A 72,089-nucleotide genomic window follows, 5' to 3' on the forward strand; every position below is an offset into this window, starting at 1 on the left:
TGAGTCTATATCTTCAGGATCAACAAGAGGTTGAGCAGCAGCCGGTAGAGGATAGTTCCCCTTTTTGATGACTCTCCACTCTTTAATATCATACGCCTTTGCATATATTTGCTTACGTACTTTCCAGTGGGACAAATGTTGTCTATTAAGTATGGTGGCCTTACTTAGGAAGTACCTTCTTGGAAGAGTGCTCCTATGATAACTTGGTTTGCCATGATCTTTTCTCACAAGCTGTTAAGCAAAACGAAAAGTTTGAGCCTTGCTCTAATACCAATTGAAAGTACAAGGAGGTACAAGAGGGGGGGGGGGGTGAATTGTTTATTTTTAAACTTAATAGCTATCAGTTGACTAGGTTTACGATTAGTCGACTAGATATAAGAACTTGATACTGGTAAAGATAGAATTTAAGATGCAGAAATTAAATGCAGGAATTAAAGACACTAGAGTTTTTATACTGGTTCGGATTCAATGTAAATCCTAGTCCAGTCCCCTTGGGTTGCAAGAAAGTTATTTTTCAGTGAATGAGTTTCTTCGAGAGTACAGAGAATGGTGTGATCTATACCGGTCGCTTAGTCCTATTTCACTTGTTTCTTTTGATACAATGCCGCACCAGTGTTGTTCTCTCTTTCTTCTCTAACTTGTTAAACAACAGATCTAGTAGAGCTACAATGTTTGTTTGTAGTAGAATAAAGAGAGGATGTTTGGTTCGATCAAAGTATATGGCTCTAGGGTACACATACAAGTTTAAATACTTTTGAGAGAGGCTTGGTTTCCGGAGAGATTTGCTAACTCAAGAGAGTTGATCCTTGGAGAGAAATTGATTCTTTCTAAGAATAAGGTCATACAGCAACGACTATGTTTACGAGAGACTTGAATGATTTTCCATATATGCTTCCCAAGATCTTGCACCTTCCAGATTTTGATACGCTCGATTTATTTGATTCCTTAAATCTAGGCTTGATTGATTGTGTCTTGGCTTTGATTGATTTCTCTAATCCCAGATTGCTTTCCTTGATTCCTTCCATCTCATAGCTATCCATTGATTTCTTGATCTTTGCTAATCCCGGATTGCTTTCATTAATTATCCTGATTGATTGCTTCCATCTCGTAGCTAACCATAGATTCCTTGATCTTCTCTGATTGATTCCTTCAATCTTTGAATGCTGTACATGAGTTCCTGCACATAAAATAGATATATTATTTGCATCATTAAAATCAGATCTAGTTTCCTTTCTGCAAATTGTTAGGCTTACCTAGTCATAGATACTAGGTGTCACGACAGTTCACGGAGGGAGAACTTGGGTCGTGACAAAATAAAAGTACTAACTTTCATAAATACGTTGAGTGACCGTCTGAGTAAGTTTTGACGGTCTTATTGATACTTCATGTTGGATGTGATTTTCTTAAAATTCCTGTAAGATATGACTTCTTATAGGTATACTAGGAAGAGCACAATCACCTTCGTGTTTGAAATTTTGCAATATTATCCGAAATGTACTCTTAGTTAAGAGGAAAAAATAAGAGACGCATGTGTCATTCTGAAGAATATGGACAAATTAAATTTATTAAAGGTACCACAAAAATCTACAAAAGGAATTAAAATGTACAACCTTAAGCAAGCAAACTATATTGAAAATTTTCAAATTTGTCTGTTCGTTCTTCTAAATTCATGCTTATATCGAAATTAAAATTATGACTTGATACTTGCTAAACATAAAAAAGAATAATATTTTTTTTTCTTAGTGAATGTTTCTATAATATTTTTTTGTCACTTTTACTTCTTAATATAACCTAGAAATATAAGTTCTTAATGTGTTCTTCAATATTATGCTTGTAAATAGCAATCAATAGAGTTTTAATAACAACGATTTATACAACTAAAGACCGTTTTAAAATAAAAACTACTCTATTTTTAACGAAAAAGGGTGTGGCAAATAAGATGGAACCAAGAAGTGAAATGTCACATTTCTTGTTGCTCATAACTTAAACAAAAGGCAGTAATGGTGACGATTTAGAATCCAATTTACTAGCATTAATTTTCAACAAAAAAAATGTTGACTTATATATGTCTATTACCCAACCATCAGTATTTCTCTAACACGGCCTTTTGCATCAGGGCAAAGCGACACTCGATTGCAACATGTGTTCCAGATATGAAGACAATGATAATCTAGCGGGACGACAGTAACATTAGGATTGGTGCTTTCTATTTTGGCCTTAGCTTTCATAATCTCAACTCCTAGTAAATCCAGCCACTCATATGGAATGGTTTCTCCCGATATTTTGCATCTATAGCCAGTACAGTCGCAATAGAAGCAAGGAGAATATTTGTAACGACCCGGGCGGTCGTTTCACGAGTTACCGCTCTATTTCCCCCATTTCTGCTTTTATTATTTTGTTCAGCTGTATTATATGTTATCGGGTTGATTGGTTTGGGTTCGGAGAGGTTTTGGTAATGTTTGAGACACTTAGTCTCTTTTGAGTAAGCTTAAGTTGGAAAAGTCAACCGGATATTGACTTATGTGAATAAGGGCTCGGATGTGAATTCCGATGGTTCGGATAGCTTCGGGAGATGCTTTGGGACTTAGGAGCATGATCATAATGGGATTTGGAGGTCTGGAGTAGATTTAGGCTTGAATTGGCGAACATGAAATTGTGGCGTTTTCCGGTTGATAGGTGATATAGGGGTCGGAATGGAATTCCGGGAGTTGCAGTAGGTCCGTTGTGTCATTTGGGATGTGTGTGCAAATATTTCATTTCATTCGGACTCAGTTTGATAGACTTTTTGATCAAAATCGGAATTTGGAAGATTTTGAAACCTTAGACTTGAATTCGATGTCATTTGGTTGATTCGATGTTGTTTGAGGTATTTTGAAGATTTGTATAAGTTTGGATATTGGTATATGACAAGTTCGTGCTTTTGGTCAAGGTCACGGGGGCCTCGGGGTGATTTCGGATGGTTGACGGGAGATTTTGGAGTTGAGTTTGGCAGCTGAAGTCTTATGGTTGCTGTAATAACCACATCTGCGGTTGGGAGGCCGTAGGTGCGACCACCGTAGATGCGCAAGTAAGCCGCAGAAGCGGCCAAGATGTGATCCAGGCGGAGCCACAGAAGCGGGCATCTGGGTGCATCTGCGTGACCGCAAATGCGGAAGAAAGGACGCTGGTGTGGTTCTAGGGATTTAAGTGAAAACCGCAAAAGTGGTAGATTGACCACAAAAGCGGTAGTGCAGAAGCGGAAAAAGGGACAGCAGGTGCGAAATCCTTGGGTCAGAAGGTATATAAGGTTTCCTTCGCGAATTTTTGTTAAGTTTTCTATTTTTGAAGACGGGAAGTGAGCTAGGGCAGTGAATTTCAAGGGGAAATCGAAGATTATCAGTTGGGTAAGCTACCTAAGCTTCATTACTTGTGTTTATGACCATTTTTCCATTGTTTAATCATGGTATTAGTGGAAATTAAGGAAGAAAATTGAGGGATTAGGGCTTGATATTGAACAGCTTTGAGTGAGGATTTGAGGAGCCATTTGAGGTCCGATTTCGATGCTTTTGGTATGAATAGACTCGTGGGCGGATAAGGATTCTATTGATGTAATTTTTATTTCAAGATGTGGGCCCGGGGGTCGGGTTTGGCCAATTTCGGGATTTTTGGTATAATTTAATTATTTTTGCATGGGCTTCGTTCCCTACCATATTCTAATGTTATGATTCTGATTTTGGGTAGATTCTGCGCGAGTTGAGGCCGAGGCATGAGGCAAAGGCGTCATGGAGTAGTAATTCATCCAGTTTGAGGTAAGTAACCATTGTAAATTTGGAATTGAGGGTATAAATCCCGACATTTCGTATTGTTTTAATAAATGAGGTGACACACATGCTAGGTGACGAGCGTGTGGGCGTGCACTGGTAGGGATTGTGACTTGGTCCATCCCGTAGCGACTATTAAGCCGCGTATTTGATTTGAAATCTTATGATAATACGTATTTTAGAGATTAATACTATATTATGGGTTGTATGCCATGTTTGGGGCCTTGTGTCGACCTGTTGAGACCCTTAGAATCAATTTTTACTATTTTCCTCACTCTATTTGTTTAAAAGCATATCCTCAGTCATGTTTTACCTGTTTATTGTTTAAACTTGGTTTTTATCACTCTACTTCTTAAAATGTGAAAATTGTTTGGGCTGAGATCCCTGATTTTCACTGTTATGCCCGAGTGGCTATGAGGTTAATGACTGAGAGAGGTTGAGGACCTAATAGTGAGGATTATATATATCTGCTCACTTTATCTTTGCACAAAAACTCTTCGTGTTTCCGAACAAAGAGGGGCAGCTGTGAGCACGTGATTTTTGTTTTACGCGACAATCGCTCCAAAAGAATTAAAAATAATAACAAATGGTCCTGCTGTACAAATTTTGGATTTTACATGGCACTTTGTTAATTATTTATGATTTTTTGCCCATTTTTATTAAAACAAAATACAAAAAATGTATGTGTCATGCGTAATGTGAACCGTAATCCGATTGTTAAATGGAAAATCACAAAATACGCATTTTTTGTCCTGATTTGTTGCCTTGTTTAATTTTACCTACTTTTAACATTTTATATGCGTGAAATAAATATGTTAAGTGTTAATTAATGGTGTTTGGTTTTATTTAATTAGGTTGTGTATTTAGGAAATTAGAAATAAAGAAAAAGAGGGTAAAAATTTGTTTTAAATGAATTTGGGCCGTTCCCATTTCAAAACCTGAAGCCCAAATGAACGGCCCAAGCCACCAGTCCGAACAGCCCACCCCCAGGCCACAAAACGACGTAGTGTAACACCAAAACTACGTCGTTTCAATGCCAATCCATCATGACCGTTCAAACTAAGCTGATCCAACGGTCCGGATCTCTCACCCATAACCCCCGTTACCCGACCCGTTACCTGAACCAATTCTGACCCCTACTAAGCCAAACGACGACGTTTCTTTTAAGCCTGCAGATCCAAGCCGTCCATCTCGCCTCATCCAACGGTTGAAATCAATCCACCCATCCCATATATAAGGTCCCTATCATACCCTGCCCCCCTATCCAAGACCCCAGCCTTCGTCCTCATCCCCTTCCCCTCCAAACCCTAGCCGCCCCTGTATTCTTCACCATGAAAGCCGGCGGGATGAACGCCGGTGGCCTTCACCTTAACACCATAGGACCATCTCACCCCCCTGAACATGGATCTGTGGACCGTTTAGTTTGAATCATCCTCTAGGTCCTCGAATCTTCATTTGAAGATTCGAGCAAAACTCGATCTACACCGATCTGCCTTAGATTCATACCAGACAATCCCTGGACCCCCCTCGTGACCAAACCATGATTGGTTTGGTCCGAATCTAACCAAGAAAGCCCAAGTCCCAAATCTACCATCCACGAACCCTAGAAACCCCAAGCCTGGTCCGTGTCTGTTCAAGCCAAGAGATTAGGGTTTCATGAACCTTAATCGAAGTGTTTCTCATTTGAGAAGCACTTCGATTAAAGTCCGTTCAACCTTGAGGAGGATCTGTTCAAAACACAAGTGGATTTTTTCTGATTTTTTCTTTCAAAGCTTTAAGGTGAGTTAATTTTCTTTTCTTTATTTCAGTTCGTGTGTTTGTGTGTTATTAAAGGTCCGTCCGTATGGCCAAACGTTTTGTTTTAGTTTGTGTTTTTGAACTGCTATTTTCCACCTTGACCGGACCTCTGTATTCGGTCAAGTCTTTCTTCGTAATGTATGTGTGTAAACTGTATGTTCAATTGAATTCATAATTGGTCATTCAATTAGCTCCCGAGGTCATTTCTGTGTTAACATTGCAATCTGAACCCCTTGTGTGATACTCTTAGATTTCTGATTTTTGGCTACGATTGTACGTGTTATGATTAGTATAGTCGAGTCGACATATGTCGTCAATTAGTTTCAGTTGTCTGAACAATAACCAATTGACCTGCTTCTGTTAAACATTGCCTGAATCAATTAGGGACTGGGTTTAGTAACTTATAGTTGTTAATTTGATTTCAGAAATCTAAGGTTTGGTCTGTTAGTTACAGCCTGAATTGGAGGGCATGTGCATTAGTGCACAACATGTGCATAAAAGACATTCTGATTAAAATAATTTGACAGCATGTTTGTCAGATTATATTCTTGCTGCCCTGTCTGCCTTTCAGTTTAAATATTAGAGGGTACTGTCAGGAATATCATGGGGGAGGTTTATACTTAATTAGCTAAATGGAAACTGAAAAGGGACAGCACATGGGAGGGGACCTGATTGATTAACAGGCTGTTCAAATAGCCTGATTTGAAGCTATAAAAGGGGAGGATAGAGAACACAGAGGATAGATAAAAACAAGAGAGGGGGAGCTGAAGATATACACATATAGACATAGATACACACACACAGATAAAGAAAAAGAGAATACACACAGAAAACTTAGTTTGAAGATTGAGAGTTGAAGTTCTGAAAAGCAGAAAAACTGGAAAAAAACTCTGTTTGATAACACAGACAGACAAAACTAGAAATTGCATTCTTCTTGATGTCTTGATTTCACTGGTCTCGACCTGTTTGTCCAATACTGATTTCTTCTAAATCCAACTGAGTCTACTGGTTGTTTGTTGGTCTACTCTGGGACTTGGTCTAGCTGAGATCTTGATTCTATTCCAATTGTTTTGCTTGTTGCTGCTGCTGCTATTCTGTTTCTTGCTGCTGCTGATTTCCCTATCTTCTTCCTCTTGTCCTTTGCATTTTCACTATTTCCAGGTACACATCTCGAGTCTCACATTGGTGTAGCTGATTGTAACTTTGAAAAGCATGAATCGAAAGATCTGAAGATTTTTTTTATCATCTGTTTCCTTACTTATAGCTTTGCGAATATTGTTAAAGTTGTATAAATCCTTTAACTTGTAGCCTAATAGAGAATACATTAGTAAGTTTGTACTTAATTAATGTTTATTTGAAACTGTGGTGTTTGATTCGTTTAGTAGCATACAGGATGTAAATATAACTCATGGAATGTGAAACTATTTAGTGCGATTGTTAAAATTAAATTCACTCTTTCAGCATGCTTTGAATAAGTAGAGGCAAATGGCTGTTAAATCTAGCCAAATATAATACAGTTTTGAATCACCCAATTTCGATTTCTTTAGGCAGTTTATAGGACTAGTTTTGAATATCATCGGTAGTATTCTTTAATAAGGAATTCTATTAACCCTGTTTAAGCAAGTTAATCTAAATTCGACTTAAAGATGTTTATTCGGATTAAGTGTTGTATTTCGTTAGAATAAACGGATTTCTTTGTCAAATTAAAGCATTTTTCCATTGAAGTACAATGTTTTCTCAACTTTGTAAATAATTAACCATAAGAATCCGGATTAGGCCAAAGCATATAATTAAATTAGCATGTACCTTTTTTCTTCTAGTTTTAGAGACAAACGCATTAGAAATGTAGCCACTTTAGGATATCCTTTCTAAAATAGAGACGAGCCTCGCCAAATAAAACGCAAAATTGCGGGGCCCTCAATAAATAACATAATAAATTTTTAGAATTCGGGATAGGCCGTTTAGTGAATTTCATGGCCTTCTACAAAAATAATAACGCGCTAGACTCTTTAGGCGCGGCTTAATAATTTAACCTTCTTAAACACGGGTGCACATTGATGTGACCCAAATCTCAATCTCAACGGAGTCAAAATGTGTCGACGATCACGGGTGCATTGATTGTGACGTGGTTCGAGATGCATTTTCGCGACGTTGGAATTCTATAAAACTAAATGATAATAATAAAAGCGGTTTAAACTTAATAAAGCACATAAGTCACAACATGTATTTAAATCAGATATTTAGCAATTATAACAATTTAAGCGACCGTGCTAGAACCACGGGATTCGAGGGTGCCTAACACCTTCCCTCGGGTCAACAGAATTCCTTACTTAGAATTTCTGGTTCGCAGACTTCATTTGGAAAAGTCAAAAATTTCCTCGATTTGGGATTCAAGATAAACCGGTGACTTGGGACACCAAAAGCCAAACCTTTCCCAAGTGGCGACTCTGAATTAAATAAATAATCCCATTTCGAATATTGTTACTTAAATTGGAAAAACTCCCTCGCGCATCTAACCCTTCGGGGCGGGCGCGCAAAAAGGAGGTGTGACAGCTCTGGCGACTCTGCTGGGGATGTGACCCAGAACCATTAGTTCAGGGTTCAAGAATTCGAGCTTAGAATAATTGTTATATTTGGCTTTATTATCTGATCTTTATTACATGTTTTGCATAACGTGCTAAATGTTGTCTTTTACCGCTTTGATATTATCTGAACTGTATATAAACTGTGCCGAAACCCTTCTCTTCTTACCTCCGGGGAGAAGCTCGCTGGTCGAGACTCCCTATTCTGTTAGTGTCAATACCTGAAATAAGAAAGAGGTCGGACAAGTTACAAAGCCGGACGATCTCGCGGGTCCCCGGTACGTAGCCCCCTCCTCGACTCGAGTTGTCCGCTCGGGTAAACAGTCTAGAACAAATACCTAGGGTATAAACCTAGTATAATGAAACTTCATGCCGGATCCCTAGTAGGAACGTTTATTTGCATCATGTTGCATTTGACTTAGGGGGCTCAACACAGGGGTTTGGTCCGTCTAGGACAGGCAACCTGAAGTGAAAAGACCACCCTGCTGCATCCTATTTGTTTTGCGCATTTATTTGCTTCGGTTCCGCATGCTGACCGGTTTCTAAAAAAAGAAGAAAAATAGCAACATAGGGAGATAATTACTTATTTTGGAAAAATAAAACCAATGTCCAAGTAGTGTCGAAACCTCGCCGGAATTTTTCTAAAAAAAAAAACAGAATAAAACCAAAAGTTGTCTTTTAGTTTGATTTATTAAAATAAAAAAACATATAAAAATTTTTCTTTTCTTTTTTTAAAAAAAGGGTATTTATTTAAAAGTAAAAATTTTTTTTTTTTGGAAATTCATCATTCAAAAAATATGTTGTTTCTCTCGTAGTATCTCTTTTATAAATTCAGACTAATAATCTAAATACTTCCTAAAAAAAAAAATTTTTTTTAGTCTTTATCTCTTTTCGAAAGAAAATAATAAAAAAAATATTCTTGCTTTCTGGGTTTAATTGATTTTCTCTATTCATGATGGGCCGAACTACGCCGGTTTGATTCTCACCGGATGTGAGATACGTAGGCAACCCTCGTCGGGTTCAACCCCATTTTTGCTAAAACAGCCAAAATCAATAAATAAATAAAAAAGAAGAAGAAAAAGACGTGTCAAATGTTAAAAGAGTCATAAATAAGTCAGGTGATGCTGTTTTGTCATAAATAGCCGAATGTTCCCGAAAGGGACGCCGGAAGGCTGACTTTGCATAAACGGCCACCTTTGAGTCATTTTTCAAGGTTTGATCCAGTTGACCCACACAGCCTTAAAATCTTCGTCACCGAGGCGTTGAAAGGCCGTGTTGGCAATATTTGAGTTTTCTAATTTGAAAAACTATAAAAAAGTCATAAATAAGTCAGGTGATGCGGTTTGTCATAAATAGCCGAATGTTTCCGAAAGGGACGCCGGAAGGCTGACTTTGCATAAACAGCCACCTTTGGGTCTTATTTAGTATTTTTTTCCAGTTGACCCACACAGCCTTAAAATCTTCGTCCCCAAAGTGCTTAAAGGTCGTGCTCAAAACTTGATCCCCTTTGTAAAATATTTTTGAGTCAAGTCATTTTGTTAAAATCACCTTAATAAATGTGCAGGATGAGCACGATGCAAAATGAACATTTTTCAATAATGACCAAAATCCCTGTCAAGTTACGGCTATAGTGGAATGATCTAGGTGTTGAAGGACAAAATGAGGTTAAGAAATATCTGAAAGGTCTCGTGGGTTTGTTGGAAATCCAGCCTCGGGGAGATATCATAAGAGCTTTGGTCACCTACTGGGACCCGGCGCACAATGTTTTCCATTTCTCTGATTTTGAACTCACCCCGACTTTGGAAGAAATGGCTCGGTACATCGGAAATGCTGAACTTCCGTTGAGGCAAAAATACTTGGTCGCCCCAAGAGCTGTCACGGTACATCGGTTCCTAGATTCACTGAAGATATCCAGAACGGTCCACAACCCGGATTTGGCTGCCGGTTTTTGCACTCCATGCTTCATATATGATAGGTACGGTCATGAAGAAGGATTCAATAATCCAATCAACAAACTGTGCAACAAAGGTATTCGTCAGAAGTGGGACAAACACAGACGGGTAGCCTTCATGATGATGTTCCTGGGCCTTCTGGTATTTCCAAGGAAAGACGGAAACATTGATTTAAAGATATCCGGGGTCGTCAGCACCTTACTCACGCAAAGTGACAGTACTCTCGCGCCTATGGTGGTATCTGACATTTTTCGAGCTCTCACAGCTTGTAAAGCTGGGGGAAATTTCTTCGAAGGTTGTAACTTGCTCCTACAAATGTGGATTATCGAGTACCTCTGCCATCGTTCCGAGATTTTGAGGCATGGTTCCCCGGAAAAGACTTGCATAGAAAAATTTTGCACGAGAACCAAAGAGATCAGTTTGCCCAAAGGAGTCCTGGCATGGACCTCGTTCTTTCAAGCTCTTACTGCCAGCCAAATACAATGGACGCTGGGATGGTTGCCTGTTGAGGAGATCATATATATGCCGGCAGCTAAAACTCATTTCTTACTGATGGGACTTAAGAGCATTCAACCTTACGCACCCTGCCGAGTTTTGAGACAGCTCGAAAGATGCCAGATAGTACCTCATGAGGAAGATCTTAGCACTCAAGCAGTTGAGATAAGTCCTAACGGACAATTTCCAGAAGCGAAAATTCGCCAAATCTGGAGTGAGTGTCAATATTTGAAATCAGATACTTGCGTGCGGGATCAAGCCAAAGGAGAGACGGCGCCAGGTTACTTTGCATGGTATAGAAGGGAACTTGAGCATGAAAGACCGGCTAAAAGACCCCACATCCTGAATTTCGCCGATTCATCGCGAAAACAGTGGGATTGGTTAGCGAAAGAAAGAGGCTATTGCGCCGAAATCAGCAGGTTGAAGCAACAAGTGGAAAGCTTGAAATATGAGCACTATGTGCAAGTTGCTACCAATCTAGGAGAACGAAACAGGTTGATTCAGGAAAACGAAATGCTCAAAGCCCAGATCAAACAGATAAGGATGGATGCGGATAAGCAGCCAAGGCGTCGATCAGATGAGCAGTTGATAAAAAGGCTAAAAGGCAAAGTCAGGGAATGGCAAGAGGATTTAGAGAAATCTAAAAACATCATAGCAGAGCTCAGGGCACAATGAGATACAAGAGCAGATAAGCATCGCCGACACTTGAATCAATTGGAAGGCGATCACGAGAAAACTGTTGCTAAAATAAAGAGAGAGATGGCTACACTTGAGATCAAAGCAGCTAATCAGGCCCAGGATTTCCAAATTGAGAGCAGATACTGGTACGATTCGTTGGCCCAGATGAAGTTAGAAGTACGGCAACTAAAGCATCAGCATATACAGGATGCTCAGGTGTTCAAGATATGTAGCGATCAGATAAAACGCCTACTCATAGAGAAGAAGCAAACCAGAGATAGGATCAAGGCCATTGCCCATGCCATCACCAGACGATGTCTACGATGTGAGAACATGACCAGCGTTACCGTCCTCTCGGCAGTGATGAGTTATGTCAAGCAGACCATGCATGAGTTGGAACAACTTGAGAGGGATCACACACCTAGGACCGCGGCGAGGCCGAACGATGCCCCGCGGACACAAATTGTCAAAACCATAATGTACTCATAAGTCGAGTCTGTATCTTAGCATTTGTTGCTTGTTTTTCCCATCAGTTTGTTTAGTCTAGGATGAGTCTAGGTTTATTTTTAATGTTTGCTCTTTCTTTTGCAAAATGTAGTTTTGTAATAGACTGTTTCGACAATAAAAGGTGTGTTTCTTTCATTTGTGTTTCGAACTATGTAATGATCTGATTCACGTAGGCATCGTGATACGTAGGCAATCCTCATCGGATCCGGTCGCATTTTTACCGTAAAAATAAAAAAATATATAAAAGAAAAACAAAAGAAAAAAAAATGATAAGAAAAGGGAAGCCTAAAAAAGGAACGCCGGAACGACGCATGCTTTCGTCGCAAACATGTAGAATTCACTTAACTGTATAGGTGCATCATGCTCAACGTGAGGTTGCCTATCTGTTATTTTGTTTCAAATTAACCATGCGTTTGTCGTTCAGTACATTCAGGTTTTTGGGAAAGACGGTTGGTTTGGTGAAAGTCTGGCCTCGCACTCATACTTCACGAGGTCAAGGAGAAGTGTTCAACTACCTGTTGTTAGAACCAGAAGCAGCACTCACACTTACTTCACCAGGTCAAAAGGAAGTGTGGAAATGTCTTCAGAGGTTCCGATGTCAACAACCCCTGTTTCCGAGGAAAGTTCTATCTCAGCCGTCCTCACACCGGAATCCGCAACTGCGGAGGAAAATAGAATCCTACGGCTCCGCATGTTGGAAATGCCGGACGACTGGAATAATGGGAAAGAGCCACCAAGTGTCGTCCCCGGATTCCCTGAGTTATTCTCCAGATCAAGCGGGACTTCTAATGTCCCCATAAATTATCCTGCTACTCCATTGGGGTACCCAGCCACCTCAGCCTTCTCTGCTGGATCGCCTTCTGAGCCTCATCCCCGAATGTCAGCCACCGATGCAAGCATGAACATCTTTACTGCACTGCCCTGTCCGATTACGGCACAACCTGCTACGTACAAGCCAAGCTTTGACTCATCTTCTTTTACATTCCAAGCACCCTCATTCTCAATGGAACCAACTAGGTTCGCTACCAGCACTAATCCTCCACCGCCTCAGTGCGAGCTTGCACCCGGGCAGGATCAGAACCCCAGAATTGCAGAACAAAATGAGATTGCCAAAAGAATGAGAAGCCTTCAACAAAGCTTGAAGAATATGCAAGGATTGAGCGAACAGAAGAGCGTCTCTTATGCCGACCTATGCATCTTCCCTCACTTGCACCTGCCAGTAGGTTTCAAGACCCCAAAGTTTGAGAAATACGATGGGCACGGTGACCCCATTGCACATCTTAAGAAATATTGCAACCAATTGCGGGGAGCCGGCGGAAAAGAAGAATTGCTAATGGCATATTTTGGGGAAAGTCTAGTAGGGATAGCTTCGGAATGGTATATGGACCAGAAAATGTCCCGATGGCATATATGGGATGATCTCGCCAGAGATTTTGTGAAACAATTCCAGTATAACATCGACATTGCACCAGACCGAAATTCTCTGTCAAATTTAAAGAAGAAACCTTCAGAAAGCTTCAGAGAATAAGCTATTAAGTGGCGTGAGCAGGCGTCAAGGGTGAAGCCTCCCATGGATGAAGTGGAAATGGTCACTACCTTTCTCCAGGCTCAAGAGTTTGACTATTTCCAAAACATGATGTCAGCCATGGGAAAGCCATTCGCGGAAGCGATTAAGATTGGAGAGATGGTGGAAAATGGTCTGAAAACAGGTAGGATTCTGAGTCAAGCTGCCATAAGGGCGACCTCCCAAGCCGTCCAAAGCGGGTTCGGAGGAATGACAAGAGGGAAGAAGAAGGAAGAAACGACCATGGCAGCCTCAGAAGCAAGGGAGTATCGTCATCCCAGGTCCCGTTTTCAGGAAAGAACCCCACAACACTACTACCCCCACTCAAATCTGGCATATGCTCATCAACCCTATATGGTCATGAATGACCAGCCTTATGCCCATCCGCCGCAACAAGCCAACCAAGGCCCAGCTCCACCTCCCAGAAATCAGCCTCCTTACCGCAACCACTATAACCCGCAACCCCCGCAGAATAACTTCCGCCCTCAGGAGCCACCTCGAAGGCGGACTTTCACGCCCATCGGTGAACCATACTCTACTTTGTTCCCGAAGCTAGTCCAGTTGGGTTTCTTGCAACCAATCCCTCAAACAAGGCAAAACCCGACGTCACCTTCTTACAAAGCTGGAGTCTGATGCGCCTATCATTCAGGGGCCGAGGGACATGATACAAATGACTGCTGGTCGTTGAAAAGAGTGGTCGAGAATTTGATAGAGCAAGGGAAAATAGTGCTAAGGGACGAGGAGATCCCAAATGTGACTAACAATCCATTGCCTGCTCACAATATTGGGCCGCTGATCGGAATGATTTGCGAAGACAAAGAATTCGACCCTGCTTTGAAAGCTATAATTGCCATTGTCGACACGGAGAAAAGGCCTGAAACAGACCAGAAACCAGAAAAGGGGGAGGAGTCCAAGGCTATAAAGAGCGAGCCTGAAAATAAGGTGGAGAAGAAAGTGGTACCGGTAAAGGATGGAGTTCTTTACATACCACGAGGTCGAGCTGAGAAGACGCAAAACTTCGGGATCAAAAAGACAAAACCTATGTACGTGCCAAAAGGGGCCTATGTGGTCCGGGGGACGATTCAACCACCTCGGCTGAATGAGCCAGTGGTTATCGGACGCGTGCCACAAAAGCCAATGACCAACCCGTCCACAGTGCCGTGGAATTATCAAAAGACTTTGGTAATGTACAAAGGTAAAGAGGTCATGGGAGAACTTCCAGAAAACACTTTCATTGGAAGGTATTAAAATACCCAAGAGCTGAACAACGCCACACAAAGGCGCTTCCCGCCAAAGAAGCTCGTAAGTGTTGAAGAAGCGGAATTGTTCTTCCAACAAATGAAAATGCCGGATTACGAAGTGATAGATCAACTGCGCAAGTACCCCGAGCAAGTGTCCATGCTGTCATTGTTGATGAGGTCGACCGAGCATCAAAAGATCTTACTGAAGACCCTGAATGAAGCATATGTGCCAGTTGAAACCTCGGTAGAACAACTAGAGCGGATGACAGAAAGATTCTTCGACGTCAACCAAATCTCTTTCAGCAAAAATGATTTACCCCCGGAAGGAGCGGCACACAACAAGGCCTTGCATCTAACAGTTAAATGCGAGGACTACTATGTCAAGCGGGTAATGTTGGATGGGGGATCAGGTGTTGACATTTGCCCGCTCTCCACGCTACAAAGAATGGAAATTGGGACCGGAAGAATCCGACCCAACAATGTCTGCGTAAGGGCTTTCGACGACATCAAGAGAGATACCATGGGGGAAATAGACCTGTTGTTGGTCATAGGGCCAGTCGAATTCGAAGTAACCTTCCAGGTGCTCGACATGGATACATCCTACAATTTCCTCCTCGGTAGACCTTGGATCCATGCGGCAGGAGCTGTGCCTTCCACTCTTCACCAGATGGTGAAGTTCGAGTACGAAGACCGAGAGATCGTGGTCCATGGGGAAGATGAGCATGATATTTATCGGGACCCATCTATCCCATACCTTGAACCAAGAGAAGGGAGCGAACATACGGTCTATCAAGCTTTCGAGATTGTACTGGCAGAGCAGCACGAAGAGGGAATACCCTGCCCCAGCCTTTCTTGTCTAACGCCTCGGTTATGGTGGCCAAAGAGATGATCCGACACGGATTTAGGCCAGGAAAAGGGCTTGGACGAACCCTTCAGGGAATAACAGAACCCATTTCCTTGCCAGTCACCAAGAAACCTTTTGGACTAGGTTTCAAACCTACTCCGGCAGACGAAGAGTGGGCAAAGAAAAGGAAAAATTAGGGTTGGAAGTTACCTCGACCATTGCCGGATTTATATGCAACTTTCATCAGGCCAGGGTACGCTGAAGAAGAAGATGATGAGGTTTTCACAGCTGAGGAAATCGAGGAGATATGTGGGGCGATGAGAGAGATGCTCTACGAGGTCCACATGGTTCAACCAGGTGAAGGCACAAGCACTGCTGAGATGATGTACATGGGGCCCAACGCCAAACTTCAAAACTGGGAGGCCACGCCATTCCCGACTAGACGGAAGTCCAGGTAGACCTGTCCTGCCACCTTTCCTGTGTCACAAGTTGTCTCCAGGACATAACTTGAACATTTTCTTCCTTTCAATTGTTGTTTTGAATTCCTGAGTTGTAAACATTGTTGTCTTCCAACTTTCCAAAGAAAATGAAAAAAAATCATCATTGCTTTCCCATTCTTTCTTTTGTTCTGATTTGTGTTATTTTTCCTTTTATCTTTCCTTTCAGTTATAATAATGCGGCTTTAAATATGACATGCTTGCGGACTTTACGCCCAGATCACAACGAGCTATTTAACTGTGAATTAATGAACTCAGAACCAGAATATGACGAAGAAAAGGCTTTTAGGGAAATAAACCGAGATTTGGAACATTTCGAGAATAAACCTAAGCCAAATCTGAATGACACTGAACCGGTAAATTTAGGAACCCCGGAGAAAATCTGGGAGACCAAGATAAGCATTCACACGGACAAGAAAACGCGAGATGCGATAATTCAACTTCTTTTTGAATTTAAAGACGTGTTTGCTTGGTCATATGATGACATGCCGGGACTAGGTATTGATCTAGTGGTTCATAAATTGCCGATTCATCCTGATTGTCCTCCAGTTCAACAAAAGCAACGAAAGTTCAAAACTGAGGTCAGCGACAAGATTAAAGAGGAGATCACTAAACAACTGAAAACGGGAGTGATTCGGGTAGTCCAATATACAACATGGTTGGCGAATGTGGTTCCAGTACCGAAAAAGGACGGGAAGACTCGGGTATGTGTAGATTACCGAGATTTGAAAAGAGCAAGTCCCAAAGATAATTTCCCACTGCCCAACATCCACATCCTTGTTGATAATTGCGCCAAACATGAAATATAGTCTTTCGTAGATTGTTACGCTGGGTATCATCAGGTATTGATGGATGAAGAGGACGCCGAGAAAACTGCCTTCACCACACCTTGGGGCACCTACTATTATCGGGTCATGCCATTTGGTTTAAGAATGCTGGGGCTACTTACATGAGGGCCATGACTGCCATTTTTCATGACATGATACATCAGGAAATAGAGGTATACGTGGATGACATGATAGTCAAGTCCAGGACGCAGGATAATCACATCCAAGACTTGAGGAAGTTCTTCGAGAGATTAAGGAAGTACGACTTGAAGTTGAACCCAGCAAAATGTGCTTTCGGAGTTCCGTCAGGCAAACTTTTGGGCTTCATCGTAAGCAGGAGAGGTATCGAACTAGATCCAACTAAGATAAAATCTATCAGAGATCTACCTCCCCCGAGAACGAAGAAAGACGTGATGAGTTTGTTGGGCAGGTTGAACTACATCAGTCGATTTATTGCCCAGCTGACAAGCACGTGTGAGCCCATATTCAAGCTGTTAAGGAAAGATGCGGCGATTAAATGGACAGCTGAGTGTCAAGAAGCCTTTGATAAAGTCAAAGAATACCTTTCGAATCCCCCAGTCTTGGTCCCTCCAGAACCAGGGAGGCCACTTTTCTTGTATCTAACAGTCTTGGAGAACTCTTTCGGTTGCGTCCTCGGGCAACACGACATAACCGGAAAGAAGGAGCAAGCAATCTACTACTTGAGCAAGAAATTCACCGGCTACGAGGCCAAATACACTCTGCTGGAAAGACATGTTGCGCTCTGACGTGGGTTGCTCAAAAGCTGAGACATTATCTCCAAGCCCACACTACTTTCCTCATAAGCAGGTTGGATCCTTTGAAGTATATATTTCAGAAACCGATGCCTACTGGGAGACTGGCCAAGTGGCAAATCCTGCTTACTGAATTCGACATAGTCTATGTCACTCGCACGGCAATGAAAGCCCAGGCGCTAGCAGATCATTTGGCCGAAAATCCGGTCGATGAGGAATACCAGCCATTGAGTACCTACTTTCCAGATGAAGAAGTAAACGCCGTAGAGGTGGTCTCGGAGGACGCTCATGTTTGGAAGATGTTCTTTGATGGAGCCGTGAATGCCAAAGGTGTAGGGATTGGGGCAATTTTGATCTCGCCTTCCGGTCAGCATTATCCCGCCACAGCTAGACTGCGTTTCTTTTGCACAAATAATACAGCTGAGTATGAAGCCTGCATCATGGGCATGCATATGGCAATCGATCAGGATGTCGAAGACTTCCTGATTATGGGAGATTCTGACCTGATTATCCGACAAGTCCAAGGTGAATGGGAAACTCGGGATGTCAAACTTATCCCATACCGACAGCATGTGGAGGACCTCAGCAAGCGCTTTACATCAATAGAGTTTAGGTATATCCCGAGGTGTCACAATGAACTGGCAGATGCACTTGCTACTTTGGCTTCAATGCTACCCTACCCGGGCAACGCCCACGTCGATCTTTTGGAAATCCAAATCAAGGAAAGACGTGGTTACTGCAATGTAATCGAGGCGGGATCAAATACGCAGCCTTGGTACCATGACATCAAGAGGTTCCTGAAGACACAAGAATACCCCGAGCACGCTACTGGAGATCAAAAGAGGACCATTAGGCGACATGCAAGTGGTTTCTTTCTGAGCGGTGAATTGTTATATAAGAGGACCCCGGACCTCAATCTCCTAAGATGTGTCGATATCGAGGAAACGAGAAAGATCATGCACGAAGTACACGTAGGTGTGTGCGGACCTCACATGAACGGGTATGTCTTAGCGAAGAAAATCCTTCGAGCAGGTTATTACTGGATGACCATGGAAAAGGATTGCTTTAGCTTCGTTCGGAAGTGACATCAATGTCAGGTGCACGGTGATTTGATTCATGCACCTCCCACGGAACTGCATCCCATGTCTGCACCTTGGCCATTTGTCGCCTGGGGCATGGAAGTTATTGGACCAATCGAACCAAAGGCTTCGAATGGACACAGATTCATACTGGTTGCCATCGATTACTTCACAAAATGGGTAGAGGCTGTCACCCTCAAGTCGGTCACTAAAAAAGCTGTAGTGGATTTCGTACACTCAAATCTTATCTGTCGTTTCGGCATTCCTGCGACTATCATTACAGATAACGCAGCAAACTTGAACAGTCACTTAATGGGAGATGTATGCGAGCAATTCAAGATAACGCATAGAAATTCTACTCCTTATCGGCCAAAGGCCAATGGTGCTGTGGAAGCGGCAAATAAAAACATCAAGAAGATTTTGAGGAAAACCATCCAAAGTTCCCGACAGTGGCATGAGTAGTTACCATTTACATTGTTGGGGTATCGCACTACGGTACGCACCTCAGTAGGAGCGATTCCTTATCTTCTGGTTTATAGGACCGAGGCTGTAATACCGACAGAGGTAGAAATTCCTTCGCTTCAAACCATTGTCGAAGCAAAAATCGAAGACAGCGAGTGGGTCAAGACTCGGTTAGAGCAATTGACTTTGATTGATGAAAAGCGAATGGCCGCGGTTTGTCACGGACAGTTGTACCAACGAAGAATGGCCCGTGCTTACAACAAGAAAGTCCGACCCAGGAATTTCGAAGTAGGTCAGCTGGTACTGAGGCGTATTCTGCCGCATCATGAGGAAGCAAAAGGGAAGTTTGCTCCAAATTGGAAAGGCCCATACATCATAAGGAAGATATTGCCGAGAGGAGCATTGTATTTAGGTGGTATCGAAGGAAATGACCCCGACACAGCAGTAAATGCGGATGCAGTCAAGAGATACTACGTCTGAATTATACTCCAGTAGTCTTGACACATTTGAAATAATGAAGGTCTTATTCCCCACTACTCCCAAACACTACCCAATTCTCTCTACAAACCTTTGAGCCGCTTACAAAAAAAAACATTGATTGAGGCCTGAACTACGTTTGACTTGATTCCGAAAGGATACGTAGGCAGCCTCTCCCTGAGGTTCAGTCACACCAACAATAAAATCCCATTCACCCTGAAATTGAAACCGGGGCACGTCGAGCAGTTTAGAAGTTAGTATCATCTACCTCTCTTTACCAAGCACAAGCCTTCAGATCAATTACCAAAGATAGTGGGAAACCAATAAGCGTCAAAAATGGAGACCGGCACACTCTGAATTGAGAAAGATAAAATGAGAAAGTCTCGTCGGTGAAAACCTTCGGGCACCACGAGGCGACGGGAGTAGAGAAACCAAAATGAGAGAGAGCTTGTTTAGTAAAAACTCACCAAAGAGTGCTATCAAGCGATGACAGGAAGAGAAATGAGAGAGGTCAGCCAGCGAAAACCCGCAAAGGGCGCTGTTGGCCGAAAAGAATGACTCCACCCCAAAGAGGTCTCGGCAAAGTTCCACCGGTTTGGAATCACAGATCCGTTCTGGTTCAGGGAAACGCAAGTTCATGGAAGGTCAGGCGTTCAGTCCAAAGAGCATGTCATGTCATTTAAAGCCAGCATTATCTTCCTCAGATAAGTCTTTCTCGTCCCAAAAGGGACACTCCCTTCTTGAAATTTGTTTTCTCCTTTCTTTGTTTCTCTTCGAATCCCTTTTATGTTTTAACCCCAAGTTCAGGATACACCGGAAAGGGCAGGTGGCAGGTTTGTTTTCACGGAATTCCGTTTCATGAAGGAAAACACCCCGTTTCGTTGGTACGTCTGTCCAAACTTGATGAATCACGACGTTTGATGGCGTTTGAAGTAAAGAGGAAAAAGAGAAATTTCCCCCAGCAAGTCCGCCTTCGGACGAATCCCCACAGAGTCTCCCTTTGTACAATCCCCCACAGAGTCTCCCCGATATATATATAAAAAAAAAATCCCCGTTGGAATTTCCCCAGCACATCCCCAGCGAGTCCCTTTGTAAAAATTCCCCAACAAGCTTACCCCAACAAATCCTAGAAAGCCCGCTTCGAAACAAATCCCCAGCATGCCCCATTGTACAAAAATCCACACAAAGAATCCACTTTGTAAATATTCCCCCACAGAGCTTCCTTTTGTAAAAATCCCCGCAGAATACCTCCAATAAAATCCCCGTTGAGAACCTCCAAGCAAAACGGGACAAAAAAGAGAGAAAAGAAAAAAAGAGCCTTACGAGGCAAATCATCACAGAATCTGGAAATACAAGCCTGAGCAGTCTAAAGGGATTCGACATATGAATCAAATCAATGGCGGGACTTTGCAACAGAAATGAAGACGCAACAAAGCAACTGGGAACGATCAAGGTCACCAAACCGACCGTCATCTCCGAACTAACAATTGTTCTTTGTCTGAAAAGTTGAAACAGGTTTAATCCAAGACAACCGTGCAAGAAGCAGGTGTCGCCCAAAGAAGAAGGTACATGGGTACAAGAAATATTTTGGCAATAAGGAATTCACTCGAAAGGTAAGATTCCACGAAACTCCCTTTTATCTTCTACTAAAACAAGAAAATTCAAAAAAAGAGGTCAGTTGTTGTTCTCGAATTCTGTCCCCAGCCAGTCAGCATTAAGGTCTTAAACCCTAAACTGTATTTTTCCTTTCAGTCAGCATTAGAGTTTTAAACCGTAAACTGAATTTTTTCCATTCAGCCAGCATTAGGGTTTTAAACCCTAAACTGAATTTTCCCTTTAGTCAGCATTAGGGTTTTAAACCCTAAACTGAATTTTTCCATTCAGCCAGCATTAGGGTTTTAAACCCTAAACTGAATTTTCCCTTTAGTTAGCATTAGGGTTTTAAAACCCTAAACTGAATTTTTCCATTCAGCCAGCATTAGAATTTTAAATCCTAAACTGAGCTTTCCCAGGTAGTCAGCATTAGGGTTTTAAACCCTAAACTGAATTTTTCCTTTAGTCAGCATTAAGGTTTTAAACCCTAAACTGAATTTTTCCTTTAGTCAGCATTAGGGTTTTAAACCCTAAACTGAATTTTTCCATTCAGCCAGCATTAGGGTTTTAAACCCTAAACTGAGCTTTTCTAGGTAGTCAGCATTAGGGTTTTAAACCATAAACTGAATTTTTCCTTTAGTCAGCATTAGGGTTTTAAACCCTAAACTGAACTTTTTTCCATTCAGCCAGCATTAGGGTTTTAAACCATAAACTGAGCTTTTCCATGCAATCAGCATTAGGGTTTTAAACCCTAAACTGAATTTTCCTTTAGTCAGCATTAGGGTTTCAAAACCCTAAACTGAACTTTTTTCCATTCAGCCAGCATTAGGGTTTTAAACTCTAAACTGAGCTTTTCCATGCAATCAACATTAGGGTTTTATACCCTAAACTGAATTTTTACTTTAGTCAGCATTAGGGTTTTAAACCCTAAACTGAACTTTTTCCATTTAGCCAGCATTAGGGTTTTAAACCCTAAACTGAGTTTTTCCATGCAATCAGCATTAAGGTTTTAAACCCTAAACTGAATTTTTCCTTTAGTCAGCATTAGGGTTTTAAACCTTAAGCTGAACTTTTTCCATTCAGCCAGCATTAGGGTTTTAAACCCTAAACTGAGCTTTTCCAAGCAATCAGCATTAGGGTTTTAAACCCTAAATTGAATTTTTCCTTTAGTCAGCATTAGGGTTTTAAACCCTAAACTGAATTTTTTTCATTCAGTCAGCATTAGGGTTTTAAACCCTAAACTGAATTTTTTCCTTTAGTCAGCATTAGAGTTTTAAACCCTAAACTGAATTTTTTTCCATGAAGTCAGCATTAGGGTTTTAAACCCTAAACTGAATTTTTCCTTTAATCAGCATTAGGGTTTTAATCCCTAAACTGAACTTTTCATTCAGCCAGCATTAGGGTTTTAAACCCTAAACTGAGCTTTTCCATTCAATCAACATTAGGGTTTTAAACCCTAAACTGAATTTTTCCTTTAGTCAGCATTAGGGTTTTAAACCCTAAGCTAAACTTTTTTCCATTCAGCCAGCATTAGGGTTTTGAACCCTAAACTGAGCTTTTCCATGCAATCAGCATTAGGGATTTAAACCCTAAACTGAATTTTTTCTTTAGTCAGCATTAGGGTTTTAAACCCAAAACTGAACTTTTTTCCATTCAGCCAGCATTAGGGTTTTAAACCCTAAACTGAGCTTTTCCATACAACCAGCATTAGGGTTTTAAACCCTAAACTGAATTTTCCTTTAGTCAGCATTGGGGTTTTAAAACCCTAAACTGAACTTTTTTCCATTCAGCCAGCATTAGGGTTTTAAACTCTAAACTAAGCTTTTACATGCAATCAGCATTAGGGTTTTATAACCTAAACTGAATTTTTCCTTTAGTCAGCATTAGGGTTTTAAACCCTAAACTGAACTTTTTCCATTCAGCCAGCATTAGGGTTTTAAACCCTAAACTGAGTTTTTCCATGCAATCAGCATTAGGGTTTTAAACCCTAAACTGAATTTTTCCTTTAGTCAGCATTAGAGTTTTAAACCTTAAACTGAACTTTTTTCATTCATCCAGCATTAGGGTTTTAAACCCTAAACTGAGCTTTTCCAAGCAATCAGCATTAGGGTTTTAAACTCTAAACTGAATTTTTTCTTTAGTCAGCATTAGGGTTTTAAACCCTAAACTGAATTTTTTTCATTAAGTCAGCATTAGGGTTTTAAACCCTAAACTGAATTTTTTCCTTTAGCCAGCATTAGGGTTTTAAACCCTAAACTGAGCTTTTCCATGCAGTCAGCATTAGGGTTTTAAACCCTAAACTGAATTTTTCCTTTAATCAGCATTAGGGTTTTAAACCCTAAACTGAACTTTTTTCCATTCAGCCAGCATTAGGGTTTTAAACCCTAAACTGAGCTTTTCCATGCAATCAGCATTAGGGTTTTAAACCCTAAACTGAATTTTTCCTTTAGTCAGCATTAGGGTTTTAAACCCTAAACTGAACTTTTTTCCATTCAGCCAGCATTAGGGTTTTAAACCCTAAACTGAGCTTTTCCATGCAATCAGCATTAGGGTTTTAAACCCTAAACTGAATTTTCCTTTAGTCAGCATTAGGGTTTTAAACCCTAAACTGAACTTTTTCCATTCAGCCAGCATTAGGGTTTTAAACTCTAAACTGAGCTTTTCCATGCAATCAGCATTAGGGTTTTAAACCCTAAACTGATTTTTTCCTTTAGTCAGCATTAGGGTATTAAACCCTAAACTGAACTTTTTCCATTCAGCCAGCATTAGGGTTTTAAACCCTAAACTGAGTTTTTCCATGCAATCAGCATTAGGGTTTTAAACCCTAAACTGAATTTTTCCTTTAGTCAGCATTAGGGTTTTAAACCTTAAACTGAACTTTTTCCATTCAGCCAGTATTAGGGTTTTAAACCCTAAACTGAGCTTTTTCAAGCAATCAGCATTAGGGTTTTAAACTCTAAACTGAATTTTTCCTTTAGTCAGCATTAGGGTTTTAAACCCTAAACTGAATTTTTTCCATTCAGTCAGCATTAGGGTTTTAAACCCTAAACTGAATTTTTTCCTTTAGTCAGCATTAGGGTTTTAAACCCTAAACTGAATTTTTTCCATGCAGTCAGCATTAGAGTTTTAAACCCTAAACTGAATTTTTCCTTTAATCAGCATTAGGGTTTTAAACCCTAAACTGAACTCTTTGCATTCAGCCATCATTAGGGTTTTAAACCCTAAACTGAGCTTTTCCATGCAATCAGCATTAGAGTTTTAAACCCTAAACTGAATTTTTCCTTTACTCAGCATTAGGGTTTTAAACCCTAAACTGAACTTTTTTCCATTCAGCCAGCATTAGGGTTTTGAACCCTAAACTGAGCTTTTCCATGCAATCAGCATTAGGGTTTTAAACCCTAAACTGAATTTTTCCTTTAGTCAGCATTAGGGTTTTAAACCCTAAACTGAACTTTTTTCCATTCAGCCAGCATTAGGGTTTTAAACCCTAAACTGAGCTTTTCCATGCAATCAGCATTAGGGTTTTAAACCCTAAACTGAATTTTTCCTTTAGTCAGCATTAGGGTTTTAAACCCTAAACTGAACTTTTTCCATTCAGCCAGCATTAGGGTTTTAAACCCTAAACTGAGTTTTTCCATGCAATCAGCATTAGGGTTTTAAACCCTAAACTGAATTTTTCCTTTAGTCAGCATTAGGGTTTTAAACCCTAAACTGAACTTTTTCCATGCAATCAGCATTAGGGTTTTAAACCCTAAACTGAATTTTTCCTTTAGTCAGCATTAGGGTTTTAAACCCTAAACTGAACTTTTTTCCATTCAGCCAGCATTAGGGTTTTAAACTCTAAACTGAGCTTTTCCATGCAATCAGCATTAGGGTTTTAAACCCTAAACTGAATTTTTCCTTTAGTTAGCATTAGGGTTTTAAACCCTAAACTGAACTTTTTCCATTCAGCCAGCATTAGGGTTTTAAACCTTAAACTGAACTTTTTCCATTCAGCTAGCATTAGGGTTTTAAACCCTAAACTGATTTTTTCCTTTAGTCAGCATTAGGGTTTTAAACCCTAAACTGAATTTTTCCTTTAGTCAGCATTAGGGTTTTAAACCCTAAACTGAATTTTTCCATTCAGTCAGCATTAGGTTTTAAACCCTAAACTGAATTTTTCCTTTAATCAGCATTAGGGTTTTAAACCCTAAACTGAACTTTTTCCATTCAGCCAGCATTAGGGTTTTAAACTCTAAACTGAGCTTTTCCATGCAATCAGCATTAGGGTTTTAAACCCTAAACTGAATTTTTCCTTTAGTTAGCATTAGGGTTTTAAACCCTAAACTGAACTTTTTCCATTCAGCCAGCATTAGGGTTTTAAACCTTAAACTGAACTTTTTCCATTCAGCTAGCATTAGGGTTTTAAACCCTAAACTGAATTTTTCCTTTAGTCAGCATTAGGGTTTTAAACCCTAAACTGAATTTTTCCATTCAGTCAGCATTAGGGTTTTAAACCCTAAACTGAATTTTTCCTTTAATCAGCATTAGGGTTTTAAACCCTAAATTGAACTCTTTTCATTCAGCCAGCATTAGGGTTTTAAACCCTAAACTGAATTTTTCCATTTAGTCAGCATTAGGGTTTTAAACCCTAAACTGAATTTTTCCTTCAGCCAGCATTAGGGTTTTAAACCCTAAACTGAACTTTTTCCTGTAATCAGCATTAGGGTTTTAAACCCTAAACTGAACTTTTCCTTCAGTCAGCATTAGGGTTTTAAACCCTAAACTGAACTTTTCCCCAGTTGGTCAGTATTAGAGTTTCAACTCTAAAACTGAACTTCTCCCCAGCTAGTCGGTATTAGGGCTCCAACCCTGAACTGAGCATTTTTATCTTCCTTCATCAATTTTATGAACTTCCTGGCGAATAATTCACGAAATTTTCCTAGTGAAACTGGGGCAGAAAATTTCGTTCGTTTGTTTGTTTTCTCCCGCAGGTCTAACCTCGAGCCGCACGGATCGAAATGACCCACGAGATGAGTCTCAACTCAGAATCAAAGAAGAAAAAGACAAAAAGAAGATGTCCCGAGATATCAGAGTAAATGGAAGGCGGATCGACTCCAACATTTGATTAAGGTCCTGAACTCTGCCAGTCGCATTTCACTCAGTATCCCAAAGATTGAACAAGTCGCTGCAACTCGCAAGCATCAAGATTCGGATCAAAGTCTCCAAGCACAATCAGCTAAGACCCAAGATCAAGTCGCAAAAGAATCATAGATATGAATCTTGTAACTCGCAGTTGACATGCATATAAGTAGTTAGTTCAGTTCCAATTTTCCTTTGGTTGTAATAAGGCGGTCAGTGACGCAGCAGTGACAACAGCAACAGCAGTAACAGCAAGCATTGTAGTCCCATGGTATTCCCAGCTACCGAAGCTTCCCGAACTACATTGACTTGATTCCTGTTTAGCCCAGGATATGTAGGAAATCTTTGAAGCAAAGATTAGGTCAAATCTTTCAAAAACATGCTTCACACGGAGTAGTCCATAGGCAAAAATCGCTCATATCTGCTCACTTTATCTTTGCAAGAAAACTCTTCGTGTTTCCAAACAAAGAGGGGCAGCTGTGAGCACGTGATTTTTGTTTTACGCGACAATCGCTCCAAAAGAATTAAAAATAATAACAAATGGTCCTGCTGTACAAATTTTGGATTTTACATGGCACTTTGTTAATTATTTAGGATTTTTTGCCCATTTTTATTAAAACAAAATACAAAAAATGTATGTGTCATGCGTAATGTGAACCGTAATCCGATTGTTAAATGGAAAATCACAAAATACGCATTTTTTGTCCTGATTTGTTGCCTTATTTAATTTTACCTACTTTTAACATTTTATATGCGTGAAATAAATATGTTAAGTGTTATTAATGGTGTTTGGTTTTATTTAATTAGGTTGTGTATTTAGGAAATTAGAAATAAAGAAAAAGAGGGTAAAAATTTGTTTTAAATGAATTTGGGTCGTTCCCATTTCAAAACCTAAATCCCAAATGAACGGCCCAAGCCACCAGTCCGAACAGCCCACCCCCAGGCCACAAAACGACGTAGTGTAACACCAAAACTACGTCGTTTCAATGCCAATCCATCACGACCGTTCAAACCAAGCTGATCCAATGGTCCGGATCTCTCACCCATAACCCCCGTTACCCGACCCGTTACCCGAACCAATTCTGACCCCTACTAAGCCAAACGACGACGTTTCTTTTAAGCCTTTAGATCCAAGCCGTCCATCTCGCCTCATCCAACGGTTAAAATCAATCCACCCATCCCATATATAAGGTCCCTATCATACCCTGCCCCCCCTATCCAAGACCTCAGCCTTCGTCCTCATCCCCTTCCCCTCCAAACCCTAGCCGCCCCTGTATTCTTCACCATGAAAGCCGGCGGCATGAACGCCGGTGGCCTTCACCTTAACACCATAGGACCATCTCACCCCCTGAACATGGATCTGTGGACCGTTTAGTTCGAATCATCCTCTAGGTCCTCGAATCTTCATTTGAAGATTCGAGCAAAACTCGATCTACACCGATCTGCCTTAGATTCATACCAGATAATCCCTGGACCCCCCTCGTGACCAAACCATGCTTGGTTTGGTCCGAATCTAACCAAGAAAGCCCAAGTCCCAAATCTACCATCCACGAACCCTAGAAACCCCAAGCCTGGTCCGTGTCTGTTCAAGCCAAGAGATTAGGGTTTCATGAACCTTAATCGAAGTGTTTCTCATTTGAGAAGCACTTCGATTAAAGTCTGTTCAACCTTGAGGAGGATCTGTTCAAAACACAAGTGGATTTTTTCTGATTTTTTCTTTCAAAGCTTTAAGGTGAGTTAATTTTCTTTTCTTTATTTCAGTTCGTGTGTTTGTGTGTTGTTAAAGGTCCGTCCGTATGGCCAAAAGTTTTGTTTTAGTTTGTGTTTTTGAACTGCTATTGTCCACTTTGACCGGACCTCTGTATTCGGTCAAGTCTTTCTTCGTAATGTATGTGTGTAAACTGTATGTTCAATTGAATTCGTAATTGGTCATTCAATTAGCTCCCGAGGTCATTTCTGTGTTAACATTGCAATCTGAACCCCTTGTGTGATACTCTTAGATTTCTGATTTTTGGCTACGATTGTACGTGTTATGATTAGTATAGTCGAGTCGACATATGTCGTCAATTAGTTTTAGTTGTCCGAACAATAACCAATTGACCTGCTTCTGTTAAGCATTGCTTGAATCAATTAGGGACTGGGTTTAGTAACTTATAGTTGTTAATTTGATTTCAGAAATCTAAGGTTTGGTCTGTTAGTTACAGCCTGAATTGGAGGGCATGTGCATTAGTGCACAACATGTGCATAAAAGACATTCTGATTAAAATAATTTGACAGCATGTTTGTCAGATTATATTCTTGCTGCCCTGTCTGCCTTTCAGTTTAAATATTATAGGGTACTGTCAGGAATATCATGGGGGAGGTTTATACTTAATTAGCTAAGTGGAAACTGAAAAGGAACAGCACATGGGAGGGGACCTGATTGATTAACAGGCTGTTCAAATAGCCTGATTTGAAGCTATAAAAGGGGAGGATAGATAAAAACAAGAGAGGGGGAGCTGAAGATATACACATATAGACATAGATACACACACACAGACAGAGAAAAAGAGAATACACACAGAAAACTTAGTTTAGAGATTGAGAGTTGAAGTTCTGAAAAGCAGAAAAACTGGAAAAGAACTCTGTTTGATAACACAGACAGACAAAACTAGAAATTGCATTCTTCTTGCTGTCTTGATTTCACTGGTCTCGACCTGTTTGTCCAATACTGATTTCTTCTAAATCCAACTGAGTCTACTGGTTGTTTGTTGGTCTACTCTGGGACTTGGTCTAGCTGAGATCTTGATTCTATTCCAATTATTTTGCTTGTTGTTGCTGCTGCTATTCTGTTTCTTGCTGCTGCTGATTTCCCTATCTTCTTCCTCTTCTCCTTTGCATTTTCAGTATTTCCAGGTACACATCTCGAGTCTCACATTGGTGTAGCTGATTGTAACATTGAAAAGCTTGAATTGAAAGATCTGAAGAATTTTTTTATCATCTGTTGCCTTACTTATAGCTTTGCGAATATTGTTAAAGTTGTATAAATCCTTTAACTTGTAGCCTAATAGAGAATACATTAGTAAGTTTGTACTTAATTAATGTTTATTTGAAACTGTGGTGTTTGATTCATTTAGTAGCATACAGGATGTAAATATAACTCATGGAATGTGAAACTATTTAGTGCGATTGTTAAAATTAAATTCACTCTTTCAGCATGCTTTGAATAAGTAGAGGCAAATGGCTGTTAAATCTAGCCAAATATAATACAGTTTTGAATCACCCAGTTTCGATTTTTTTAGGTAGTTTATAGGACTAGTTTTGAATATCATCGGTAGTATTCTTTAATAAGGAATTCTATTAACCCTGTTTAAGCAAGTTAATCTAAATTCGACTTAAAGATGTTTATTCGGATTAAGTGTTGTATTTCGTTAGAATAAACGGATTTCTTTGTCAAATTAAAGCATTTTTCCATTGAAGTACAATGTTTTCTCAACTTTGTAAATAATTAACCATAAGAATCCGGATTAGGCCAAAGCATATAATTAAATTAGCATGTACCTTTTTTCTTCTAGTTTTAGAGACAAACACATTAGAAATGTAGCCACTTTAGGATATCCTTTCTAAAATAGAGACGAGCCTCGCCAAATAAAACGCAAAATTGCGGGGCCCTCAATAAATAACCATAATAAATTTTTAGAATTCGGGATAGGCCGTTTAGTGAATTTCATGGCCTTCTACAAAAATAATAACGCGCTAGACTCTTTAGGCGCGGCTTAATAATTTAACCTTCTTAAACACGGGTGCACATTGATGTGACCCAAATCTCAATCTCAACGGAGTCAAAATGTGTCGACGATCACGGGTGCATTGATTGTGACGTGGTTCGAGATGCATTTTCGCGACGTTGGAATTCTATAAAACTAAATGATAATAATAAAAGCGGTTTAAACTTAATAAAGCACATAAGTCACAACATGTATTAAATCAGATATTTAGCCATTATAACAATTTAAGCGACCGTGCTAGAACCACGGGATTCGAGGGTGCCTAACACCTTCCCTCGGGTCAACAGAATTCCTTACTTAGAATTTCTGGTTCGCAGACTTCATTTGGAAAAGTCAAAAATTTCCTCGATTTGGGATTCAAGATAAACCGGTGACTTGGGACACCAAAAGCCAAACCTTTCCCAAGTGGCGACTCTGAATTAAATAAATAATCCCATTTCGAATATTGTCACTTAAATTGGAAAAACTCCCTCGCGCATCTAACCCTTCGGGGCGGGCGCGCAAAAAGGAGGTGTGACAATGCCTAGTTATGCCAAATGACAGTGATTTACAGAATAATAATACACCACACACCACATCGATACTTATATGGATCGGGCTACACGCCGCAACGATATATATATTGGATCGGGTTGCGCGCCGTAGCGATATGATGCTTGAGCTGTATGAGCCCCTCTGGAGTGTGTCCACCCCCAGTGAGCTTAGTCGACTATAAACAATGGATCGGGCTGCACGCCGCAGCGGTTATTATGATTATTACTATTATGAGATATTATTGAGCTTGAGTGCTGAGTGTAAGTACTGTGTGACTAGATTTGAGTCACGCTTGCCCGAGAGGCTATATCTATGAGTGATACCTTGCCCGAGGGGTCCATTTATGATATTTTTTGTTGATTTCACTCTTCTTTTATAATGAGACTCTGTTGAAAACTGCTAAGTAAATGATTTCAAAGTATTTCAATTGAAAATGATGTTTTTACGAAGTAACTGGCTTTTAAACTGTTGAGTTTGGTTTAATACTCTATTGCATACCCTTATATATTATTTTTTAACTGCTCATCACTGTACTCAGACCTTATTTACTTTAGTTACTTACTGAGTTGGCGTACTCACGTTACTCCTTGCACCTTGTGTGCAGATCCAGTGCCCGAGTGGTAGAGTGAGGGTCCCCAGCATTATCAGAGCTTACTAGAGACTGCAAGGTAGCTGCACGGTGTCCTCAACCTTGCTTTCTTCCTTTCTATCTTTGTTTTCTACATTTTAGGGCTTATTATGTATTTAGTCAATCGGACTGGTTATAATTAGAGGCTCTAGACTTGTGACACTAGATTGTTGGGCTGTCTTGGTATATTTATGTACTGTTTTCCTCACATTTCAGTTGAATTATATGTTTCTTATGAAAATTTGAGACTTAATTAGTTTTAGAAAATGGTTTTACAAAAGAATTCACTATGATTACTTGTTGGGTTGGCTTGCCTAGTACTGTGATAGACGCCATCACGACCGAGTTATTTGGGGTCGTGACAAGTTGGTATCAGAGCCTAGGTTACATAGGTCTCGCAAGTCATGAGCCGGTTTAGTAGAGTCTCGCGGATCGGTACGGAGACGTCTGTATTTATCTTCAGGAGGCTGCAGAACCTTTAGGAAAAACTTCATATTCTTGAAATTCTTGTCGTTTAAATCTGTTGATCCGAGTACTAAATTTTTGTTATTCTATTCTCTCACAGATGGTGAGACACGTGCTATCAGTAGGATGGACGACCACCAATACCACCAGTTGGGGCCACTAGAGGCCGAGGACATGGTCGAGGTTGTGGTAGGGGTAGGGGTGTAGCCCGCACAGTAGCTAGGGCAGCACCTGCAAATACCCCAGCCACCCTAGTTCAGGATCAGGTCCCAATTATGGATGCTCCAGCAGCACCAACTCAGGCACCGGCTATGCCTATTATGATTCCAGGCCTTCAGGAGGCTCTAGCTCAGATACTATTAGTGTGCATTGGTTTGGCTCAGGCGGTCTCAGTTATTACGGCCGCAACTACTTCTTAGGCCGGGGGAGGTACTCAGACCCCCATTTCTTGCACACCTGAGCAGGTGGTATAGGGACTGCAGACATCGGGGGCACCTCCAACCCAACTGGTTACACAAGCTCAAGAGTATGTGGTGCCAGTTATGACTGGCGACGAGCAACATCGATTGGAGAGTTTTGGTAGACTTCAGCCTCCGACTTTCAGTGGTACTAAGGGCGAGGATGCCCGGGGTTTCTTGGACAAGTGTCAGAGGATTCTTCGTACAAAGGGTATTCTGGAGACCAGTGGTGTAGCATTTACTAATTTTTAGTTTTCTGGAGCTGCCTTTACTTGGTGGGAGGCTTATGAAAGGCGTAGACCTGTTGGTGTAGAGCCCCTTACCTGGCAGCAGTTCTCCGTTCCTTTCTTGAGAAGTATGTGCCACAGTCTTGTAGAGAGGAGCTACGCAGGCAGTTTGAGCAGCTACGTCAGGGAGATATGACTGTGACACAGTATGAGATGCGGTTCTCTTAGTTAACTCATCATACAGTCTGGTTGGTTCCCATAGATCGAGAGAGGATCAGGAGGTTCGTTGATGGCCTCATATATTAGCTTCGGATTCTCATGACTAGGGAGAGGGTGTCAGGTTCTACTTTTGAGGAGTTTGTTGACATCGCTCACGAGATTGAGTTAGTTCGTCTCCAAAAGAGAGAGGAGAGGGAGGCCAAGAGGCCTCGGGGATCTGGAAACTTTGGTAGTTCTCTTTCGAGAGGTCAATTTCAGCACAACAGAGGCCGTCCATTCAGGCAGGCTCAGTCAGCTCGCCTAGGTTATCGTGGGGCATCATCGGGTCATGGTTCGCACAGTTCTCATTAGGGACATTCATCACTCAGTGCCCTTCCAGCCTAGAGTTCATCCCGTGCTCTATCAGTTCAGGGTTCTTCTATGCCAGGTCCTTCTACTGGTCATTCCGGTGCCAGGGGTTCCCTTCAGTCCCTGTCTCCAGCACTAGGGAGTTGTTATGAGTTTGGAGAGTTTGGGCATATATATGAGGAGCCAATTTTCTTGATTTCCTAAGGGTCTGTCTCAGCAGAGGGGTCAGCCCTCGACTTTAGCTCTAGTTACTTCACCATCCGCTCAGGCAGTTAGGGGTAGGGGTCAGTCAGCTAGGGGTCACCCCAGAGGGTAGGTCGATCAGGTGGTGTTAAGACTCATTTCTATGCGCTCCTAGGTAGACCAGATGCTATTGCTTCAGATGTTGTGATTACATGTATTGTCTCAGTTTGCCGCAGAGATACCTCTGTGTTATTTGATCCCGATTCCACTTTTTCATATGTGTCATCATATTTTGCTCGTTATTTGGATACGCCCCATGAGTCTCTTGTTTCATTTATTTATGTATCTACTCCAGTGGACGATACTATTATTGTGGACCGTGTGTACCGATCATGTGTGGTGACTATTGGGGGTTTGGAGACCTAAGTGGACCTTTTGTTGCTTTGTATCATGGACTTTGATGTGATATTGGGCATGGATTGACTATCTCTGTGTCGTGCTATATTGGACTGTCATGCTAAGACAGTGACGTTGGCTATGCCGGGTTTTCCACGGATTGAGTGGCGAGGTTCTACTGATTTTGTCCCCAGTAGGGTGATTTCGTTCTTGAAGGCCCAGCGGATGGTTGGGAAAGGTTGTCTTTCATACTTAGCCTTTGTGAGGGATGTTAGTGCAGAGACTCCTAGTATTGATTCTGTTCCTGTTGTGAGAGATTTTCTCGATGTGTTTCCTGCAGATCTGCCAAGCATGGCATCGGATAGGGATATTGATTTTGGTATTGATATGGTGTCGGGCACTCAGCCCATTTCTATTACGCTGTATCGTATGGCACCAACGGAGTTGTAGGAGTTAAAGGGGAAGCTTCAGGAACTCCTTAATTAGGGGTTTATTCTGCCTAGTGTGTCGCCTTGGGGTGAGCCTATTCTATTTGTGAAGAAGAATGATGGCACGATGATGATGTGCATTGATTATAGGCAGTTGAACAAAGTAACAATCAAGAACAAGTATCCTTTGCCTCGCATTGATGATTTGTTTGACCAGCTTCAGAGAGCGAGAGTGTTCTCCAAGATTGATCTCCATTCAGGTTATCACCAGTTGAAGATCAGGGACTCGGATATTCTTAAGACAACTTTTAGGACCCGATATGGTCATTATGAGTTCTTGGTGATGTCTTTTGTGCTAACAAATGCCCTAGCAACGTTCATTCATTTGATGAATAACGTGTTTTAGCCTTATCTCGACTCGTTTGTCATAGTTTTCATTGATGATTTTTTGGTGTATTCGCATAGTCAGGAGGAGCACGTGGAGCATTTGAGAGTTGTGTTGCACAGATTGAGGGAGGAGAAGTTGTATGCTAAGTTCTCCAAGTGCGAATTTTGGCTCAGTTTGATGGCTTTCTTGGGGCATGTGGTGTCCAACGAGGGTATTCAGATTGATCCAAAGAAGATAGAGGCAGTTCTGAGTTGGCCCAGACCGTCCTCAGCTATAGAGATTTGAAGTTTTCTTAGTTTGGCGGGTTATTACCGTCAGTTTATACAGGGATTTTCATCTATCGCATCGCCCTTCACAAGTTGACTTAGAAGGGTTCTTTATTCAGGTGGTCGGATGAGTGCAAGGAGAGCTTTCAGAAGCTCAAGACTGCCTTAACCACAGCTCCAGTATTAGTTTTTCCAGTAGCTTCAGGTTCATATACCGTGTATTGTGATGCTTTGAGAATTGGTATTGGGTGTGTGTTGATGTAGGAGGGTAAAGTTATTGCTTATGCTTCCCGTCAGTTGAAGCCCCATGAGAAGAACTACCATGTTCATGATTTGGAGTTGGCTACCATTGTTCACGCGTTAAGGATTTGGAGGCATTATTTGTATGGTGTTTCTTGTGAGGTGTTTACTGATCATCGTAGCCTCCAACACATGTTCAAATAGAAGGATGTCAATTTGAGCCAGCGGAGATGGTTGGAGATGCTAAAGGACTATGATATCTCTATTTTGTGCCTCCAGGGAAGGCCAATGTGGTGGCCGATGCCTTGAGTAGGAAGGCGGTGAGTATGGGGAGTTTGGAATACATTCCAGTTGGGGAGAGACCTCTTGCATTTGATGTTCATGCCTTGGCCAATCGGTTCATGAGGTTGGATATTTCGGAGCCCAATCGGGTATTGGCTTGTGTGATTTCTCGGTTTTCCTTATTTAATCGCATTAGAGAGCGCTAGTATGGTGATTCTCATTTTCTTGTCCTAAAGGACAGAGTTCAGTATGATGATGCTAGAGATGTGACTATCGGTGATAAAGGAGTATTGAGGATGCAGGGTCGGATATATATGCCCAATATGGGTGGGCTTCGGGAGTTTATTCTCGAGGAGGCCCATAGCTCGCGGTATTCCATTCATACGGGTGCTGCAAAGATGTATCAGGATCTGAGACAACATTATTGGTGGAGGAGAATGAAGAAAGACATTATGGGATTTGTGGCTCAGTGTCTCAATTGTCAACAGGTGAAATATGAGCATCAGAGACCGGGTGGCTTGCTTCAGCGGATTGATATTCTGGAGTGGAAGTGGGAGCGGATCACCATGGACTTTGTAGTTGGGTTCCGACGGACTTCGAAGAATTTGATGCTATTTGGGTGATTGTGGATCGGCTGACCAAGTCTGCGCACTTTATTTCTATGTGTACTGCCTATTCTTTGGAGCGGTTGGCAGAGATCCATATTCGGGAGATTGTTCGTTTGCATGGTGTCCTAGTTTCCATCATTTTAGATAGGGGAACTCAGTTTACTTCACAGTTTTTGAGGTCTGTGTAGCGAGAGTTGGGTACTCAGGTTGATTTGAGCACGGCTTTTCATCCTCAAACGAACAGTCAGTTCGAGCGCACTATTAAGATATTGGAGGACATGTTGCGCGCTTGTGTCATTGATTTTGGAGGGTCATGGGATCATTTCCTGCCACTCGTAGAGTTTTCTTATAACAATAATTACCAGTCGAGTATTCAGATGGCTCCATATAAGGCTTTGTATGAGAGGCGGTATAGATCTCCAGTTGGTTAGTTTGAGCCGAGTGAGGCTAGGCTATTGGGTATAGACTTGGTGCAGGATGCATTAGACAAGGTGAAGGTGATTAAGGAGAGGCTTCATACAGCGCAGTCGAGATAGAAAAGTTATGCTGACAGGAAGGTTCGGGATGTGTCCTACATGGTTGGTGAGAAGGTTCTGTTGAAGGTTTCACCCATGAAGGGTGTTATGAGATTTTGGAAGAAAGGTAAATTGAGTCCTCGGTTCACTGGGCCTTTTGAGGTACTTCGGAGGATTGGGAAAGTGGTATATGAACTTGATTTGCCACCCATCTTGTCGAGTGTGCATCTAGTATTTTATGTTTCTATGCTCCGAAAATATATTGGCGATCCGTCTCATGTTTGGATTTCAGCACAGTTCAGTTAGATGATGATTTTACTTATGATGTGGAGCCCGTGGCTATTTTTTGGAGCATCAGGTTCGAAAGTTGAGATCAAAGGATATAGCTTCAGTGAAAGTGCAACGGAGAGGTCGGCCCGTGGAGGAGGCTACCTGGGAGATCGAACGGGAGATGCAGAGCAGATATCCTCACCTATTTGAGGCTTCAGGTATATTTCTTGACACGTTCGAGGACGAACGTTTGTTTAAGAAGGGGAGGATGTAACGACCCGGCCGGTCGTTTCATGAGTCACCGCTCCGTTTTCCCCATTTCTGCTTCTTATTGTTTTGTTGAGCTGTATTATATGTTATCGAGTTGATTGGTTCGGGTTCAGAGAGGTTTTGGTAAGGTTTGAGACACTTAGTCTCTTTTGAGTAAGCTTAAGTTGGAAAAGTTAACCGGATGTTGAGTTATGTGAATAAGAGCTCGGATGTGAATTTTGATGGGTCGGATAGCTTAGGGAGATGCTTTGGGACTTAGGAGTGTGATCGGAATGGGATTTGGAGGTCCGAAGTAGATTTAGGCTTGAATTGGCGAAAATGGAATTTTGGCACTTTCTGGTTGATAGGTGATATTTTGATATACGGGTTAGAATAGAATTTCGGGAGTTGCAGTAGGTCTGTTATGTCATTTGGGATGTGTGTGCAAAATTTTTTATGTTATTCGGACTCGGTTTGATAGACTTTTTTATCAAAAGCGGATTTTGGAACCTTAGGCTTGAATCCGATGTGATTTGGTTGATTCGATGTTGTTTGAGGTGTTTTGAAGATTTGTATAAGTTTGGATATTGGTATATGACTAGTTCGTACTTTTGGTTGAGGTCCCGGGGACCTCGGGGTGATTTTGGATGGTTGATGGGAGATTGTGGAGTTGGGTTTGGCAGCTAAAGTCTTATGGTTGATGTCATAACCGCATCTGCGGTTGGGAGGCCGCAGGTGCGACCCCCGCATATACGGAAGTAAGCCGCAGAAGCGGCCAAGAGGTGAGTCAGGCGGAGCCGCAGAAGCGGGAATCTGGGCGCATATGCATGACCGCAGATGCGGAATAAAGGACGCAGGTGCGGTTCCGGGGATTTAAGTGAAAACAGCAGAAACAGTAGATTGACCGCAAAAGCGGTAGCGCAGAAGCGTAAAAAGGGACCGCAGGTGCGAAATCCCTGGGTCAGAAGGTATATAAGGTTTCCTTAGCGAATTTTTGTTAAGTTTTCCATTTTTGAAGATGGGAAGTGAGCTAGGGCAGTGAATTTCAAGGGGAAATCGAAGATTATCAGTTGGGTGAGCTACCTAAGCTTCATTACTTGTGCTTATGACCATTTTTCCATTATTTAATCATGGTATTAGTGGAAATTAAGGAAGAAAATTGAGGGATTAGAGTTTGATATTGGAGAGCTTTGAGTGGGGATTTGAGGGGTCATTTGAGGTCTAATTTTGATGCTTTTGGTATGAATAGACTCGTGGGAGGATAAGGATTCTATTGATGTGATTTTTATGGAATTTCGAGATGTGGGCCCGAGGTCGGGTTTGACCAATTTCGGGATTTTTGGTATAATTTGATTATTTTCGCATGAGCTTCGTTCCCTTAGCATATTCTAATGTTATGATTCTGATTTTGGGTAGATTCGGCGTGAGTTGAGGCCGAGGCAAGAGGAAAAGGCATCGCGGGGTAGTAATTCATCCGGCTTGAGGTAAGTAACCATTGTAAATCTAGAACTAAGGGTATAAAACCCCGATATTTCGTATTGTTTTGATAAATGAGGTGACGCACATGCTAGGTGACGAGCGTGTGAGCGTGTACCGGTAGGGATTGTGACTTGGTCCGTCCCGTAGCGAGTATTAAGCCGCGTATTTGATTTGAAATCTTATGATATCATGTATTTTAGAGATTAATACTATATTATGGGCAATATGCCATGTTTGGGGCATTGTGTCAACCTGATGAGACCCTTAGGGGAAATTTTTACTGTTTTCCTCACTCTATTTGTTTGAAAGCATATCCTCAGTCATGTTTTACTTGTTTATTGTTTAAACCTGGTTTATATCACTCTACTTCTTAAAATGTGAAAATTGTTTGAGCTGAGTTACCTGATTTCCACTGATATGCCCGAGTGGCTGTAAGGTTAATGACTGAGAGAGGTTGGGGACCTAATGGTGAGGATTATATATATTTATTATGAATCGAGCTTTATTATTATTATTATTATTATTATTATTATTATTATTATTATTATTATTATTATTATTATATATATATATATATATATATATATATATATATATATATATATATATATATATATGGGATATGGAAAAAGGTTACGGATATGGATCGGGCTGCATGCCACATCGATTTATATATTAGATCGGGCTGTGCGCTGTAGCGATATGACGCTTGATCTGTAGGAGCCCCTCCGGAGTCTGTAAACCCCTAGTGAGCGTAGTCGACTATAATCTACGGACCGGGTTGCACGCCGCAACGGTTATTATGATTATTAATATTATAAGATATTATTGAGCCTGAGTACTGAGTGTGAGTACTGTGTGACGAGAGTTGAGTCACGAGTGACCGAGAGGCTTGCCTGAGAGGCTATATCTATGAGTGATACCTTATCCGAGGGGCCCATTTATGATACTTTTTGTTGATTTCACTCTTCTTTTATAATGAGCCTCTATTGAAAACTGCTAAGTAAATGATTTCAAAGTATTTCAATTGAAAATGATGTTTTTACGAAGTAACTGGCTTTTAAACTGTTGAGTTTGGTTTGATACTCTGTTGCATACCCTTATATATGAATTTTTAACTGCTCGTCACTGCACTCAGACATTATTTACTTTAGCTACTTACTGAGTTGGCATACTCACGTTACTCCCTTCACCTTGTGTGCAGATTCAGGTACTCGAGCGGCAGAGTGAGGGTCCCCAGCATTATCGGAGCTTACCGGAGACTGCAAGGTGGCTGCACGGCGTCCACAACCCTGCTTTCCTCCTTCCTATCTTTGTTTTCTACATTTTAGGGCTTATTATGTATTAGTCAGTCAGACTGGTTGTAATTAGAGGCTCTAGACTTGTGACACCAGATTGTTGGGCTGTGTTGGTTTATTTTTGTACTGTTTTCCGCACATTTCAGTTGAATTATATATTTCTTATGAAAATTTGAGACTTAATCCGTTTTAGAAAATGGTTTTACAAAAAGAATTCACTGTGATTACTTGTTGGGTTGGCTTGTCTAGTACTATGATAGGCACCATCACGATCGGATTATTTGGTATTGTGACAATATTTCACAATGGCCATAGATTGAGAAAGAAATAGAAAGATTAGAGAAAAAAGTATTATTATTTTCTCCATTTTTTGGTTGTTTGTGATTTTCTGAAACTGGAGAAGGAACTTTAAATTTATAGGAATATTAAAATAGATTATCAATATCTTCTTTTATATGTTCACAATTTTTGTTGATTTTATTTCTTTTGTTGATTCTATATTCAAATTTTTTAATATATATGTTCACACCTCTCACTTATGTACATTTCGAATCTCAAATATAAGTACATGAGTACCCAGTAATTGGATCATTCTACCAAAACCTTGCATTTGGACAATAAAAATATGGTGCTAAGATTTTTCATGTACACATGATTCATATTGCAATATTGCTGTAGTGTAATCTAGTCAAATTAATGTCTAGTTAATTTAGAAAAAGGCATTTAATCTACTATAATCTACAAAATTGTCTTAATGCAAAAGAAGGTATGAGCGATAAATGATTAATACACATGTCTAGTTTGTTTTCATTTAATAGAGGTCTTGAATACAAATCATTCAAATATCATTTCATTAAATGCATTTTTCTTGTTTTACACTCACTTATTGCCTCTTAATAAGTTTGAATCATTCAAATTGAGATGTTGTTCACTTAAATATTATACAACAACAACGATCTAGTAAAGTCCCACTAAGTGGGGTCTGAGGAGGGTAGTGAGAACGAAGACCTTACCCCTATCCCGATAGGACAGAGAGGCAGTAGCGTACGCAAGATTTTGTATAAGCGGTGTCACACTTAAGAAAGTAAATAAATTTATAACATCAAACTCGGCGGATAAACCGTCTTAGACGCACTCGGAGAAACATATGGTGTGTAAAACATTTAGAATACTATTAAAAAAACATTTAAATTCGTTTTCATATGGTGTATAAAACATTTAGAATACTATTAAAAGAACATTTAAATTCTTTTTCTTGATTTTAAATTTTTTCCTTAGTAATGAAGTTTCCTTAATTATAAAAAGGAAACAAATATCTGGTCAAATCACATAGTATCATTTGCTTACTTAGTGACGAAAAAGTGAGAAAAGTTCTCCGAATTAGTGCAGACTCGAACCCACGACAGGCACTAAGCTAAAGAACTACGTTGCCACTGGCCTGTAGAACCTCACTTTTACAAGTGGTGTCACTGTAATCATATTTAACCTGCTATATCGTTTTTAATTTTCCACTTAAGATATATTTAGTGAATTTTTTTAACGAAGCGATGTCACGTGATACCGCTTGTAACCATGTGAATCCGCCCCTGCAGAGAAGCTGTTTCCGATAGACCCTCGGCTCAGGAAGATGAAAATAAATGTTTCATTAAAAAAAAATTATACTTGTCAAGGTGATTTTTTATTGCATTTCCTTAAATTTTCCTTTGCTCCGGGAGCCCTTTCATGTTACTTTTCTAGCCGCAATAAAAACCTTCAAGTGGTTATGTCTTTTTATAGCCTATCTCGACAAGTTTTCAGCTGCTTATTTTGAGAGAAAAAAATAATTTTAAAGTGTAACAGTTTATACTCTGTTAATCAGTTTGAAAAATTAGAAAATGGGTAAGAATCATATTATCTATTTAGAAAATGGGTAATCAATGGGAATAATTTTTATATTTGTAATGCTTCAAATTGGGGGTTCCTCAAGTTAGGGAGATTAAGAATTCTCCCAAAAGTAATCATATGCAAGATGGATAATATGGTTATCCATATTATCCGCCGATTAACCTATTTTTTATCCGTATTAAATATGATTCGGATCGAATAATTTATTCGTTTTTTTATTACCCGTTTTCGACCCGAACCATATCCGACCTGACCCGCTCATTTGCCACTCTTAGGCCAGATAGATGCCATGGGTTGGGCTCAATATGAGGTCCAGATGGATTTTGTATTTTTTTCATGTCATATACTTAGTTCTTGTAGCTAATTAATGCCATGTTAGGATTAATTTTGTAAAATAGAGGTGATCTGGCAATGTCTGTTCAAGTCATCTTATCCGCCTTGTACATTAATTAGTAGCTAACAATAGCAAGTTAGTTTTAACTTTTTTTTTAATGCAGTTAAAGAATTTTTACACTATAAAATTAATGAAAAGATATATTACAAATAATTGCAAGTGGAATAAATTGCAAGGAAACTAAGGAAGTCGGACCGTTAGAACGAGTTAAATTACACTGATCGTGTATGTAACGATTCGACCGGTCGTTTCATGAGTTACCGCTCTGTTTTCCCCATTTGTGCTTCTTTGTATGTTGTTCAACTGTATGTCATCGCATTGTGTTGGTTGATTCGGGTTCAGAGAGGTTTTTGGAGAGAAATGAGACACTTAGTCTCTTAAGTTGGCCTTTTAGTTGCAAAAGTCAACCGGAAGTTGACTTGTGAGTAAACGATTCCAGAATTTGGTTTTTATGATTCAGATAGCTTCGGGGATGATTTGGGACTTAGGAGCGTGATCGTAATGTGTTTTGTAGGTCCGAAGTAGATTTAGACTTGAAATGGCAAAATTCAAATTTTGGCGTTCTCTGGTTGATCGCGGAGATTTAGATATAGGGGTCGGAATAGAATTCCGAAAGTTGAAGTAGGTTCTGTTGTGTCATTTGGGACGTGTGTACAAAATTTCAGGTCATTCGGACGAGATTTGATAGTCTTTTTGATCGAAAGCGGAATTTCGAAGTTTTGAAAATTCATAGGCTTGAATCCAAGGGTGATTTGGTGTTCCGGCATTGTTTTGAGTGTTCCGAGGGTTGGAACAAGTTTGAATAGTATTATGTGACTTGTTCGTACTTTTGGTTGAGGTCCCGGGGGCCTCGGGATGATTTCGGGAGGTTGTCGGAAAGATTGGAGTTGAGTTTGAGCATGTTTCAGCTGCTGAAGTTCCTATCATAACCGCACCTGCAGATATGGGACCGCAGGTGCGGGTTCGCAGAAGCGGAAAAGGCGTCGCAAATGCGGTCAAAGTGGGAAGAGACTGGAGCCGCAGATGCGGAGATTTGGGCGCACCTGTGATAGCGCAGGTGCGAGTGGTTGTGCGCAAGTGCCAGTTGGGACGGATAAGTGATTTTCGCAGGTGCACACCTGGGACCGCTGGTGCGGGTCCGTAGGTGCGAGACTTTTGACCGCAGATGCGGTATTACTGGGGTAGAACATATAAATAATGGCCTTCGAAATTTGAGTTGTTTCCACCATTTTTAACCGGGATTGGAGCTTTTTGGGAGATTTTTGAAGAGGAATTCAAGGGAACTTCGTGGAGGCAAGATTCTTGGTCTCAAAACTTGTTTCAACGGTGTTATTTCATTGATTAGGCTTGAAATTTATGGAAATTAAGGGTTAAAATTGGAGAGCTAGGGCTTGGAATTGGAGACCTTAATTTAGGGATTTGAGGGGTCATTTATGGTCGGATTTTGATGTATTTGGTATGTATGAACTCGTGAGAGTGTACGGATTCTAGTTTTGTGATTTTTATCGAAATCCGAGATGTGGTCCTAGGGGGTCGGGTTTGGCCGATTTTGGGACTTTTGATGTAAATTGGTTATTTTCGAGTGGGCTTTGTTCCCTTAGTATATTTTGAAGGTATGAATATGTTTTTGGCTTGATTTGGGGCATTCGGAGGCCGATCGAGAGACAAAGGTATCGCGGGCTAGAGTTTGGACCGGATTGAGGTAAGTAATGATTGTAAATGCTGTCCTGAGGGGTATGAAACCCCGGATTTCACATTGTTGTGCTACTTTAAGGTGACACACATGCTAGATAATGAGCGTGGGATTATGAACCGTTGAGGATCGTGACTTAGTCCGTCCCATATGATTGTTAAGTCGCATATTTGATTTAAAACTGCATGATATCATTGTGTTTTGGAAAGTATTATCATGTTTTGGGCTGAATGCCAAATTTGGGCCTGGTGCCAACTGTTTTAGACCCTTAGGGGCTTTTTACTGCTATTCCTCACTGTTTTGACTTCATAATTGTATTCAATCATGCTGTATTCTACTGTTTTCATAACTCAGCCATATTTACTCCGATTTTGATATTTTAAATGACATTTTGGGTTGAGCATCATGTTTTACTGTTGCCCGAGGGGCTTGAGAGATTTCTGACTGAGTGAGGCCTAGGGCCTGTATTGTGAGGATATCAAGGAATCGGGTTGCACGCCGTAACATGTGTACTGATTGTGATATATGAGAGGCTGAGGGCCTGATCATGTTATGCCACGAGATGGCTTGTGATAATGCTTGGGCTGTAGGAGCCTCTCCGGAGTCTGAATACCCCTAGTGAGCGCGCGTACCTAGTGTGAGATGTGATATTTCCCGATGGGCTGTTGTTGTTTCATGTTATTGCCCTAGGGGCTGATTACGAGTGATTGTGAGATAGCCCGAGGGGCGGTTGTGGTATATGTTTTGCCCGAGAGGCTATTTACGTTTCTATTCTTTTCTCACTGCTTTCATTACTCGTTTGAAACTATTGAAAGATGTTTTAAAAAGGTTTTACTGAACTGAGATGTTTTTACGAGCTTTACTGCTTTACCACATTGTTTTGAAGTTATACTGTTTTGCTGTAGTGTTATATTGTGGTTTACGTGTTTTCTTACTGCTCAACTGCCTTTACTTTTATTACTTATTGAGTTGGCGTACTAACATTACTTCCTACATTCTGTGTGCAGATCCAGGAGTTTCGGGTCGCGATAGCGAGTGTTGATCAACTTTCCAGCAGGCCCTCCGAAGTTGACTAGGTATCTGTTTGGCGTTCGCAGCCCAGTGCTTCTCCTTCCTATCTTATTTAGCTTTGTAATACCATTTGTTCCAGACTATGTTATGTTTTACTATTCCTAGACGAGTTGTAGTTACTCATGACTGGTGATACCACGATGTCGGGCTGTGTTTTGTTTCCGCACTGTTTATTCTGCCTTATTCTATGGGATTTTATCTAATTAATGGTTTTAAACGACTTATTATAAATGTTTGGTTGGTTTTGGGGTTTGTGTCGGCTGGCCTAGGTTCAATATAGGCGCCATCACGACCGGGTCAGTTTTGGGTCGTGACAAGTTGGTATTAGAGCCTAGGTTACATAGGTCTCATCAGTCATGAGCAGGTTTAGTAGAGTCTCGCAGATCGGTACGAAGACGTCTGTATTTATCCTCGGGAGGCTGCAAAACCTTTAGGAAAACTTCATATTCTTGAATTCCTGTCGTGCGAATCTGTTGATTCCAGTACTAAACTTCTATTATTCTATTCTCTCATAGATGGTGAGGACACATGCTACCGGTCAGGATGGACGACCGCCAGTACCACTAGTTGGGGCCACTAGAGGCCGACGATGCAGTCAAGGCCGTGGTAGGGGAAGGGGTGTATCTCGTACAACAGCTAGGGCAGGACCTGCAGCTCCACCAGCCGCCCCAGTTCATGATCAGGTCCCAGTTGTAGACGCTTCAACAGCAGTAGCATAGGCACTGGTTGTGCCTATTGTGATTCCAGGCCTTTAGGAGGCCCTGGCCTAGATTTTATCAGTATGCACTGGCCTAGCTCAGGCGGTCTCAGTCACTACAGCCGCAGCTACTTCTCAGGCCGGGGGAAGCACTCAGACTCCCGCCGCTCGCACACCTGAGCAAGTCGTGCAGGGACTTCAGAAATCGGGGGCACCTCCAACCCAGCCGGTTGCAGCTGCTTAGGACTGTGTAGCTCTTGCTATGCTAGAGGACGAGCAATACAGGTTGGAGAGGTTTGGTAGACTTCAGCCTCCGACTTTCAGTGGTATAGAGGGCGAGGATGTCCAGGATTTCTTGGACTAGTGTCAGAGGATGCTTCGGACCACAGGTATTTTGGAGACCAGCGGGGTCTTGTTCAATACTTTCCAGTTCTGAGGGGCTGCACTTAGATGGTGGGAGGCTTACGAGAGGCGTAGGCTGGTTGACGCAGTGCCCTTTTTTTGGCAGCAGTTCTCCATTCTCTTCCTAGAGAAGTTTGTACCCGAGTTTCGCTGAGAGGAGCTACGCAGGCAGTTCGAGCAGCTCTAGGAGGGTGATATATTTGTTATGCAGTATAAGATGCGGTTCTCTGAGTTGGCTTATCATGTGGTCTGGTTGGTTCCCACAGATCGAGAGAGGATCATGAGGTTTATAGATGGCCTCAGTTTTCAACTTCGATTGCTCATGACCAGAGTGAGAGTATCTGGTGCTACTTTTGATGAGGTTGTGAACATAGCTTGACAAATTGAAATGGTTCGTGGTCAGAAGATGATTGAGAAGGAGGCTAAGAGGTCGTGTGGTCAGGGTGGATTCAGTGGTACTCCTCATGGGGTTCAGTTGCACCACAACAGAGGTCGTCTATTTAGGCATGCTTAGACAGCTCGCCCAGGTTATCATGGGGAATCATCTGGCCATGGTTCTCACAGTTCTCAGTAGGGCCATTCATCACTCAGTTCCCTTCCAACCCAGAGTTCGTCCCGTGCTCCTTCAGTTCAGGGCTCTTTTATGCCAGGTTCTTCTGCTAGTCATCCTGGTGCTAGGGGTTCCCTTCAGTCCCCATCTCCAGCACCAGGGAGTTATTATGAGTGTGGAGAACTGGGTCACATGTGGAGGCAGTGTCCTCGTCGTCTTGGGGGTTTATCTTAGCAAAGGAGTCATCCATCGACTTTAGCACTAGTTACTTCACTACCCACCCAGCTAGCTTTGAGTTGAGGACAGTCAGCTAGGGGTTGCCCTAGAGGGGGGGTTGATCAGGTGGTGGTCAGGCCCATTTCTATTCACTCCCAGCTAGATCTGATGTTATTGCTTCAGATGCTATGATTATAGGTATTGTCTTAGTCTGCCAAAGAGATGCATCTGTGTTATTTGATCCCGGATACACTTTTTCATATGTGTCACCATATTTTGCTCGTTATTTGGATACGCCCCATGAGTCTCTTGTTTCATTTATTTATGTATCTACTCCAGTGGACGATACTATTATTGTGGACCGTGTGTACCGATCATGTGTGGTGACTATTGGGGGTTTGGAGACCTAAGTGGACCTTTTGTTGCTTTGTATGGTGGACTTTGATGTGATATTGGGCATGGATTGACTATCTCCATGTCGGGCTATATTGGACTGTCATGCTAAGACAGTGACGTTGGCTATGCCGGGTGTGCCACAGATTGAGTGGCGAGGTTCGACTGATTTTGTCCCCAGTAGGGTGATTTCATTCTTGAAGGCCCAGCGGATGGTTGGGAAAGATTGTCTTTCATACTTAGCCTTTGTGAGGGATGTCAGTGTAGAGACTCCTACTATTGATTCTATTTTTATAGTGAGGGATTTTCCCGATGTGTTTCCTGTAGACTTATCGGGCATGCCACCGGATAGGGATATTAATTTTGGTATTGATCTAGTGTCGGGAACTCAGCCCATTTCTATTCCATCATATCGTTTGGCACCAGCGGAGTTGAAGGAGCAGCTTCAGGAACTCATTGATAAGGGATTTATTTGTCCTAGTGTGTTGCCTTGGGGTGCGCCTGTTCTATTCGTGAAGAACAAGGATGGTACGATGAGGATGTTCATTAATTACAGGCGGTTGAACAAAGTGACAATCAAGAACAAGTATCATTTACCTCGTATCGATGATCTGTTTGACCAGCTTCAGGGAGCGAGAGTGTTCTCCAAGATTGATCTCCGTTCAGGGTATCACCAGCTGAAGATCAGGGACTCGGATATTCTTAAGACAATTTTTAGGTCCCGGTATAGTCATTATGAGTTCCTTGTGATGTTTTTTGGGCTGACCAATGCCCCAGCAACGTTCATGCATTTGATGAACAACGTGTTTCGGCCTTATCTCGACTCGTTCTTGATTGTTTTTTATTGACGATATTCTGGTGTACTCGCGTAGTCAGGAGGAGTACGCGGAGCATTTGAGAGTTGTGTTGCAGAGATTGAGAGAGGAGAAACTTTATGCAAAGTTCTCCAAATGTAAGTTTTGGCTCAGTTCAGTGGCTTTCTTGGGGCACGTGGTGTCTAGTGAGGGTATTCAAGTTGATCTGAAGAAGATAGAGGCGGTTCAGAGCTGGCCAAGACCGTCCTCAGTCACGGAGATTCGCAGCTTTCTTGGTTTGGCAGGCTATTACCGTCGATTCGTTTAGGGATTTTCATCTATTACATCACCCTTGACCAAGTTGACTCAAAAGGGTGCTCCATTTAGGTGGTCGGATGAGTGTGAGGAGAGCTTTCAGAAGCTCAAGACTGCTTTGACCGTAGCTCCAGTGTTAGTTTTGCCATCAGTTTCAAGTTCATATACAGTGTATTGTGATGCTTCGAGAGTGGGTATTGGGTATGTGTTGATGTAGGAGGGTAGAGTTATTTCTTATGCTTCTCGTCATTTGAAGCCCCATGAGAAGAACTACCCTGTTCATGATTTGGAGTTGGCTTCCATTGTTCACGCATTGAAGATTTGGAGGAATTATCTTTATGGTGTGTCTTGTGAGGTGTTTACAGATCATCGTAGCCTCCAGCACTTATTCAAGCAGAAGGATCTCAATTTGAGGCAGCGGAGATGGTTGGAGCTGCTAAAAGACTATGATATCACTATTTTTTACCATCTAGGGAAGGCTAATGTAGTGACCAATACCTTGTGTAGGAAGGCGGTGAGTATCGACAGTTTTGCATTTATTCCTATTAGGGATAGACCTCTTGATGTTGATGTTCAGGCCTTGGCCAATCGGTTCATGAGGTTGGATATTTCGGAGCCCATTCGGCTATTGGCTTGTGTGATTTCTCGGTCTTCCTTATTTTATCGCATCAGAGAGCGCCAGTATAATGATCCTCATTTGCTGTCCTTAAGGACAGAGTTCAGCACGACGATGCCAGAGATGTGACTATTGGTGATGATGGGGTATTGAGGATGCAGGGCCAGATATGCGTGCCCAATGTAGATGGGCTTCGGGAGTTGATTCTGGAGGAGGCCCATAATTCGCGGTATTCCATCTATCCGGGTGTCGTGAAGATGTATCAGTATTTGAGGTAACACTATTGGTGGAGGATAATGAAGGAGGACATTGTGGGATTTATATCTCGGTGTCTCAATAGTCAGCAAGTGAAATATGAGCATCGGAGACTGGGTGGCTTGCTTCAGCAGATAGATATTCCATAGTGGAAGTGGGAGCAGATCACCATGGACTTTGTAGTTGGGCTCCCACAGACTTTGAAGAAGTTCGATGCTATTTGGGTGATTGTGGATCGGCTGACCAAGTCCACGCACTTCATTCTGGTGTGTACTACCTATTCTTCAGAACGGTTGGCAGAGATCTATGTCTGAGAGATTGTTCATTTGCATGATATCCCAGTTTCCATCATTTCAGATAAAGATACTCAGTTTACTTTGCAGTTTTGGAGGGTCGTGCAAAGAGAGTTGGGTACTCAAGTTGAGTTGAGCATAGATTTTCACCCTCAGACGGACGGGAAGTCCGAGCGTACTATTTAGATATTGGAGGACATTTTGCGCGCTTGTGTCATTGATTTTGGAGGGTCATGGGATTAGTTTCTACCGCTCGCGGAGTTTGCTTATAACAACAGTTATTAGTCAAGTATTCAGATGGCTCCATATGAGGCTTTGTATGGGAGACGGTGTAGATCTCCAGTTAGTTGATTTGAGCCGAGTGAGGCTAGACTATTTGGGTACAGACTTGGTGCAGGATGCTTTTGACAAGGTGAAGGTGATTTAGGAGCGGCTTCGTACAGCGCAGTCGAGACAAAAGAGTTATTCTAACAGGAAGACTCGTGATGTATCCTACATGGTTGGGGAGAAGGTTCTGTTGAAGGTTTCACCCATGAAGGGTGTTATGAGATTAGGGAAGAAGGGTAAATTGAGTCCTCGGTCGTTGGGCCTTTTGAGGTGCTTCGGAGGATTGGGGAGGTGGCTTATGAGCTTTCTTTGCCACCCAGTTTTTCGAGTGTGCATCCTGTATTTCATGTTTCTATGCTCCGGAAGTATATTGGCGATCCGTCCCATGTTTTGGATTTCATCACGGTCCAGTTAGATAATGATTTGACTTATGATGTGGAGCCAGTGGCTATTTTAGAGCGTCATGTTCAGAAGTTGAGATCAAAAGATATAGCTTCAGTGAAAGTGCAATAGAGAGGTCAGCCCGTGAAGTAGGCTACCTGGGAGACATAGCGAGAGATGCAGAATAGATATCCTCACCTATTTGAGGCTTCAGGTATGTTTCTTGACTCGTTCGAGGACGAACGTTTGTTTAAGAGGGCGAGGATGTAACCACCCGGCGAGTCGTTTCATGAGTTACCGCTCCGTTTCCTCCATTTCTTCTTATTTGTATGTTTTTCAGCTATATGTCATGGCATCGTGTTGGTTGGTTCAGGTTCGGAGAGGTTTTTGGAGATAAATGAGACACTTAGTCTCTTAAGTTGGCCTTTTAGTTGGAAAAGTCAACCAAAAGTTGACTCGTGAGTAAACTATCCCGGAATTTGGTTTTTATGATTTGGATAGCTTCGGGAGGTGATTTGGGACTTAGAAGTGTGATCGGAATGTGTTTAGAGGTTCGGAGTAGATTTAGGCTTGAATTGGTAAAATTCGAATTTTGACATTCTCCGATTGATAGCGGAGAATTTTGGCGTTCTCCGGCATATGCAGAAGAAAGGACGCATGTGCGGTTCCAGGGATTTAAGTGAAAACCGCAGAAGCGGTAGATTGACCGCAAAAGCGGTAGCGCATAAGCGAAAAAAGGGACCGCATGTGCGAAATCCCTGGGTCAGAAGGTATAAAAGGTTTCCTTCGTGAAATTTTGCTATTTTCTCCATTTTTTAAGACGGGAAGTGAGCTAGGGCAGTGCATTTCAAGGGGAAATTGAAGATTATCAATTGGATAAGCTACCTAAGCTTCATTACTTTTGTTTATGACCATTTTTACATTGTTTATTCATAGTATTAGTAGAAATTAAGGATGAAAATTGAGGGATTAAGGCTTGAAATTGGAGAGCATTGAGTGGGGATTTGAGGGGCCATTTGAGGTCTGATTTCAATGCTTTTGATATGAATAGACTCGTGGGAGGATAAGGATTCTATTGATGTAATTTTTATGGAATTTCGAGACATGGGCCCAGGGCTTGGGTTTGGCCAATTTCGGGGATTTTTGGTATAATTTAATTATTTTGGCTTAGGCTTCGTTCCATTAGCATATTCTAATGTTATGATTCTGATTTTGGGTAGATTCAGCGCGAGTTGAGGCCGAGTCAAGAGGCAAAGGCGTCGCGGAGTAGTAATTCATCCGGTTTGAGGTAAGTAACCATTGTAATTTGGAACTGAGGGTATAAAACCCCGACATTTCATATAGTTTTGATAAATGAGGTGACGCACATGCTAGATAACAGGCGTATTGGCGTGCACCGGTAAGGATTGTGACTTGGTCCGTTCCGTAGCGACTATTAAGCCGCATATTTGATTTGAAATCTTATGATATCACGTATTTTAGAGATTAATACTATATTATGGTTTGTATGCCATGTTTGGGGCCTTGTGCCGACCTGTTGAGACCCTTAGGGGCAATTTTTACTGTTTTCCTCACTCTATTTGTTTGAAAGCATATCCTCAGTCATGTTTTACCTGTTTATTGTTTAAACCTGATTTTTATCACTCTATTTCTTAAAATGTGAAAACTGTTTGGCTGAGATCCCTGATTTCCACTGTTATGCTCGAGTGGCTGTGAGGTTAATGACTGAGAAAGGTTGAGGACCTAATGGTGAGGATTATATATATTATGGATCTGGCTGCACGCCACAACAATTATATATATATATATATATATATATATATATATATATATATATATATATATATATATATATATATATATATATATTATGGATCGGGTTGCACGCCGCATTGATATATATAATGGATCGGACTGCGCACCACAACGATATGACACTTGGGCTGTAAGAACCCCTCCGGAGTCTGTACACCCAGTGAGCATAGTCGACTATAAACTACGGATCCGGCTGCACGCCGTAGCAGTTATTATGATTATTACTATTATGAGATATTATTAAGCTTGAGTGCTAAGGGTGAGTACTGTGTGACGAGAGTTGAGTCACGAGTGACCGAGAGGCAATATCTATGAATGATACCTTGCCCGAGGGGCCCATTTATGATTTTTTTTTGCTGATTTCACTCTTCTTTTATAATGAACCTCTGTTGAAAACTGCTAAGTAAATGATTTCAAAGTATTTCAATTGAAAATGATGTTTTTGCGAAGTAACTGGCTTTTAAACTGTTGAGTTCGGTTAGATACTCTGTTGCATACCCTTATATATGATTTTTTTAACTGCTCGTCACTGCACTCAGACCTTATTTACTTTAGTTACTTACTGAGTTGGCGTAGTCACGTTACTCCCTGCACCTTGTGTGCAGATCCAGGTGCCCGAGCGGCAGAGTGAGGGTCTCCTGCATTATCGGAGCTTACCGGAGACTGCAAGGTAGCTGCACGGCGTCCGCAGCCCTGCTTTCCTCCTTCCTATCTTTGTTTTCTACATTTTAGGGCTTATTATGTATTAGTCAGTCGTACTGGTTGTAATTAGAGGCTCTAGACTAGTGACACCAGATTGTTGGGTTGTGTTAGTATATTTTTGTACTGTTTTCCGCACATTTCAGTTGAATTATATGTTTCTTATGAAAATTTGAGACTTAATAAATTTTAGAAAATGATTTTACAAAAAAATTCACTGTGATTACTTGTTGGGTTGACTTGCCTAGTACTGTGATAGGCGCCATCACGACCAGGATATTTGGAGTCGTGACAATATTTCACAATGGCCATAGATTGAGAAAGAAATAGAAAGCTTAGAGAAAAAAGTATTATTATTTTCTCCATTTTTAGGTTGTTTGTGATTTTCTAAAACTGGAGAAAGAACTTTAAATTTATAGGAATATTAAAATAGATTATCAATATCTTGTTTTATATGTTCACAATTTTTATTGATTTTATTTTTTTTGTTGATTCTATGTTCAAATTTTTTAATATATATGTTCACACCTCTCACTTATGTACATTTCGAATCTCAAATATAAGTAGATGAGTACCCACGTAATTGGTTCATTCTACCAAAACTTTGCATTTGGACAATAAAAATATGGTGCTAAGATTTTTCATGTACACATGATTCATATTGCAATATTGCTGTAGTGTAATCTAATCAAATTAATGTCTAGTTAATTTAGAAAAAGACATTTGATCTACTATAATATACAAAATTGTCTTAATGCAAAAGAAGGTATGAGCGATAAATGATTAATACACATGTCTAGTTTGTTTTCAATTAATAGAGGTCTTGAATACAAATCATTCAAATATCATTTCATTAAATGCATTTTTCTTCTTTTACACTCACTTATTGCCTCTTAATAAGTTTGAATCATTCAAATTGAGATATTGTTCACTTAAATATTATACAACAACAAAAAGTCCCACTAAGTGGGGTCTGGGGAGGGTAGTGTATACACAGACCTTACCCCTACTCCGATAGGACAGAGAGGCTGTTTCCGATAGACTCTCGGCTCAAAAAAATATTATACATGTTTCATAAAATAAGAATTATACTTGTCAAGGTGATTTTTTATTGCATTTCCTTAAATTTTCCTTTGCTCCGGGAGCCCTTTCATGTTACTTTTCTAGCCGCAATAAAAACCTTCCAGTGGTTGTCTTTTTATAGCCTATCTCGACAAGTTTTCAACTGCTTATTTTGAGAGAAAAAAATAATTTTAAAGTGTAATAGTTTATACTCTGTTAATCAGTTTGAAAAATTATTTTGTCAATATTAGAGCAGCAATTTGTGCAATATACGGGTCAACTTAGGGGTGGCAAAATGGTTAAAAGAAAATAGTTAACCACCCATATTATCCACTAAAAATGGATTGGATAATGAACTTTTTAAAAACTGGTCAAATATGGATAAGAATCATATTATCCATTTAAAAAATGGGTAACCAATGGGAATAAATTTTACATTTGTAATGCTTTAAATTGGGGGTTCCTCAAGTTAGGGAGATTAAGAATTCTCCCAAAAGTAATCATATACAAGAATTCATGGATAATATGGTTACCCATATTATCCGCCAGTTAACCTATTTTTTATCCGTATTAAATATGGTTCGGATCAAATAGTTTATCCATTTTTCATTACGCGTTTTCGACCCGAATCATATCCGATCCGACCCGCTCATTTGCCACTCCTAGGCCAGATAGATGCCATGAGTTTGGCTCAATATGAGGTCCAGATGGATTTTGTATTTTTTTCATGTCATATACTTAGTTCTTGTAGCTAATTAATGCCATGTTAGGATTAATTTTGTAAAAATAGAGGTGATCTGGCCATGTCTGTTCAAGTCATCTTATCTGCCTTGCACATTAATTAGTAGCTAACAATAGCAAGTGAGTTTTAACTTTTTTTTTATGCGGATAAAGAATTTTTACACTATTAAATTAATAAAAAGATAAATTACAAATAATTGCAAGTGGAATAAATTGCAAGGAAACTAAGGAAATCGGACCGTTAGAATGAGTTAAATTGCACTGATCGTATATGTAACGACCCGATCGGTCGTTTCATGAGTTACCGCTCTGTTTCCCCCATTTATGCTTCTTTGTATGTTGTTCAATTGTATGTCATCGCATCGTGTTAGTTGGTTCGGGTTCGGAGAGGTTTTTGGAGAGAAATGAGACACTTAGTCTCTTAAGTTAGCCTTTTAGTTGGAAAAGTCAACCGGAAGTTGACTTGTGAGTAAACGATTCCAGAATTTGATTTTTATGATTCGGATAACTTCGGGGGGGGGGGGGGTGATTTGGGACTTAGGAGCGTGATCGGAATGTGTTTTGGAGGTTCGGAGTAGATTTAGGCTTGAATTGGCGAAATTGGAGTTTTGGCATTCTCCGGTTGATAGCGGAGATTTTGATATGGTGGTCGGAATGAAATTTCGGAAGTTGAAGTAGGTCCCGTTGTGTCATTTGGGATGTGTGTGCAAAATTTCAGGTCATTCAGACGAGGTTTGATAGTCTTTTTGATCGAAAGCGAAATTTGAAAGTTTTGGAAAATCATAGGCTTAAATCCGAGGGTGATTTGGTGTTTCGACATTATTTTGAGTGTTCCGAGAGTTGGAACAAGTTTGAATAGTTATGTGACTTGTTTGTACTTTTGGTTGAGGTTCCGGGGGCCTCGGGATGATTTCGGGAGGTTGTCGGAAAGAATGGAGTTGAGTTTGAGCATGTTTCAGCTGCTGAAGTTTCTGTCATAACTGCACCTGCGGATTAGGGACCGTCGGTGCGGGTTTGCAGAAGACGAAAAGGCGTCGCAAATGCGGTCAAAGTGGGAAGAGACTGAAGCCACATATGCGGAGATTTGGGCGCACCTCTGATAGAACAGGTGCAGGTGGTTGAGCGCAGGTGCGAGTTTGGGGCGGATAAGTAATTTTTGCAGGTGCACACCTGGGACCGCTGGTGAGGGTCCGCAGGTGCGAGAGTTTTGATCGCAAATGCGGTATTACTGGGGCAGAACATATAAATAATGGCCTTCGCAAAATTTGAGTTGTTTCCACCATTTTTATTCGGGATTGGAGCTTTTTGGGAGATTTTTGAAAAGGAATTCAAGAGAACTTCGTGGAGCTAAGATTCTTGGACCAAAAACTTATTTCTATGGTGTTATTCACGGATTAGGCTTAAAATTTATGGAAAATTCACGGTTAAAATTGGAGAGCTAGGGCTTGGAAATGGAGATCTTGATTTAGAGATTTGAGGGGTCATTTGTGGTTGGATTTTGATGTATTCGGTATGTATGAACTCATGAGAGTGTAAGGATTCTGTTTCTTTATTTTTATTGGACTTTGAGACGTGGGTCCGGGGGGTCGGATTTGGCCAATTTCGAGATTTTTGAAGTAAATTGGTTATTTTCGAATGGGCTTTGTTCCCTTAGCATATTTTGATGGTATAAATCTGTTTTTGGCTAGATTTGGGGCATCTAGAGACCGAGTCGAGAGGCAAATGCATCGCAGGCTAGAGTTTGGACCTAATTGAGGTAAGTAATGATTATAAATGCTGTACTGAGGGTATGAAATCCCGAATTTCACATCATTGTGCTACTTTTAGGTGACGCACATGCTAGATGACGTGCGTGGGGTCTTGCACTGATAACTAGGGATTATGATGCATTTTATACTCCTTACTTGAGTTTTGATTAAAAATGTGTACAAAATAGTTCCAAAGGCTTACATATTGTACTTGTTTGCAGGGTTTGGTCAACAAGGTGACGATTCGTCAAAACCAGCTCAAAAAGGAGTGAAACATGCACAAGTACCAAGAACAAGTCCAAGCACAGTGCAACAGGTCCAATACGGCCACACTCCATTCTGTGCGGTCCGCAATGAGGAAATTCAGAGAGGTGCTCATTTCAGACAATCAAGCATTGCAGCCGCAAAGCATTTCATGCGGACCGCAATGGACTCACTGCGGCAATGTGGTCCACAGACCATTTAGAGCGGATCGCAACAGAAGCCACCACGGCCGTGTGTGCATTTTGTGTCGCCTGCGGTGGCCATGTTCAGAGAGCAGAGTTTAAAGCCAAGAAGCCTCAGTGCGGCCGCACTCGATTTTGTGCTTACCGCACTATTCCCGCAGGGGTATTTTTGTCCAGAAAATTCGGCCTAGTATAAATAGTTTCTTTTCCCATTTTTAGGTCATCAGTTGTATTTTAATGTTGGGTTGCGCTCATGAACAGTGTTTCTTACCCTTTTTGAGTAATTTTAGAATAGTTTTATCATTGAATCTTCAAGTATTAGCTTGTAATTAAATATTAAGGGTTTTTCTTCATCTATTTCTTTGTTTTCTTCTATTATCATGAGTAGCTAGACCCATTAGCTAGGGTTGTGGCTCAACCTTAGTGTGGGTATTTGATGAGTCTTGTGTTTTAAGGCTTGAATGTCTATGGGTGTTTGATATTTGGACTAATTTATGGTTTCAATATTAAATTAATGGTTGCAAACACTAATTTGTGCCTATTTGACTTGGGTTCTTCTTGAGAAAGAGAACTTGAGTCTAGAAAAATTAGTCCAATAAGGAATTGGGGCGTGTTTAAGAGATTGATAGCCCCAATTAAATGGTAAAACCTAGAGATAGTAATACCCGACTTGAACCTAAATTGCTTGCACAAATTGTTATACCCAATTGGTCTTGAGAAAGTCAATTTGGGCAAAATCACTCAAAGTACCGAGAGATATAGAGTGAGAAGTTCAGTGCATTGGTTATATCATAATCCCCAACATGACAACCTAGCCTTAGCCTCGAGAACTCGTCAAGTATCCACCTAGGAGAAAGTCACTTCCCTAGTGCCTTCTTAACTATTTCGTCAACCTTTGAAGTATTTCGCTCTTAGCTTAATTTAGCATCTTATTAGCATATTATTAGAAGTAATCAAAAGACCAACTATGATTAGAAGTGCAATTAAGAGCAATTATGCATCTCTAACTTAGATAGAAACCCAATTCCCATTTCTAGCTCCCTGTGGAAATCGATCCCAATCTTCTCAGGTAAAAGCTGCTTCGACCACTCTCACTACTCTGTAGTAGTGCAGGGTTGGCACCGATCACTTTTTGGCATCGTTGCCGTGGAGCTAACGGTTTGGGATATCTATCTAAATAGTTCTGTGTATTGTTCTTCTTTCCTTCTGTGTTACTAATTTGTGTGTGTCACAATTTCAGGTACAAAATGGCAGCAAACAACGCACCTCTTGGAGATCTTTCGCAGGGCGAGGAGGTAGATGACAATGTTGATTATGAGGTTCCTATTGTACCTCAAGGACAAAGGAGAGGTCGCCAGGCCAATGATAATATTCCAGACCCTCCCCCGCCACCTCCAAGAGTGGCTCCTCGAGAGCTTCCCAACCAAGGATATGCTAGTGCAATTGTCCCACCCCAGATCCGGGTGGGTATTTTTCAAATTACCAATGTGATGCTGACATTTCTGGAGCAACATGGGTATTTTACGGGTGCTGCCAATCAGAATGCTTACAAACATCTCTAGGGTTTCATGGATACCTGTTGGGGGATCAAACAAAATAATGTGTCGGAGGATGCACTTCGGTTGAGACTATTCCCTTTCTCACTTAGAGGGAAGGCATTGGATTGGCTTGAGCGACTTTCCAACCATTCCATCACTACTTGGGATAAATTGGCGGATAATCATTGCAAAGTTTTTCTCATCGGGGCACATCACAGCACTGAGAGATGAGATCTTAGCTTTCAAGCAGGAGCCTACCGAACCATTACATGAGATTTTGGAGCAATATAGAACCATGGTAAAGGAATGCCCCAACAATGACATGACTGAGGCGATGATCCAATAGACTTTCTACCGGGCATTAACACAACAAACCAGAGCATAGTGAACCAACTTGCTAAGGGTAATTTCATGAAGCTATCATATGATGAGGCTTGTGACACTCTTGATGAGATGGCTGACACGTCCTCCGCTTGGCAAAGTACAGCTAATGTGCCACAGGGTGACCCCACGGTCACTCACTTGCACAAAGAGTTACATGACCATGGGCAGGCTATAGCAAAGCTGACAACTACAATGAACCAGTTAGCAAAGGCACAATTGCAACAAGTTCAAAATCTATGCAAAGTAAATGCTATAAAGGGTGTCAACATGCTAGTGAACAAAATAAGACAAAGAGGTCAACAGAACCAAGGGGGTTCGAATCAATTTGACAATGATTGTGGTGGATTCAAAGATGATGGTTATGATGGGCAGAATGAAGAAGTGCAATACGTGAACAATTATCAAGGCCAAAGGGGAAATTCTTCAAACCAACAACAATGGAGACTCCAAGGCAATTGGGGCAGTCAACAACAACAAGGCAATGATAATTGGGGAAACAACAACCAAAATTCCAATTGGGGCAATCAGAACAATCAGGGTAATTGGAATGGCAACAACAACTGGGATGGTAACAACAATCAGGGAGCTTGGAACAATTGCAATCAAGGAAACTGGGGGCAAGTCTTTCAAAGGCCACCAATGTACCAACAACCAAACAATCCACCCACATTTCCATCCCAAGGTCCTAGTTCTTCCAACAACAAAATAGGGAGAATTGAAATGATGTTTGAACAGATAATGAAAAAGAATGCGGACTCTGATGCTCAGTTTGCTTCCCACAATACTTCAATCAGAAATTTGGAGGTTCAATTAGGCCAAATCTCACAATCCTTGAATACTCGCCCTAAGGGGCCACTACCAAGTGATACGGTAGTTAAACCTAAAGGTGGAAACAATCATGTGATGGCTGTGACTACAAGAAGTGGAAGAGGCGGTGACGTGAATCCCTCCAAGAAAAAAGCAATTTTGAGTGATGAAGTTGAGTTGCAAGAAGATGAAATTCCTTTGGTGGTTGAAAACGTGATTGATGAGAATGTGAATGAAAAAGTGAGGATTGATATTCAAGATGCCAAGGTGGAGACTCAGAATGACGTGAACCCATCTAGGGAATATGTAATAGACATGCCAGAACCGATTGGGCCAAAAACCAAGGCTCCTTTGCCAAGGCCACCTCCACCTTATCCTCAAAGGCTCGCGAAGCAGAAAAATGAGAATTAGTTTAAAAAGTTTATTGACATGATGAAGAGCTTATACATTAATGTGCCTTTGGTGGAGGCTCTAGAACAAATGCCAGGCTATGCTAAATTTATGAAGGAATTGGTGACAAAGAAAAGATCCATGGATTGTTAAACTATCAAGATAACCCACCAAGTTAGTGCAATAGTGCACTCAATGGCCCTGAAGCTTGAAGATCCCGGTGTTTTCACCATTCCTTGCACCATTGGGAGTGCGGACTTTACAAAAGTTGTATGTGATTTGGGGCAAGTATCAACTTGATGCCCTACTCAGTCTTCAAGACTTTGGGTATTGGGCAACCGAGCTCGACTTCCATGAGATTACAAATGGCGGATAGAACTATGAAGAGACCATTGGGTATTATTAATGATGTTCTTATCCGGGTGGACATATTTATCTTGCCAACTGATTTTGTGATCTTGGATTGTGAGGTAGATTATGAAGTTCCAATCATCTTGGGAATACCTTTCGTTGCTACTGGGAAGGCCTTAGTTGATGTGGAAGTAGGGGAACTCACCTTCTGGGTGGGTGATGAGAAAGTGGTCTTTCATGTGTGCAAGTCAATGAAGAAGCCCAACAGTTCTGAGGTGTGCTCTTTTGTGGACCTTGTCATAGCAGTGATAGTAATGATACCAGTGTAATGGTTAATGTGGAGGACCCTCTATAGGCCGTGTTGTTGAACTTTGATGTAAATGAGGATGAATGCCAAGTAGAGTGCGTGAATGCTTTACATGGAATGGGATCTTACTCTTATGAGCCTAGGAATCTCTCTTTGTATCTTGAGAATAGGAAGACTCCACCAACAAAACCTTTAATTGAGGAACCTCTGATGTTGGAGTTGAAGACGTTTCCTCCACATCTCAGGTATGAGTTCTTAGGCCCTAGTTCAACTTTGCCAGTTATTCTTTCTTCTTGTCTTACTAACATGCAGGTTGATGCCACATTAGAGGTGCTTCAAAAGCAGAAAAAGGTAATTGGATGGACTTTAGCTGATATTCGGGGAATAAGCCCCGCATTCTGTATATACAAGATTATTCTGGAAGATGATGCAAATACCTCCTTGGAACATCAAAGGAGGTTGAACGAGGCAATGTAAGAAGTTGTGAAAAAGGAGATGATCAAGTGGTTGGATGCCGGGGTTGTGTACCCCATCTCTGATAGCTCTTGGACTTTTCCAGTGCAATGTGTACTGAAGAAGGGTGGCATGACCGTGGTTGCAAATTCGAAAAATGAGTTGATTCCTACCAGGACCATCATCGAGGGGAGGGTATGCATGGACTACTGCAAGTTGAATAAAGTGACCCGTAAGGATCACTTTCCATTGCCTTTTCTTGATCAGATGTTAGATCGACTTGCTGGGCGTGCCTTCTATTGTTTCATGGATGGGTATTCTGGATACAACCAAATCTTGATTGCTCCGAAAGATTAGGAGAAGACCACATTCACTTTTCCATATGGCACCTTTGCCTTTTCTAGAATGCCTTTTGGGTTGTGTAATGCACCGGCTACATTTCAGCTGTGTATGATGGCCATTTTCATAGATATGGTAGAAGATATTTTGGAGGTATTCATGGACGACTTTAGTGTTGTAGGTGATTCGTTTGATGAATGTTTGAAAAATCTTGATAGAGTGTTGGCCCATTGTGAAAAAACCAATCTTGTTCTTAATTGGGAGAAATGCCACTTTATGGTAGAAGAGGGCATAGTTTTTGGACATAAATTTTCAAAGCATGATATAGAGGTGGATAAAGCAATAATTGATGTGATTTCAAGGCTCCCTCCCCCAATCTCTGTCAAGGGAGTTAGAAGTTTTCTTGGGCATGTGGGGTTCTACCGGAGATTTATCAAAGATTTTTTGAAGGTAGTGAATCCCTTATGCAAGTTATTGGAAAAAGATGCCAAGTTCATGTTCGATGAGAGATGTATGCAAGCATTTGAACTTCTCAAGCACAAGTTGACCACCACTCCTATTATTACCGCACCCAATTGGAGCTTGCCTTTTGAGCTCATATGTAATGCGAGCGATGTTGCGGTTGGGGCAGTTTTGGGTCAAAAAGTGAACATAATATTTCATCTGGTGTATTATGCGAGCAATACAATGAATGATGCTCAAGTGAACTACACGGTGACCGATAAAGAGCTTTTGGCTATTATGTTCGCGATAGAGAAATTTCGGCCGTATCTTATGGGTACCAAGGTCATAGTACATACCGATCATGCCGCACTCCGGTACTTGATGAAGAAGAAGGATTCCAAAGCTAGACTGATGCGATGGGTCTTGTTACTTCAAGAGTTTGATTTGGAGATTGTGGACCGGAAGGGTAGTGAAAATCAAGTGGCGGACCACTTGTCCTACTTGGAGGAGGAGGGGAGGCCTCGTGATGGCCTAGAGATCAATGATTCATTTCCTGAAGAACAACTCCTTTCGATGTCGGTGAATGGTATGCCATGGTTTATGGACATTGCTAATTTTCTTGTGACTGGTATAATCCCATGTGAGCTCTCTTCTAACCAAATGAAGAAGCTCAAATGGGATAGTTTGGATTTCTATTGGGATGAGCAGTACTTGTTCAAGATTTGCACAGATGGTGTGATCCAAAGGTGTGTCCCGAAGGAGGAGCAATTGAGTATCTTAGAGGCCTATCATTCCTCTCCCTATGGTGGCCATCATGGCGGGGCGAGGACGGCTTCAAAAGTTCTTAGTTGTGGGTTTTATTGGCCAACTTTGTGCATTCCTCTCCCTATGCTGCTGCAGATGAGGAGGGTGATATCCCTACTGCTGATTCTGATTATTATATCCATGTGGCCTTGGGTAAGTTACCATATTGTTAGGGGGTCTCACACCTCCTATGTTCCTATTGTTGAACTGTGGCTGGCCTGGCCTATACTGCTGATTCTGCTGGCCCCAATTCTGACCACCTAGTCTCTGGCCTCCATAATTCGACACAAAGTTCATGTCTTCAGGGTAGTGATGATGATCATGTTCTGCATTCCACTGGTTACCAATTGGCTAAATAATGCACGATGTGCACAAGCCCCCATTGGTAGTATCTACAATGTGTACCTGCTGCTTCTGCCCTGACTCTTCCACCTTTTTGGTGAGTATGCTCATCTGTGTCAATAAGGTGGCCATATTTTTAGCCATAGAGTTGGATGGATCTAAGGGCACTGAGTGCACCACTGGAGTGATAGGTGCATTCCTAGTTATCCATCCTGAATTCTGTGCCATCTTGTCAAGCAGACCCTGGCCTTCTCTCCATATTTTGCTTAAAAATGCTCCGCCAGCTGAAGCATCAACAATGTTCTTCACGCTATCTGACAATCCCATGTAAAACCGCTGCCCCAATATCAGATCAGGAATAGTATGGTGCGGACATATAACCAGAATCCCCTTGAATCGTCCCATGTTTCATGCAATGTCTCCATTGGTCTATGTTTAAAACTCAAAATTTCATCAATTTGTTGAGCGGTTTTGTCGGGTGAGTGGAAATTGTTCATGAATTGCTTGACTAACTCCTCCCAAGTTGTTATGGAGTTTATGGGGAGTGAGTTTAGCCAGGTCTGGGCATCTCCTGTCACTGAGAATGGAAACAATAAGAGCTTGATTGCTTCCGGAGTTACGTTGGGCTGCCTTTGGGTTTTGCAGATTGACAGGAAATTCTTTAAGTTTTGTTGAGGATCTTCGACTTGTGACCCCAAAAATAGTCCCTTATTCTGCAACAAGTGCAGCATGTTATTCGTGAATTGGAATGATTCAGCCTGTATCTGCAGGACTAAAATCGAGGTGGCCAGATTTTCAACTGTGGGTTGTGCCCAGTCATAGAGAGCTGCCTCTGGCAATATTGGTAAAGCTGGGTTCTCTTCGTCCCATGTTTCATGCAGTGTCTCCATTGGTCTATGTTTAAAACTCAAAATTTCATCAATTTATTGAGTGGTTTTGTCGGGTGGGTGGAACTTGTTCACGAATTGCTTGACTAACTCCTCCCAAGTTGTTATGGAATTTATGGGGAGTGAGTTTAGCCAGGTCTGGGCATCTCCTGTCACTGAGAATGGAAACAATAAGAGCTTGATTGCTTCCGGAGTTAATTTGGGTTGCCTTTGGGTTTTGCAGATTGACAGGAAATTCTTCAAGTGTTGTTGAGGATCTTCGACTTGTGACCCCGAAAATAGTCCCTTATTCTGCAACAAGTGCAGCATGTTATTCGTGATTTGGAATGATTCAGCCTGTATCTGCGGGACTAAAATCGAGGTGGCTAGATTTTCAACTATGGGTTGTGCCCAGTCATAGAGAGCTGCCTCTGGCACTATTGGTACAGCTGGGTTCTCTTCGTGATCTCCCATTTCTGTCTCGAAGTGTTCAGTTGTTTGTTGTTGTTTATTTTTCCGATTGGCCCTGTTCAAGGCCTTGAAAGCTTTCTCGAGATCTGATAATGCTTCAAATACTTCATCAGTTCTCGATGAGTTTCTAGGCATGCACCTGTGCAACCAAGTCAACAAACGTTAAAATTTCAATGTAAAGATTGGGTATAGAGAAAATTGACTACACTAAGAATTTTTGTACTTTTTTCAATTGTAATTGATAACACCGCTAAAGTCCCCGACAACGGCGCCAAAATTTGATCACGCCCAACTATGCCTTATAAAAAGGACACGTGGACGTTGCAAATATAATCTGAGTATTTAGCCTAGAGTCGAACCCACAAGGAATTAAACTATCAATTACTTTCGTTAAACGTACTAAACTCTACGGAATCAACTTCCCAAACGTTGTCAATAACAATTGATGGTATCTCTACTAACTAAGAATGAATGTAATTAAACAGCTTAAAACTAACTATGACTTAGTTGTAACAATTAAGAGAAGGCTCTAAGGCTATGATTTCCCCTATTGATGGAATCCCTTCCGGTTATGCTTCACATAGAATCACCAAATCATCTCTATCAATCATGAGCACTCCTCTTACTGTAAATCTCTCTCGAGTAATCACGATAATTACTAGACACACTCTCCCGAGATATGCTAGTTGGCTTTGTTTATAACATCTCACTTTAGATTGCACCCAAGGCTTCGTTATTCCTAATCCCGCCTTTAAACCCGCAAGTATTGATCCTCATATATTTTGGGAGTAGTGTTGTTCAACAATTAACTAAATATGCACTCTCTCCCGAGTTATGCACATTAAATAGGCACAACTAATTGAGGATCATGTCAATTAACTACAACAAGCATGTAGTTGAACAAATAGAGATTAAAATGACAAACTATATTAACATAATCAAAAAGTTCATACTTCAATAGGTTCCGTCAAACTTTAGAATAAATATTTAGCTACTCATACTAGTGTTTATCACAACAATAATCAAATTCATCACAAATCATAAAAAAACAAAAGGAAGAAATGAAGAACTTGATGTTGAATCCTCCTCTTTGCCTCTCCTTTTCTTGCACTAAGCTATCAAAAGCTGCATAATCCCCCTTTGGGCGAGCTTGACCTTCTATAGGTTAAGTGAATTTTCCCCCCAGACTTCCAAGTTTACCCTTGAAAATTAATATTCCGAAACTAGGCTAGCGCGGCCGCGCTAGTGGGCGCGCTAATGGCCGTGCTAATGCCCTATCATTCTGCCTCGACCATCTGGTCTAGCATGGTCGCGCTAGTGGACGCGCTAATGGCCGCGCTAGTCCAGGCCTTCATTTTAACTATTCTTTTTCTCGTCTTCTTGCGTACTCAGCTCCTAGAGGTTTTTTTTCTTACTTCAATGTTGATCCAATCATAGCTTTAAGGCCTCATACAAGCTCCTCACTCCTGCAACGCAAGACATTCACAATTAGAGCCCATTTTTCATCATTTAACTATATTATAACATTGAAACATAATTAAGCTGGGGCATAAACAATTGCCAAATTACATAAATCTAGCCTATCATCAGTCTCCATACTGGTTGGTGTTTGGGAAAGCTTGCCATCTACCGGTTGAGTTAGAGCACAAGGCCATGCGGGCCTTGAGGAAGCTGAATCTTGAATGGGATATGGCAACAAATCTTCGTGTGGAACAACTTTATGAACTTGATGAATTCTTATTCCATGCATACTTTCATGATAAATATGCTCGTGGCAAGGAGTTCAAAGTGGGTGATTTGGTTCTCTTGTTCAACTCTCGGTTACATCTATTTCCAGGAAAGCTTAAGTCAAAATGGACTGGACCTTTTGAAGTGGTGTTTGTGACTCCGTTTGGTGCACTTGACTTGAAGAAAAAAAATGGGGAGGTTTTCAGAGTTAATGGGCACAGGGTCAAGCACTTCCTGGGCAAGATTGATGACAGCCACGTGGTGACACTTCTTCATCTAAAGTGATTTGATGGTAACCTGCGTCGTACCACGCCGTTAAATCAGGCGCTTATTAGGAGGCAACCCATGTGTCTTTCTTTTTGTTTTTCTTTGATTCTCTTCTTTGTGTAGGATTTATTTTTGGACTGACAGGTTATGAGATGTTGTAGGATTATTTTGATGCAGTGCAGGACCAAGTTTGGAAAAATGATCACTCTTTGAAGTTTGCAATGCGGACCGCACATCATTTTGTGCGGTCGCAAAGGCCTTAGTGTGGGGGCACAAATTCAATGCGGACCGCAGAGTTGATTGGTCAAAAGTGAGGAGTCTCTGATGTTTTCCACAGCGGCCGCAATGCATTTTGTGCGGTCCGTGATGGACCACTGCGGTCGCATAGCATTTCTTGCGGTCCGCAGTGAACATCTTCCCACTACTTTATGTTATTGAGCACCGCAGACCGCGGTGCCATTTTGTGCGGTCCGCGGTGGGTAAATAGGACCTAAGGCCCTCAGTTTGACCTTTTCGACATTTTACTCTCATAGCTTAAAAAATTACTGTTCATCACTCTAATTGCATGAATTCAACTGCTATATCTCGATTAATCAACAGTGCATCTAACTTATGGTAATTTTAATTCCTTCTTAGTTGTTTAATTTTGCTATTTTCTTTTGACTTTTATTTTTCTTAGTTTTTCTTCTTTTTCTTCCCGTTTTTCTTTTAATTCTATATAGGTTCGTTTAATCCTGTTTTAATTAGGACTAATTAGTTAATACACGATTCAACACCTAGGGAATCAATAATAGGTGAAAAATTGGACTAAAAATGTGATAAACTTGAACCCTAGGTTGGTATTGTTGTTGGGTACTCACCGCGGACCGCAGTGGAATTTGTGCGGTCTGCGGTGCCTCAATGTGGGCTGCAATACTATTTTGTGCAGATCACAATGGTGAAATATCTAAAAGCTATTGATTGAGGACCGCGACTGCAATGGATTTGGTGCGGTCCGCGGTGCCTCAATGTGGACTGCAATGCATTTTGTGCGGTCTGCGGTGCCTAGATTCAGAGAGTGGGTAGCTTGAGTCCCACCTCAGTGCGGACCGCGGTGCAATTTATGCGGTCCACGGTAGCTTCTTTGTGGCCGCACTTCATTATGTGCGGTCCGTAGTCTGCAACTTTTGAATGTCTGCAATGTTTTCTGCAATGCTTCACTGACTCCGCTGATACTAACAAAGTTCAACTGTATTGTCTTTGCAGATCATGGTGAAATCACGAGGCAGAGGTAATAAATAGAAAGGGAAAGGAGAGTCCTCCCAGGGTAGGGAACAAGGAATGATTAGATTGACCCCGCAAGCTCGGCAAAACATCAAAAACACCAGAAGGCTCATAAAGGCTGCTGATAAAGCTATTGACCAATCCGGGAGTGAATATGAGCCTTTTCGGGAGGCATCTGACTCAGACTCCATGCCAGAGTATGTTTCTGACTGGCTGGAGAGGAACAGATTGAGGGATACACCTCTGAGCTCTCCCACTGCCCAAGCATCAGTGCACATATCTTCTGAGTCGTCTGAGGGCTCAGCTACAGGAAGTGGCAATGAATACTCCACCTTATTTATAGCTTCACTATCCGGGGAAGGGCCCATAGAAGAAGAAGGATAAGAAGTAGGAGGGGTGAGCCCCAAGTAGGAGGGGTGGAGAGAACCAGAAATCCGGAGGCATGGCAAGACAAGTTTGTGAGTGAGGTGGCCTACCACAAGTTTAGAGAGTGGTGGCCCGAGAGGAAGCTAATTCTAGAGAGGAAATTCATTACAAAGGACCTCATGCCTCACAACCCCAAGTGTTGAGGCAATTCAAGGAGAGAGCAGGTTGGGATTATTTCATAGGCCATGTGGAGGTTGCAAATGAGCACTTGGTAAAGGAGTTATACACGAATGTTGCCCACATCAAAAAGGGCACCACAGTGACCAAAGTGCGGAATTTGAAAGTAAACTTTGATGGAAAAACGATAAATAACTACCTGGGCTTGGTATTTAGAAAAGGTGGCATTGGGTGAGGCTGCTCGTCCTTGGTTAGCAAAGTACTTGGCAATCCCAGGTACCACCCCAGATTGGTTGACTGCTGGAGTGAAGATCCTGAGGAGGACCATGAACTTTGAAGAAAAAGGGTAGGAAACATTTGTGTGTAGCAGGCTAGACCCCACCACTCACGAAAACTCACTTCCTATCCCCCGGGCTATATTGGTGGCATCGATCATGGCAGGGTACCCGATCAACATTGGGAATGTGATGTCGAGGGTTATTACACGGGTTGTGAACGAAGGTGACAAATCCTATACCCTCCCCAATTTCCTGACCATGTACTTCGAGGACCTAGATGTGGAGAAGCGAAGATTCGATGTGAAAGTGAAAGCAAAGGCACCGTTCTCCTGGTATAGCACCAAGAGTCCCGACAACCCCAAGGACCCTAAGGGCAAAGCCACTATTTCAACTAGCCAGCCTGAAGAGCCAGTAGTAGTAGTGGCTCCTACTCAGCCTCCTTCCGCCACAGCAGACATGGACCTAGTACCTTCCACTTCTACAGCTCCAGAGATCCTTTCATCCACTACATATCCTTTGACTACCCACTGCCTGAACCAGACCCTTGCCAGTATCAACAACTGGATGCAGACAACCACTTTTAAGCTGTTTGTACTATCTACTTCGGTGGCAGCCCAGTCAGCACCTCCTCCGCCACAGGTCCCACAGTCAATAGAGGACACTCTGAAGGAGATTCTAGACAACCAGAAGAAGCTCATGGTTGCTATTGATTCTCATGGAAAGGCATTGAAGGAGCTTCCTAGGGAGGCAAAGAAAATGAGAAAGACTCGTGCTTCCAAGGAGTCGGTGAAGAGGCTAAAGGTGGAGGTAGAGAGGTTGAAGGCGGATCACTTGCCTCTGGATTTGTTATTGCATGACTCGGCTCCAGCAGCCCAGCCCTAGCCAGAGCAGGAGACAAAGAGGCCACCCAAGAGGAAGAGGGTGATTCCCTGTACTGACGATGCTGTCATAGAGTTGGAGGACCCGCAGGGAGGTTCGTCTAGCCAGCCCCAGATTCTAGTACAGGCCCAGGACTCAGTCCAGGCTCAGGTCCCAGTGGACACACAGAGTACAAGGAGCCAGTCATAGGTTCCCGAGCAGACCCAGGACCCAGACTCAGAACCCTATGCAGACGGAGGGCCAATAGAGAGTTTTTTTTCCTCTCTTTCTTATTTTATGCTTATTTTGGTTAGTTAGCATCGAGGACAATGCTAGCTTTCATTTGAGGGGGTAGTCCTATTTGGATAATTGTATATATTACATTATATTTTTTCTTTTATGTTTTCTTTTTACCTTTGGATTGTACATAATTTTATCATTTTATTGCACTTTTCGTACTTTTACTTTTGGTCTGTATATAAAGTTACGTTCCTATGTATATATTCATTCTCCCTTATGTATATTCGACTAAATCCCCTCTTGTATATATTCATTTTACTTTCTGAATTTTTCCCTTTCATAGCTTCTTATTTTATGTTTGTAGCTTCTTGTTTTGAGTTTTTGCAATAAGCCTTTGGTTTTCTTAATGCCACAGTTCTTTCCAAAGGTGGAATTTGTGCGAACCGGGTGGCTCTTCCCGATGATGGATGGCATGACAACTTTCTTAAGGGTTTGAGTCTGTTTTCTTTTTGCTTTTTAGTATCTAGTTGGTAAGGGTGCCTCAAGCAAAGCTTCACTTGGACCTAACACATTTTCCTTTGATCCTATGGTAAAAAACAAATCGCTGTGTATAGGATGGTAAAAGTTGCAACCTTGAGATTCTTGTATTGGTCGATAATCATCAAGTGATTTTTCGGTACCATTGTGTTGCTCAAATTTTAGCTAAGGTTGTTGTGGGCCCCCAACTCTATTTCTTTAGCAATCCCAAAGCTTGTGTGGTGAGAATTTGAATTCCAAGTCCAAGTCCCGAGCCATTGGTCTAGAACTTGCCCTGAATGTTTGTCTAGGCGAAATCCTAAGTGTAATTTGACTTGAGATGTGATTATAGGCTCTCTTTGATCCAAATAATATCTTGAATACTTCCATAGCCTACCAACGATAATATCCCTAGTCAACCCTTTTGAGCCATAGACCTTTTTCTTTCAAGAACCACGATACAAGCCTTTACCCGTTCTAAGAATACCCTCTCTTGGCACCCGATCTTTCCTTAGCATATGGCAAAAGTATAAGTTTGGGGGGCGAGACGAAGAATGCAACAAAGTGATAAAAGGTATAAAATGAATAAATGGAAAGGCAATGAAAAATAAAGACAATCAAAAAGACAAAAAGAATGATCAATGTAGAAAAGAATGAATGGATTCAATAAAAGATGAAAGGTGTGCAAAGTTGAAAAAGGAGAAAAAGTTTGAAATGAACAAGAAAGAGTGACAGTGTGTCTCTCTGACCCCTTAGAAAGAAGTTAAAAGACTTAAAAGTCAAGAGAATATGTGCCAAAATGAAGCAAAAGAAATGCTAAATGGAAGATGGAACCTACTTAGACCAAACATTTCCTACCCTGAACCAAAATCCTTCAATATATCTCCACAAAAGCCCTACATGATCTTGAGTTGAATGAAGCTTACATTAGTGGTGACTCACATAAGGGGCAAGCATATGGTACTTAGAGCCAGACTTGTGACTTTTCTTTGAGAGAGATGAGTGTATTCCCATTAACCTCGTTCTGAGTGGTACAATCCTAAAGGTGAGGTTTGCTTAGAGAGAGTTGAGGATGTGTGAGTTTGGGTTCCACAATGACCAAAGTAATAGAAAGAGTTTCTTTGATGTGTTGAGTCAACTCTTGATGCTCTTGTGTCGCACTAAATCCATGGTGCTTAAAAGATTGAATGTTGTTAATGATTCATTTGAATTGAGGGAAATTCTTAGTCCCAATTGATGCTAGAAGAGGTCACTTTAGGTCAGATAACCTTTTTTGGATTTACTCTTAAGGGGTGGGTCTTATTTTATTTGCTTGAGGACAAGCAAAAGCTTAAGTTTGGGGGAGTTGATAACTAGGGATTATGATGTATTTTACACTCCTTCTTACTTGAGTTTTGATTAAAAATGTATACAAAATAGTCCCAAAGGCTTACATGTTGTACTTGTTTGTAGGGTTTGGTCAACAAGGTGATAATTCGTCAAAAACAACTCAAAAACGAGTGAAACATGCACAAGTACCAAGAACAAGTCCAAGCATAGTGCAACAGGTCCAATGCGGCCGCACTCCATTCTGTGCGGTCCGTAATGAAGAAGTTCAGATAGGTGCTCATTTCAGACAATCAAGCATTGCGACCACAATGCACTTACCGCGGCCACACCCGTTATTGTGCGGTCCGCAAAAAGGGAGTTCAGAGAGTTGAAGATTTGGAGCTTAATGCAAATGCGGTCTGCGGACCGCAACAGAATCCACCGTGGCCGCGGTGCATTTTGTGCGGACCGTGGTGGCCAAGTTCAGAGAGCATAATTTAAAGCCAAGAAGCCTTAGGGCGGCCGCACTCGATTTTGTGCGGGCCGCACTACCCCCGCAGGGGTATTTTTGTCCAAAAATTTTGGCCTAGTATAAATAGTTTCTTTTCCCATTTTTAGGTCATCAGTTGTATTTGAACATTGGTCTGCACTCGTGAACAGTGTTTCTTACCCATTTTGAGTAATTTTAGAATAGTTTTATCATTGAATCTTCAAGTATTAGCTTGTAATTAAATATTAAGGATTTTTCTTCATCTATTTCTTTGTTTTCGTCTATTATCATAAGTAGCTAGACCCATTAGCTAGGGTTGTGGCTCAATCCTAGTGTGGGTATTTGATGAGTTTTGTGTTTTAAGGCTTGAATGTCTATGGGTGTTTGATATTTGGACTAATTTATGGTTTCAATATTGAATTAGCGGTTGCAAACACTAATTTGTGCGTATTTGACTTGGGTTCTTCTTGAGAAAGAGAATTTGAGTCTAGGAAAATTAGTCCAACAAGAAATTGGGGCTTATTCAAGAGATTGATAGCCCCAACTAAAGGGTAAAACCTAGAGATAGTAAGACTTGAACCTAAATTGCTTGCACAAATTATCATACCCAATTGGTCTTGAGAAAGTCAATTAGGGCAAAATCACAAATTACCGAGAGGTATAGAGTGAGAAGTTTAGAGCATTAGTTATATCGTAATCCCCAACATGACAACCTAGCCTTAGTCTCGAGAACCCATCAAGTATCCACCTAGAAGAAAGTCACTTCCCTAGTG

This window comes from Nicotiana tabacum, chromosome 1, assembly GCF_000715075.1.
Source record: "Nicotiana tabacum cultivar K326 chromosome 1, ASM71507v2, whole genome shotgun sequence".
NCBI classification, from domain to species: Eukaryota; Viridiplantae; Streptophyta; class Magnoliopsida; order Solanales; family Solanaceae; genus Nicotiana; species Nicotiana tabacum.